This window comes from Pinus tabuliformis, chromosome Q (genome assembly GCF_031772625.1).
Source record: "Pinus tabuliformis cultivar Carrire ecotype Pingquan chromosome Q, CPIR1, whole genome shotgun sequence".
Lineage (NCBI taxonomy): Eukaryota > Viridiplantae > Streptophyta > Pinopsida > Pinales > Pinaceae > Pinus > Pinus tabuliformis.
The window spans coordinates 372777706-372849794 of NC_142296.1; the positions used below are offsets into that span (position 1 = coordinate 372777706).

A 72089-nucleotide genomic window follows, 5' to 3' on the forward strand; every position below is an offset into this window, starting at 1 on the left:
TTCTATCCGTTGGGCTCCCTGCCCAATCTACATCCGTGAAGCCACATAGCTTCACCTCATCCTCCTGTCTGTACCACAAACCATATCCCGATGTGCCTCTCAAATAACACAATACATGCTTGCCTACCTTCCAGAAGAGCTTGGTTGGCTTAACCATAGCTTGTGAAAGCTGGTTAACAGCATAGCATATATCGGGTCGTGTATTGACCAGATACATAAGCGACCCCACCAACTGTCGATAGACAGTGGCATCCATTACCTCCGCCGAAGTAGCATCCTCCTTCTTCCAACCTCCAGGAAGAGGAGTATCAACAGGCTTGCAGCCATGCATGTTGAACTTCTCCAGTATCTCCCGAGCATACTTACCTTGAGAAACAAATAGTCCATCACTACGCTGCCAAATTTCCAATCCCAGGAAATAGTGAAGGAGGCCCAAGTCCTTCATCTCAAACTCCTTAGCAAGATCATCCTTGCATGAAAGTATCAACAGCTCATCACCCGTTAGAATCAAATAATCTACATAAAGTACAATGATAAGCAACTTACCCTCCACCACAATCTGGTATAGGTTAGGATCCGCCTCACTCTTGGAGAATCCAAGTCCGGTGAAATAACTGTCTATCCGTGTGTACCAAGCACGTGGTGCTTGTTTCAACCCATACAACGCTCTCTTGAGCCTGCACACATGCGACTCGCTGCTGAAGATCTCGAAACCTTCGGGCTGCTCAATGTACACCTCCTCCTCAATGACTCCGTTGAGGAATGCAGTCTTCACATCCATCTGATGAATGTGCCACCCCATCTGCGCTGAGAGAGAAAGAATCGTTTGTATGGAAGAATACCTTGCGACAGGTGCAAAGATCTCGTCATAATCGACCCCTCTATCTGTGAAAAGCCTCGGGCAACAAATCTTGCCTTGTACTTCTCCACACTCCTGTCAGCTGCCTGCTTAACTTTGTAGATCCATCTCGAACCCACCACTGATTTCCCTTCCGGTCTTGGGACAATCTCCCATGCACTTTTTCTGACAATCGAATCATACTCTTCCACCATGGCATCTACCCATGCGGGATCCTCCACAGCTTCCTCGAAAGAGGATGGCTCAGTCACAACACATTTGCTCACAAGAGCCATGTATCTAGTGTACCGATCAGGTGACTGTCTCTGTCTACGTTGAGCTGTAGGTGGTCCTACAACCTTCTCTGCATCTTGAGCCAGTCGCTCAGCTTCTGTCAAGCGCTTTCGCCCTCTGATGGTTGGCACTACATGAGTGGTCTCTTCCACTCCATGAACTTCATCCTGTGGCTGATCCACGTCCTGAAGCTCATCCTTAGGAACTAATAGCTCCTCATCTGCATGCAAGTGTGGCTCCCTCTCAAGCGAACACTTCATGGCTTTCTCCTCCTGAAATTTTATATCCCGTCGCACAACAGTCTTGCCACTGTCTGGCAAATACACACAATAGTTGTGGGGCGTATCAGTGTACCCCACAAATATCCCAACCTCTGTGGTCGGCTCCAGCTTCTTCCTGGCATCCTTCGTCACATGCATGTAAACGTTAGCACCAAAAATCCTCAAATGAGAAAGATCAGGCTTCTTACCAGAATAAGCCTCCTCGGGTGTACTCATGCCAAGTATCCTGTGAGGACAACGGTTCTGCACATATACTGTAGTATTTCATGCTTCCGCCCACAAGTGAAGGGGTAGGCCCTGATCATGCAACATCGCTCGTGCAACACCCACGATCGTTCTGTTCTTCCGCTCAGCAACCCCGTTCTGCTGTGGGTTATGGGGAGCTATGAGCTCTCTTCAAATCCCTTCTGCACTGCAAAAGTCCTTGAACTCGCCAGAGATGTATTCACCACCATTATCACTCCTAAGAGCCTTCACCTTCTTCCCCGACTCCTTCTCGACCAGTGCTTTGAACTCACAGAACTTTGAGTATGTCTCGCTCTTCTTCTGCATGAAGAAGATCCAGCACTTTCGAGAGAAATCATCAACAAAGATCACATAATACCTGTGTTTTGCTGTCGAAGCTACTGAGAAAGGTCCACACACGTCTGTGTGAATTCTCTCAAGGATCGTCGTGGCGCAACTATCCTTCTCGTGAAAGGTGGCTTTCACAAACTTTCCCAAAGTACACCCCTTGCACTGATCTGACTGCGCAAGAGTGCCTTTAGGAAGCCCAGTAGTGATCTGCTGCAGTATCTTCAAGGCTCCATGGTGAAGGTGACCCAATCTCCTGTGCCACAGCTCGCCATCAAGCCGTCTCACCAATCCTTCTGCCTTGCATGCCATTATTGCACAGCCATCTACATGCAACTGATAAAGGTTCCTCACTCGAACCCCTATCTTCCGGGTTTCTCCAGTTGTCTTGCTGCGCAGGAAAGCCTTTCCCTCGCTGAAAACAACATCATATCCCTTGTCTTCTAACATCGCCACAGAGATAAGATTCTTCTTCAATCCTGGAACATGCATAACTTTCTTCAATAAGAAGGGTTTACCTGACTCCCTCTCAAAGGAAATGGTACCAATACCGGTCGCACTGTATCTACCATCATCGCCCATCTCGATGTGCACTCCAAGATCTTTCTCCTCCAGATCAGAAAACAAATCTCGATCTCCTGTCATGTGAAAAGACGCACCACTGTCCAAGAACCATACCGATCCCATCACACTTGATACCAAGCATGCGATCAACGAAAAATCAAGCTCAAACTGCGAGGCTAAGGCCTCTCCTGCTGCAGATCCAGCAGCTTGCTTGTTCTTCTTCTTCTGCAGACAATTAGTGGCATAGTGTCCGTGCTGGTGACAGTGAAAGCACTTCACCTTGGACATGTCCTGCTTCTTGCCTTTCGCACCGGAATGAGAAGCTTTCTTGTTCTTCCCCTTCTTTGCTTTGGCAGCCAAAGCGCAATTTTCTTCATCAAGTCCCTTTGATGAAGATCCGTCCCTGGTATTCCGCCTGATCTCCTCCTGCACAAGATCTGACCAAAGTCTCTCCCATCCTGGCAATTTCTCCCGACCATTGACAGAGTCCTGATAGGAATTCCAACTCTTCGAAAGACCAAGGAGAGCCAAGCTCACCAAGTCCTCATCATCGACAGTCACCCCCACACTTCCCAGCTCATCCCTGCACTGAGTGAACTTCGTGAGATACTTGGGCATACTGTTTCCCTTCTCACATTTAATGTTTCTAAGTTTATCCTTGAGCGCCAACTTCCTCTGATCGCTCTTGCTTTGGAATAGGTCTGTCAACGCTTTCCACATCAAGTATGGAGAAGCCTTCCCATGCAGGCTGGACACAATGTGATCCTTCACGCCCTCCAACAGAATCCTTAGACACTTTGTTGTCTTCTTTTGCCAAGCATCAACTTGCGCAGTATCAGTAGGCTTTGGGACCTCAGCCTCTATGAAATCCTTCAGCCCATTATCATCTAACACCGTCTCCATCCTGTCCTCCCATGCAATATAGTTCGAGCTGCCCTCAAGAGCATACTCCAATCGCAATCCGTTGAAAGACATTGCCACGTTGATACTAAGAAAACACTGCTGCAAATTCGAATTCCGCTAGCTCAAAACTCAACCGCCTCTAATCTAAAATTTGTGAGAACAAAGTATTTCTCGTATAGAGATTGACTGTATGGGCTTTTACCGGATATCTCACCTTCCAAAGGAAGGATGAATCCAGAGGCTACCTGGCTCGATTACAGACTCTGCCTGAAGAAATAAAATGTAAACACTTTCTCAATAGTAGATCTGATGATCAACAGCTTTGATACCATGTAGAAATTTTGAATAATAAACACTTATTCACAGAGATTATCCCGATTATACACTATTGCGGAATACATGTACAATACATAACCTCCTCTACGTTGATCATCAATTTAGCTGCATTAAAAACAATGAAACATCAATCGCATGCACACATTAACACAGTATGTAACCCGGGGAAAGCATACAGCTGAAAACCCTACACTATTTGTATATTATAATGATAGAGAACATGTAACAATACATAGTACAATACTCCTCACAAGTACTCAGTACTATCTCCACCTGTTACACACAAACTAGCTCAGATCTGAAGCCTCAAATCTCCTCCACTGTTTGCCTGCCTCCACTGCGCAATCCTGCAAGAGAATAATGATGAATGGCTGAAGCAAACTCATTTTTCTTTGGCTGAACCACACAATCCTCATTGGCAATACTCAATCCATGCATGTGCAAAATCTCATGCACAACTATAGTCACAACTAATAGCAATCTCAACCTCTAACACCTGTCTCCACTAAACTGTCCATGCACTGAGTTAACTGATGTATTCTTTAGTTGCTTTATGAGTTAATAATTAGTGAATTAATTAATAATTAATTCACATCACTCATCACTAGTGTATTCTGTAGTTAGACTAAATACAACTAGTTTAACCAAGTCAAACTGAACACAACTCCATCAACTCCTCAATCAACTCCACCAAACTCAACCACATGAGTTCTAACTGAAGTCCACCATGCAATAGCTCAACTGACCCACAAGAAAAGTGTATTTCCTTCTGACAACTGCATGTGCCACATCTATAGCTCAAACTGAAGTTCTCCAAGAGGATAAGATAATGTTTATAGTCCAAATATTATTATGAGCTAATAATATTCAACTGTTCTATTTTTAGCCTGGCAGTCTAAAAATAGAATCCGCCCATATGTCTAAAAATAGAAGTCCATCTATTTTTACCAACATGACCAATCATCCACAAATAGCATCATGCAACTCATAGACCATGATCCATATGTCTAAAAATAGACTTTGTGCCAAAAATAGCCTGCGGGCCCACTTAGTGAAGGCAACTCCTTTCCACTAAGCTCCATCATCTTGTTGCATTTTCAACAAAAATAACATGTGTACAATTTGTACAACTCTCATTATATGAATCTATACTCTAATGACATGACATGTGTACTATAATATGAGCATTATAAAAAAAAATTGTCATCATTCAATATTAAATAAATAATTATTAACTTGTTATCATTCTCTTCAATGTCAATTATATATATATATATATATATATAACCTTTATCTACCAAAAAAAAATAATTTAATTATATTAAAAAATTAAACAAATATTCATATAACTCATTTTACAATTTTATTATTGTTTGGAATATATACGATACATTATGACATTAAAATATTTTATTAAACTAAACCGCAACGCTAGCTAAACGACCTTGTTTACATAATACTTCATGTCATAGCAATCACCAAAAATTAAATCAATATATTATTTTTATTACTTTTTAATTGAGCATTATAAAATCTCTTCCACTAAATTATAAAGTATTTTTCCATACATTAAAAAAATATTTTTATAAAAATAAATAACTTACTGTAAAATGATAAAACATCCACTTAAATCAATTTAACTTGACAAATAAAAGTGAAATCTCTAAAACAATATTGAGTTGTTTGCCAAGGAAAGAAGATGGGAGGAGGGCACTTGTAGAAAACATGCAGAGCTAGGGTTTGCTGCGGAAGATCAGTGTTAGGCACCATGGAGAGGCAAGAGGGGGAGAGTTCCACTCCCTCCTACAGTCAGGTAGTCTCTAATCGATTCAAGAAACCACTGGGGGCTAAAACCGGGGTTTTAGGAAGAGGGAAACAGGAAATCAGAAGCTCACAGGGGCAGGAAGATACGCAGGAAGAAGTCAGACGAGAGAAGCAAATAGGAGGAGATAATCAAAATGCTGACACCAGAAATCGGACTGGACCATGTAAGCCTAGGGCAACCATCACACCCCGAGTGGTGTTAAGTGATCCAATGCTACAGGCGCATAGGGAACACATGGCGACTTATGCAGTTATTTGTAAATTCATGGGGTTATGGCCAACGGAGAAGGCTTTACATGCATGGATAAAGTATCATTGGAAACCTAAGGGGGATATAGATCTGCACCTTGGATCCAAGGGTTTCTTCACTGTAGTTTTTACAAACATAGAGGATAAAGATAGGGTGTTTGAAGGAGGGCCTTACTTCTATGCTGCTGCAGGCCTCTATATGCGGCCTTGGGTGATAAATTTTGTCCTAGAGAGTGAGACAATCACTTCGGTCTCGGTATGGGTAAGGCTCTATTCCCTACCTCTAGATTATTGGCAGCCAGAATCATTAAAAGCCATAGGAAATAAACTAGGGCATTTTTTAAAAATATCAGAGGCCACAATGCGAGGAAAGTATACCTCCTTTGCCTGTATATGCGTAGAGATGGACCTTTCTGGAGCTCTACCGGATGAAATAATTCTAGAAGTTTTTGATGAAGAATGGGTGCAAGCGGTGGACTATGAGCATGTTCCTTTCAAATGCCGCAAATGCCATGAACATGGGCATCTATTCAGAGACTGCCCTTTAAACAAAATGGAAAGCAGAACTAAAGCAACCTCAGGGAAAGAAACTGAAAGCTTTAACAAAGTGGGGAGCAGAGGTAAAGGAGGGAGAAAGAACCAAAAGAAAATCAACGAGGAAAAGCAGTTTAGTCAGAATAGGTTCAAGGTATTAGAAGAAGAAGAGGAGCACGATAAAGCGAACCAGATACTAGAGGACAACCCTACAGAGAAGGAAAAGGAAGATAGCATAGAGGATATACCTGAAAACAACCAACAAAAGGAGGATCTGTCGAACACTATGGAGCTTGACAGGGACCAAGAGATGACCCCAAGTGAAGAAGGAACAGAGGATCATGAACTACAGGATATTCTTGATAGGGAGCATCTAGATCTGGAAAAGTTCCTGGAGCAGGGAACTACCAAAGGAATGGATTCGCTACCTCAAGAGGAGTTTAATAGAGTGCAACAACTATTCCTATGGAGAACTCAGGCAAAAGGTTCGGGGGCCAAAAGAAACCATGATAGTCAGGACAATGAAGGGGTTAAAACAATGAAGGCAACATCGGGACTAGCTCCTAGGAACCCAGGCAAGAAAAGAGGTAGGAAAAAACAAAATGAGCTGCTGATAGAGTGTGGAAAACTCATGATCAATTCGGGTAAGATGAAAGACCTAACTAGTTACTCATTTACAAATCTTTCTTAATGAAGCTCATAACATGGAATATTAGGGGTCTAGGAAGTAAAAGGAAACAAAGAAATCTTAGAAATAGAATGAAAGAAGAAAAACCAGATATGATTTTCATCTGGGAAACAAAATGTTCAGTAGACAAAATAATAGAGATACATAGCAAATGGCTTATCAAATATGAATATCTAGAAGTTAAATCAAACAAAGCAGCATGAGGAATTCTCACACTTTGGAACCGTCAGAAACTTGGTATCCTAGATGCTGAAGCATCCAGGAACTATTTATCAGTGGTCATCCAACCTTTGGGAGACAAGGAAGTTTATTTGCTCACAAATGTTTATGGTCCACAAAAGTCGGAAGATAAACTTAGACTTCTAACCTCATTGGAGGAGTTAAGAGGAAGACATCCGAGTATCCCCTGGATTCTGGGAGGGGACTTCAATATGATCAAGTCTCTATCGGAAAAAAAAAAAGGGGGGACCAGATCACTAGGCAGAGATTCTATAGCATTTCAAAATTTCATAAACAACATGAAGCTTGTAGATACAGAGACAAGTAATGGCATCTTTACCTGGAATAATAAGAGGGGAAGAGCATCTCAAGTGGCCTCTAAACTTGACAGATTCATTATCTCAGAGGACCTCATCCTCACAGGCCATAACTTGGTAGCAATGATACTGCCTTTTGGAGGCTCGGACCACTGGCCTATTCAACTTGAAGCGTCCTTTATAGGAACTCCAAGAAATAGACCTTTCAGGTTTGAAAACATTTGGCTTACCCATCTTGACTTCATCAACAATATTGAAAGATGGTGGACAAAAAATACTCAAGTTCAGGGAACTAAAATGTTCCTTATGCATCAGAGATTGAAACACGTCAAACAAAGGCTTAAAGATTGGAATAAGAATGAATTTGGCAATATATTCGAAGCCAAAAAAGCAACAGAACGGAAACTACAGGAAATTAACCAAACCCTCATTACAGAGGGCTTCACTGAGGAGAGTAAGGAACAAGTTGATTATGTTCAACAAGAATGGGAAGGCTTATGCAAGCAAGAGGAGATTTTTTGGAAACAAAAATCAAGGGTACAATGGTTAAAAGAGGGAGAAAGGAACACAAAGTTTTTTCACAAATCTACCATGGATCATAGGTCACATAACAGGATTTCAAAAATCAAAGATACTCAAGGAAAACAGCTCACTACACACCAAGAAATAGAAACTATTCTGGTTCAGCATTTCCAAGGCATAGTTGAGGAGCCTCTCATAGACAGATCTCAATTTATCAAGGACTTCACAAAGCATAATCCTAAGCTAGTGACAAGAGAAGACAATTATAATCTTAATAGGCCAGTGAATGAAGAGGAAATCAACGAAGTCATCAAAGAAATGAAAAATGGGAAAGCTCTAGGTCTGGATGGTTTCAATGTTGACTTCTTCAAAGCATGCTGGGAAATAGTCAAGCAAGATATCCTCGATGTGGTGGAGGACTCAAGGAAAAACAAAACTGTTCTGAAGGCGCTCAACACCTCTTTCATAGCCCTGATTCCAAAGAAAGAGAATGCTATCACACCAGACAGATTTAGACCCATAGCATTATGCAACATGGTGTATAAAATAATTTCAAAAGTAATTGCGAACAGACTTAAGCCCCTGCTCCCAACTCTCGTGTCTGAGGAGCAAACTGGATATGTGGAAGGCAGGCAAATTCTTAATAACATCATTCAAGCTCACGAGGTGGTTCACTCACTTAAGAGCAATAAGCAGGCAGGTATGATTATTCAGCTTGACCTAGAAAAGGCTTATGATAAGCTGAGCTGGGCTTACATCAAGGAAGTTCTGATAGCATATGGCTTTGACCATAACTGGATAAGATGGGTAATGGCCCTTGTAACCACCCCAAGTTTTTCAATCCTGCTAAATGGCTCACCATCCAAGACCTTTAAGCCCTCGAGAGGACTCAGACAAGGAGATCCGCTCTCACCCTTCCTCTTTATTCTCATGATGGAAGGGCTAGGCAATGTGATTAAATATGCCAAAGGAGAAGGCAAAATCCACAGTCTCAAACTCACTTTAAATGGGGATGCCTTGACCCATCAACAATCTGTGGACGACACCATGCTGCAGGGCACACCCACAGTCAAGGAAGCTTATGCCTTCAAACAAATCCTAAACGACTTTGCTTTGGCTGCGGGGATAGAGGTAAGCCTAAGCAAATCAAAGATTTTCTTTTTTAATATTGATATTGCTATTTAGAGAAACCTCACCAGAATTATAGGCTTCCAAAGAGAAATGCTACCCTCTAGATATTTGGGAGTACCTCTAATAGACAAACCTCTAAGCAAGGCAGTTTGGGAGCCAATTACTAATAAACTACAGGACAAAGTCCGGAAATGGACTAATAGGTCTTTGAATATAGCAGGACGGCTAGTGCTTACAAAAGCTATCCTACAAACTGTCCCCATCTTCATGCTCTCAGTCCTTCCAGCTCCTAAAGGAGTAATGCAACACATCATAAATATCCAAAGGGATTTTCTTTGGGGAAAAGGGGAAGAGAAAAAGAAATGGGCTTTGGTAGCCTGGGATAAAATATGCAAGCTAAAGATACATGGAGGTTTGGGACTTGATGACCCTGAAACCCTAAACAAAGTCTTGGGGGCAAAACTATGGTGGCGATGGCCAAAATAATCGGTTTCCCCTCGGGCCAAAGTATGGAAATAGAAATATGCAAACAATTGGCAAGAAAGGGATTACATTAGGATGTCTGGACTCATCAAAGGCTCCCACATTTGGAACAAAGCTTGGGAGAATAGGGCCATAGTTCAGAAACACAGTTTCTAGGAGATCAGAGATGGAAACCTAGCTTGGTTTTGGGAGGATAATTGGCAACAGGAACCTAAACTGTTAAAAGAAGAATTTGTCAATCTCAAAAATGAAACTGATGAAAAAGGGTTACTCAAAGTAAATGACTTTTGGGATCAGGAAAGAAGTGATGGAAAATGGAGAAAATGGAAGAACCTAGTTTACAGTGATGACTCCCCATTGAAAGCCCAGGCAGAAGCTCTTACAGTCATCTTGGATCAGAGAAAGATTCTGATATCAACATCTTCAGATCAACTAAGATGGGGTAAAAACAATGAAGGCAAATTTAACCTCAAAGAGGCCAAGCGAATAGCCCTGGGGCTCGACCTCCCAAACCCTGATAAGGTATGGAAGGACCTATGGCAGAACCAAAACTGGATGAAAATTAAACTGTTCATGTGGTTAGTGCAACATAAAAAAATTCTGACTTGGGATAACCTCAAGAAAAGAGGGGTAGTTGGTCCTTCCAGATGCCAGCTATGTGAATCACAGGAAGAAACTATGGAACACCTTCTCAACCTATGCCCATTCACCTCCACCTTATGGAATTGGGTGGCTTCAATCTTTAGACAATCAGATAGGGACATTGGCAACATCACCAGTACTTTGAAGAATTGGAGGAAAAATTTCTCTGCAAATGAAATAATCAACAAAGCATGGGCTTTGGTTCCAGGCTTTATAATCTGGGATGTCTGGAAAAAACGCAACAATAGAATCTTCAAGAACAGGAATGGGTCACCATAGAGCATCATGACTCAGATCATTAGACAACTCAAAGAGACTGTAGGAACCCTTTTAAAAAACCTCCCTGATAACCAACCTCAAGATTAGGAGGAGCAGATACTTCTAAATTTGGGACTGCAGGGGCTTTCCCCCCAGGGTACAAATAAGACAGTAAGTCATATAACAGCTGATAAGGAATTCTGGCAACCTCCACCTCAGGGTTTTATGAAATGCAATATAGATGGAGCCTCAAAAGGAAACCCTGGTATGGCTGGGTATGGAGGAGTAATAAGAGATGAAAGGGGTTTCATAAAAACCATCTTTCACTGTCATTTGGGGAAGGCCACCAACAATATGGCAGAGCTCATGGCCATGGAACATTGCCTAGAAATCTTGAGGGACTCAAATTTACATAACATCATAATTGAAGCTGATTCCAAATTGATAATTAATTCGGTCAAGAAAATTGGCAATGGATCAGCACCAGACAAAGTGTCGAGACACTGGAGGTTACTGCAAGTCTATCAACATATTCAATCCCACCTACAAAACATGAGAACCCTTAGTTTTATCCATGTGCACAGAACAACCAACAAATTAGCGGATATTTTAGCAAATGAAGGCATGATCTGTTCCAAAAGCAATATAAGATATGACTGGATAGGGACTCCCCAAGGACATTTGAGGGAAGAATGTTCCAGACAGGCAACCTTAGACAGAGAGCTCTATCAGAGCAAGGATAATAAGTAGGATGAAGACTGAGGGAGACATAGGAATTTTGGTCCATAGGGGGAAGCAGTATATGGCAAAGCACGAGCAGGAGGTCAGGTATCCCTCTAAAGTCTGTATTTGGCCTTCGGGCTGGAAATTGCTCATGGAACTTTATAAAATAATGGTTCTCGGGCCGGAAAATACAAATAGGATTAGGTGGGCCAAGGATACACTTATGGTCCCTAATTACATTAAAATTAGATTATGGACCCTGATTCATTGGGACACGGTTTCAGTTAAAAGGGAAGCAGGTTGGCGAAATCGTAACAATCCCATGCATTTCGTGTGGATAACAACAAGAAAGCTAACAAGGAAACCAGACCCGAAATTATTTAGATGGGATATTAATCCAGCTTTGGGTCCGAATCAAGGGTTAAGTTCTGTGCTAGTCGCACAGCCTCATCGTGATCGCGCACGTATGGTGGATTTCGGGCAGGTAAAGTGCTCGGAGGTTATCTCCCTAGCTGGACCCAAAATGCTTGTTAAACACGGTTAATTGGGCTCATCGGGTCCGAGTTAGTGGATAAGGGGTGTGCATGTTAGCCACCCGAAATGATTCTAGACCGTTAGATCTTTGGAGGAAAATCGCTTGGTCTTTGGAGGTCTGTTTGTAATGTTATGTGGACCCTCGGCCCGTGGTTTGAGATGCTGTCTCGGTAACAAAGGCTTTGGTTGGCCTGTCTTATAGGTGGGCCACACCTGTACATTATGTAACCTTTCTAGTTAATTGAATAGAAGGACCTACTCTTGCTTAAGCAAAAAAAGAAATCTCTAAAACAATATTATAATATCAAATACAAAAACATAATGAAATCCATATATATATAATATATATATATATATATTATAATATCAAATACAAATATATAATAAGAATATATTGATTTAAATGAATATTGATTTCATTTTCACAATGTTAATCAAACAATTTGGATGGATAGTCTTAGTCACCACCGTGCTTTGTTTCCTTTTTCATCATTTATATTTACATTTATACTTTTTTTTTCATCATTTTGTATATATTTATATTTTTTTATCATTTACATTCATGTGTACTTTTATGTATGATTATTAAAGTAATGGAAAATTATATTTTCTTTTTTAAAACAATTTGACAAATTTAATAATGAAATTTACTTTAATTGTATTAAGAGATGCTCTCCAATCCAATATGATAGAGATATTGTAATGTCATGTAAATATTTTGATTTAGTCAAAATAAAATATAAAAATAAAAATAAAAGTAATCTTATGTACTTCAAATCAAAATAATAAAAATAAAAATTCTACGTTACTATTATTATTTTTATTAATTTTGTTAGATAGTTAAGGTAAACTTGACTTGGTCAAGTTACGAGTGATTTTTGAGCTCTAGGTTTATGAGAACCCATGGTATTCATGTGGAATATAGGCTATTTAAAAGTGAAAAATAAATAAACCTAGATCAAATCTCTTGAGATGCAAACCTCTTTTAGAATGAGAAGAGATTTGATGGGCTTAGTAAATCCAAAATTGAGAGAAATTTAAGTTAATCATAACTTTACCACAAAAATAACATCAATTCCTTAATACAAACCTATTTTCTTATTGAATCGAGAGGCTCATTCCACATCCTAGTATGAAGGGATGTGTAAGTCTTCCGTCCATTTCCCCTTTTAAAATAAAAATAAAAGTTAAAAATTATGTGGGATATAATAAAAAAATGAATATGTTGTAAAATAATTAGAAATAAAAAGATTAAGTTTTTATAGTTAAGATCTTTATTTGGCGCTATATATATTCTATTTAACATTCCAAAAATACAATTTAAACAATGAAAAATAACACTTTATATTTTACATTGTAAAGAAGTTTGCAAATGAAGAAATTTAATCCCTCTTACTCATATTAAATTTGTACTTAAAATAAATCTATACTGATCATTTTATATATTCATCCCTAAAATAATCTATTCTGATTATTTTACATATTCATCCCTAAACCACTTCAACATTCTCATTTATCCATTTAAAAAAACCTACAAACATTTTTTATCACTGGCCTAAAATTACACCACATTTACCAATATTTAAAATAAAATTACTTCACTCTCTCCCACCCACCAAAAGGTTCAATGGTCCCCACCCTTAAAAGAAAAAAACTGAATATTCTGTCCAAACATTTAATAGGGTTTAAAACACATAAAAAAATATTCGCTGAGCCAACATGAAAGAGACATTAGCGTCTAGATTTATTCACTTGGTTGCTCCGGAGTGCGTAGAACCCACCCATGCATACGTGCATGTATGATGTGTTGAGTCTTTGTTGTAAATGCCACGTAAGTATCGTACTGGGAAACATCATGGGCACGCTGCAAAAGGATCCTTTAGTGTTCAGCACAAAGATATTTCAATCTTTATCCGATAATAGTTGAGCAGGAAGGCAATGATTGGCTGTGGTTGGTGATAGGTTGTTGAGAATCTATTGGTCAATTTTCTATGTGTTTTTTTATAATTTTATTTGACAACTTTTAAAGTGTGATAAGTTATATGTTAGGGGAGATTGGGTGAAATATGCAAAAATCTGATTTTATTAGAGGATCTATAATCGGAAATGGTGATATGATAGGCTTAACCTCTTTAATACCAGTGGTTGCCCTCACCATCACCAATGAGTTAAGTATTATGAGTTAAAGCTTTATTTTAATGTCATTGACATTCTAACAAGCTAGCTTATAGAGATATCACACCATTTATCCTCTTTTTGGTCTTTGCAAAGAGTTAATATCATATTTATATATATATATATATATATATATATATATTTTATCCATCTTTTATATAAGTGTAAATGTGTATGTGTTTTTAATCTATTTTTAATATAAGTACAAATGATTTATAAGTTATTTTGAAAATTAAAATATTTAGAAATTTAAAAATTGATTTAGAAAGATTTTAAATTGATATGATAATATTTGTTTTGTTTTGTTTTTGTTTGTGTTGTGTTTTCTATTGAAAATTAAAATATTAATAATTTTAATTATTAAAATTGTTTTAGTGGTTGGGAGCAGAGTTTGTTATTTCATTTACTTGAGATCAATGTCAATGGATATATTTGGTACATTGTGATAAGCTTTAAAGAGTAAAATCCTCTACTTATATGATGTCTTGACTCTTGCTAAGTGATAAGTTATTGTTATATTTGAATTGTGGGTTATTGAATACTTTCTTAATGTTATAGGGGTAGCCTAAAAATTTGATTTTGGGCCTTACCTAAATTACTCCAATGTATTGCTGATTTACCATTAAAATAAATAAATAATAAATAAATAAAATTTTAATGTCATCTTGTCACTTGTCTTTAATTGGTTGTTAGTGCGTGCATTTTAAGATATAGTGTTACCGATATCTATAGCATTAACATCAACATATGTCATCACAATAATCATAACCTTTTACAAATCTCTATATACATGTATATACCATATTTCAAGTTAAATCCATCTTATCTTGGATTTTTTTAGGCAATGGGAGATTTGCATCTCATTTATTTTTTGTGTCTCTCTAGATGTTTAATAAATCTAGAGTTAATATGGATTTAATTTGGTATATACATCAATTGAAACAATCTTATTATAATAACATATTTTGCTCGACATTAATAATATTCTTTAATTAAGAATTTAATGGTCCTAAATATATATATTTTTTTCAGAAGAGAAAATCATCATAGATTATATTAAGAGAATATAACAATCATATTACATAGCAGAGAGCTCATCAAAATCTTGTGACTGATAACCAGATTGATCCGACAACAGATATCAAAAGCATCCCGAAAAGATCCTGATAGTCCGAGAGAACATACATATTTTGAATTAGCCCTATTTAGGTTAACCAAAAAAATGAAAAGGAGAATTCACATTTTAAGCTTAAAAAAAAAAAAAAAAAAAACCATTTTATGAATTATTATTATTATCCAATTTTAACACCAAATTGGTGTATAAGACCCCCTTGTTTGTGGGACAAGGGATCCACCTCTACGTAGTGCTAAGTCTACCAAGGCTACATACTCTACCCCTTCTGGTTTTGAATCTGTGACCTCTTAGGAGGAAACACATGCCCTTAACCATTAGGCGCGCTCAAAACATCACACAATTTAATCTAAATAGGAATAATCAAAGTTGCTTCATGCTTGGTCCATTTATACAGTGAAATAATAATTTTATCAAATTTAAAATTGTAATTTAATTCATTAAATTCTAATAATGGCAAACTAAAAAACATAAAAAGTATGATATATATATAACCACCTTCTTTCTTGTTGCGCCAAAAAAGTATGATATATATAACGACCTTATTTCTTGTTGCACCAAGAGTACAACCTCGTATAGGGGTGATGTGTAGGTGTAATGTAGGAAAGTTTGTAAAGGATTGGTAAATATTTACATGTTGGTTAAAAGTAATATAGATCCCAATATGCGAGAGATGTTGTAGTGTTCGTAAAAAGTGAAAACTAATAAAATTCAATTTGTTATATTATAATTTTGTTTCAATTTGTTATATTATAATTTTGTTTTTTTGTCAAGTTGTCTGTGATCCTCCAAGCTTGACACGTGGCTTGAGAAACCTCATGGGCATCTAAGCCGTCAACCACCTGCCCACCTTCAGATTGCACCCTGGGCCACTAGATTTTAGCATGTCTCCTCCCCCTAGCACTAGGGCAGCAACCTCCTTGAGGTTTCATCCTGGTTGCCTTGTTAACGAGGTCGCCTTGCTAAAGAGGCCGTCCTTAACCAACCAACCCTAAGCTGACTAGAGTTTAGCATGTCTTCTCCCCCTATAGCATGTCTCCTCCCCCTAGCACTAGGGCAAGAACATCCGTGAGGTTTCATCCTGGTTGCCTTGCTAACGAGGCCGTCCTCAAGCGGTTCTGGTAGTGGGACTTGACTTGTAATTTTGTTTTTATTAATTAAATTATGAATAACTTTTTAGATAAAAGAAAATCATAATATACATATTACATTAAAATATATAACATATAAGTAGAACAATAAGTTAAGATCCATTTTACATTATAAAATAGAATAATGATTATGTAATCATATTTAAATTTAATTAATAAGCGTAAAAAATTTAATACTTACAATATAACAATATGTTTAACCATGGATATTCACGTCCACTTTCCTATAGATATTATTAACTTGTAAATAAGCTATAATACCATGGGCCAATACCATGACTCGTCAATACAACATGCTCAAAAACCATTTCTCATTTCACAATCAAAATATTTTATTTGAATTTAATTTTGTAACATTTTTTTGATTAAATCTAAAAAAAGATTATAATCACTTTCGAGATATATTCACACCTCTATCACATTAAAATATATAAGATATAAATAGTAGTTATAAATTAACATCCATATCAAGGGATAACACAAGATTTGAAGACTTCTGATTCAGTGAGACTTCATTTCCACGACCATTGCCAATTGAACTACCCAAGCAGACAATTTTGTAACCATATTTAAATTTCATTAATAAGCACATAAAAACTTAATACTTACAATATAACATGGTTTTTAATCAAGGATATTCACCCCCTCTTTACCATTGATATTATTAACCATGCCATAGCATGGGCCAATACATGGCTCATTAATACCACATTCCCAAAAACAATCTCTCATTTCACAATCAAAATAATACTTACAATATAACAAGATTTTTAACTATGGATACTCACCCCACTTTACCATGGATATTACTAACCATACCATACCATAGATATTATAATTTTTTTGTTTTTTTTGTTTTGGGCCGAGAGACACTCTCTATCCCAGTAAAGAGATCTTGTAATGTCATGTTATATTGTGTTATCTAAACATTTTGACCTTTAACGTGGTCAAATTACATTAAAAAACGAAAATACAAAATAAAATTATTAATTAAAACATTTGGGCTCATTGAAATTACATAAAAATAAAAATTAAACTAAAAAAATAAAATTAATACTTAAACCAATCTAGATTCATTTTAACTTTGGATCTATAAAGCTCCCTAAGGGATCAAAACTCTCTGTGTGCAAACCTTTCTTCAAGTTTTGCACTAAAAAAGGAGGTTTGCACCTCGAGAGATTTGATCCCTCTCGGTGCTTGATAGATTCAGAGTTAAGATGGATCTAGGCTGATAATAGTTAAATTAATGCTATTACTTCTATTTTTTGAGCTTAATTTAGTAGGTTGGAATTACTTGTAAAAATAATTACTTATATTTAAAACGTTTTTGTAAGATAATTGTTTTATTTGAACGATTTTTAATTCATAAGTGGAAGTTATGAATTTTAAATTTAAATTAATATGATACATTTTTAATTTATAAGTAGAAGTTACGAATTTTAATTTTAATTAATATGATACAATGTGAGTGAGTTTAATGATTAAGAGCATGTGTTTCTTTCTAAGAGGTTACAATTTCAAATATAGCGAGGGTAGAGTATGTCCAAGAGTATATCCAACATCTCATATATCGAGAATTTATGATTTAGCAAGAGTCGAAACTTCAAAAGGGTGGAGGAGCCTACTCCTTAAGCCTTATCACAATGGGCCAAAGATATCTCCCTGTGGGTTTTGAAACCGAGTGAGGGTGCATGAGTTTACTCCTGGAGCCTTATCACAATGGGCCAAAGATATCTCCCCGTGGGATTTGAAACCGAGTGAGGGTGGAGGACTCTACTCCTTGAGCCTTATCACAATGGGCCAAAGATATCTCCCTGTGGGATTTAAAACTGAGTGAGGGTGGAGGAGTCTACTCCTCGAGTCTTATCACAATGGGCCAAAGATATCAGCCCATGGGATTTAAAACTGAGTGAGGGTGGAGGAATCTACTCCTTAAGCGTTATCACAATGGGCCAAAGATATCTCCCAGTGGAATTTGAAACTGAGTGAAGGGGATGAGGGTGGAGAAGTCTACTCTTCGAGTCTTATCACAATGGGCCAAAGATATCCCCCCATGGGGTTTAAAACTGAGTGAGGGTGGAGGAATCTACTCCTTAAGCGTTATCACAATGGGCCAAAGATATCTCCCTGTGGAATTTGAAACTGAGTGAAGGGGATCACATCCCATTATGCCAACCACTTGGTTGTCCCATAACTAGACTTTGTATGAGATGTGACAACTTTAACGATTTCTCATCCCACAAACAAAAATTGAGAAATAAACCCCTTATCCCATAAACAAAAAAATATTATACACTAATTTAATATCTAATCTAACTCTAACTTTATTAAATTATTATTTATTTTGACTTAAAAGTTTAAATATTACACAATTTGGAAGCTTTTACGGTGGGTTTTTACAGTCAAGTTTCTCTAAAATCGGGCACGAATTTATTGAAATCACAAGCTTGATGGGTAATCTGTGCAATCGAAGTACCCTAGGAGTTTTCCAGGATGCTCAATCCATATATACAGTAAAAAAAAACTAGTTTAAATAACACAAATCAAGATTTTACCTCAAATGTTTCCAGCGAATTTCGACATTAGAAAATCTAAAAAAACACACTAATAGCAACTTCATTTTAAAAATAAAAATAATTTAAAAACGAACCTTTCTAATCTCACCCTAATCAATATTCCATGCTTTAATGCTTTACATAGTTAGAGTATCACATGTGAGCAGATTAATGAGGTTGAAATTACATTAGCAAAGACCACCTATACACAAGCGAAGCCTCAACGCATTTCAAGGTGTACCTAAAGTACAAATGGAGTAATATAAATGTAGTGGTTTAATAAGGAAATATCTTGTTTTTTCTGTTTAAATAGATTTTATGATTGATTTGGTTGAAATTGAATAATATATGAGAAAATGTGTAGTTTTAGATAGTATTTTACATGTTTTTTTAATAGTTTTAAATTTATTTTTATATTTAAAAATATAATTTAATTGATTAAATATTTTAATATTAGTAAAAGTTGCTTATGAAATTTGAAATTTAAACAAAAATCAGGCAAGGATTTTTATAAATTCAAGTTATAGTTATTTAATTTCAAAATTTTAGGTGTCCTAACGTTTTTGATGGTGCTGAATCCATTTCCACCATCAAAAACATGATTCAAACACTACCTCTACAAGATTTTTGAATTTTTTTGCCCAGATTCCCGCCACTTTTAGCCATCGTCAGCCTCGGTAGACGACGACTACAATACAATAAAATAACACTATTTTATTTTACCAATGTGTTTTATAAGTATCTTATAAAATAAGCGTTTAGTAAGATTAAACATTATTGAAGGTATACTTGCACAAACTGATCACATTAATATATATATTTTTTAGAAAATATAAATATTTTGAAGAATTAATTGTATTTTTAAGAACATTGTTTTTTATAAATCATGATTTTTTTGTTAAATGTTTTTAAGTTTTGGGGTTGTTAAGTTATTTCCTTATGTCATAGGGAAATGAGTTCTTAATAAGATAGTTTTAGATCTAGGGTTGTTAACTTATTTTCTTATGTTCACTCATGATGTTTAGACCAGTTGTTTTGTGAGGGGTTTAAACCTCGGAGGCGGAGCTGAGAAGGACATTTACTTTGGGGATATTAAACTATCCCAAGGGGCATCCAAGTTCCACCAAGCTTCACACAATCCCAATGATAACATTTATCATTCCATTGTGGGTTGATCATTCTTCTTCCATCCAATAAATGAGTTAACTGTGACCTCGGCTCTGAGTCATGAAAAAAAAGAAAGAAAAAACCACAAAACCAACAAACATTTTTTTATGTCCACAAAAAATGAGCTCTTAACTAAGTGGAAAATTTTCCGCCGATATTCCAAGATCAATAAAAACGAATAGTATAAAAGTCAACTTTCTTTTTGTCATTAATTTCTACTAACTAACTTATATTATTTATTTCCATAAAATTATCCCATATAAAGAATATGCATGTTTTGGTCCTTGTGGGATTATTAAAATAAGGAGGCTTGAACCCATTACAAAAAATATACTCAACCTAGTCATGAAAAAAAAGAAAAGAAAAGAAAAGAACCAAAAAAACCAACCAACATTTTCTTGCCATAGTCCAATATCAATAAAAATGAATAGTATATAAAAGTCAACTTTCTTTTTGTCATTAATTTTTATTAACCAATTTATTTTCATAAAAAAAATATCCCATAGGAAGAATATGCATGTTTTGGTCCATGTGGGATTATTAAAATAACAAGGTTTGAACCCATTACAAAAAATATGCATTGTGCAGGGAGGCCCTCTACAACTCAATAGGAGAGAGAGGTAGTAGTGTTAGTAAATGAGTGTAAACATTTAAATGTGACTCAATACAAGAGAGATGTTGTAATGTGTGCAAAATGAAGCACTAGATTAAATAATATTAATAACAAAATAATATAATATCAACTCAACTCGAAAATAAAAAATAAAAAATCGATTCAATTCAATTTGTTGTATTATAATATTGTTTTATCTTGTTTTTAATAATAAAATTATAAAAATAAAAATTATAGGAAAAAATCACAATATACATATCGCATTAAGATAGATTTAAATAATAATATGCATATCACATTACAATAAAATAATAATAGTTTATATTTGTAATTATGTTGTTTTTTTTTTTGTAAGCTGGGCAAGTGAGACCACCCACGACATACGACATTAAAATAAGTTTAAATAATAATATGCATATCACATTAAACTAAATTTAAATAATAATAGTTCAGATTCATAATCATGCAATTTTTTGTTTTTTTTGTAAGCTAGGCAAGTGAGACCACCCATGAGATTTGAACCAGTGACTCATCACAAGGAGTGCCTTAATGGTGCACCAAATCATATAATTAATAAACATATAAAAAATTAGTCAATTTAATTAATAAACGTAAAATTTAAAAATAAGAAATGTTTCTCAATATATAAACATGATAGATATATTAAGATCTATTTGACCATATAAATTAAAATAATGATTCATATTCATAATTATTATAATTAATTATAATAAATCTTAATATATATCATATTTTTATATTGAAAATATTTTATTTTTATTTTTAACTATAAGCCTATTAATTAAATGAATTAAATTTTTATATATTTATTAATTGAATGAAAGAAATATGCATATTACATTTAAAAATTAAATTAAAAAAATTATAAAACATGGTGATGTTGAAATTTTTTGGTAAAGTGTATTTATTAAACTTTTGACTATAACAATTTTCGTGCAAAAATAACAAATAATTTTTATTTTATTTTTTATATAAAAATGTGAAATTTATATAAATATAAATAATATTATTAAGAATCAACATAAATTTATCTTAACTCTAGATTTACTAAGGGTAGAGAGGAATCAAATATTTAGAAATTCAAACAATTTTTTAAGTTTGTCACCCAAAAAATAGTTTACATTTCTCTAAATAATTGATTAATCCAAAATTAAGATAAATTTATACTCACTATTAACTCAATACACCACATGTAAAAATTAAACCTACTTAAAAAAAATAACATTTTTCCCAACTATCTAAACTAAACCCAATTAACATTAACCAACTTATATTATATTAATATTTCAACCATTTATTGTATTAATAAAATATAATACCCCTTTAGCCCAGAAACAATTACAAAATAATCATAAACAATAATAATAATTTAAAACCATTCTTCAACTTAACTAATTATAAATAATAATAGTAATTTAAAACCATTCTTCAACTTAATTATTCTTCTAGGAAATTTCACCATACATACCAACTGTCAAAAAATCTACTTCCAACAACTTAGGAGCTTCAATGTATACACCTGCATATGCAATTTTGACTAATTTAAAATTCATATAAAGCACCCACATGAGTCATTAGAGTATTGACACGTGGTTGCAGCTAACCAATGAAATACAACCACATGGATAAATATGAGCCAATGGCACATGCACACAAAGAATCCTACGGCCCATAAAAAACACATGCTTCCCGTCTCCAAGGGAGTCTGGTTAGTAGGTATGTATCATGCGCCTTAAATATCCGAATTCCAAATGGCCGTTAGCAGCCAAATATTTATTTTCCATTTTTTTCTACTATAATAAGTAGATGGACGTTCAAAAAAAATCCTGGTCCAAGCCTCACGGTTATGACGGTGCCGGGCCTAAACCCAAGGCATGCCTAACCACGGTTAAAACGCCAAGCAGGACAAAGGCTTGGCTTTTTTTGGCTTTTTTTAGATCACTAAATGCCTTTCCCCGCTCTCTCATCTGCCCATTTTTCCTTCAATTTTCTTCAAACACTCTTTCATTCCTATGGCTTCTCTGTACAAATTCGGCCTTTTTAATGATCCTCTCGCGTTGTTCTGAGCAAAGAGGAGCCCACGGATTTTATCTTTGTGGGCCTTTGTTTTGCAGGTTCGTTTGAATCCAAATTCACATTGGAGGCTGCAAATTCGAAGGCTCTCCGGCATTGTTTAGAGATTTTTCTCAGCAAATTCAGGTAATTTAACCGCATTTTATTGTTTTTTGAAGTCTGTCTGTAGGGTTTGGGCATGTTCGAGGGAAATTATCAGTTTTCTATGCTTTAAGGGCACTGGGCTTTACCTGATGGATTTCTGTGAATCATACAGCTTGGCTTGATTTTGCATAACTTCGTTAGGGTTTCCAGGGTTTGGCTTTGTGCGGATCGTAGTGTGATCCGATCTCGTGGTGGTTGGAGAATATAGACGATTAAAGGTTAAGTACAGCGTGCATACATGTCCCTTCAGCAATCTAAGGCGGAGAAGAACGAGTCCCAGACCAGGAAGCTTGGAAGATCAAGCGGAGCTGGACATCATCAGCAGACACTTAAAGGTGCCGAGGTGGGGGGGCCCAGCCCTCACTCTTCCTCTAATAGAAGGTATGCATGATTTATTTCATTTCATTTTCTGACATGTTTAGTTATTTTCAGACGCGGCTTTTCAAACCCCTGGTAGCAAATTTGGTTAAACCCTAGGCAAAAACAAGGGTTTCTTTTGCAAAAGTGCTTTTACGCAACAAATTCACCGGCTAGCATCTGTTTTCTTTATCATTTTAATGCTGTTAATGCTCCTAGATTGGTTTTAGGTAAACCATAATCTCGGAAAAAAATCACGGGATTTATTGTATGTAATATATATCTAAATCATGGCATTGGGATCTTTGCAGTGTCGTTTTTGTTTGTAAAGCAATTTGATGTTCAGTGTCGGGGAAACCTCCGGAATTGTTAGGTTAAATCTCTATCTCGACAAGTCGTTGTTTGGAAAGTACATCTACCAGTGCCCTGTAAACGTCTTCCCAGGACTGTTTTACGAATCCCCTGTATTGTGTTTTATCTCTATGTTTGCTGTATGCGCCTTACTGCAAATGCATTTAGTTTGTTGTTTGTAACTTTTAAGTTTTATCACAGATACAGAAGAAGGAATCCATTACATCGGCTTTCTAGCTTTTTTTCATGAGGACTTCACTAAATCTGCAAGCTTCTAATAAGTAGACAGTAACTCTGGTTTAAAAATTGAAGCCTGGTAAAGGCAAATCTCTAACTGCTAAATTCCTTTGAATGTTTTAAAGTAAATATCTAGTATATGAATTATATGTTAAAATCGAAGGAATAACTATTGTATATCCTTTTCTTTTTTTCTGCTTTTTGATTTGATGTATTTTGTGTAATCTCACGAGTTTAGTGGATAGGCAGCTTCACTATCTGGGGGTTGGGTGAAGTTCAGACACGTGTGATGGTTCTCACAATATTTACTGACTGTACTAGCTTGAACATTTAACTGAAAATTAGTGTATTTCAAAAGTTTTTTTTTTTTTTTTTTTGGTTTTTCTTACTGCAATTAAGGTTTAGTTAACACAAGAGGCCAAGTCCTCGCTTGTTGCAGAACTTTAAAGCCTGGTGATTTTGATCAGGTTGTTGATATCTATTTGTTTCTTTCCAGTGGGAAGCGGGCAAATGGGCCAGTAGGTCAGTCTAGAGGAAATTCCACTGCAGGCCATCCTCAACCTAATGCTAATCCGAAGATTCAAAATGGTGGGCACACTCAAAGGCAGCAAACAGGGGTAAATCCCACTGCAGGATCCTCTCAACCTAATGTTATTGTGAAGAGTCAGAATGGTGGGAATACTCAAAGGCAGCCCACAGGAGGAAACCCCACCGTGGGCCCCACTCAACCCAGTGCTAATCAGAAGATTCAGAATGATGGGCATACTCAAAAGCAGCATTCAGGAGGAAACCCCCCTGTAGGGCCCTCTCAACCCAATACCAATCAGAAGATTCAAAATGGTGGGCATTCTCAAAGGCAACAACCAGGACTAGAATTGTCAGGTAGCACTTTGAGAATGCACTTCGAGGTTTGTCACTTATAGCACTTGTGATCAGATGAGCTCAATTTTTTCTTGATCTGTAATTAATGCCTGCAGATACATTGGGATGGCTTCCTTCAACTGCAGCAAAGAAGTCTAACTCTCTTCCTCCAAAAGTCAATGGGCTTCTTTCAAAACCTCCAATTTCACTAGCTTCAAATGTTAATAGTTCCGAAGAGTCATCTTCGGTGACTACAGTAGGTACTGAGTAGTCATTTGATGTTATTTGTATTAATCTCGAGGATTTATTTTGTATGTGTAAAAGTTTTCTTCTGCCCAAACATAGCTAGTGTTATAAGCTGTGAAGAATCATTACCGCGTACTTGTTTATAAAACTTTGTTTTCTTCTAAATAGCTGTATCTGGAGAGAGTTCCAGTGCAATGGTTCAACAATCCTTTCCATTACAGTTTGGAAGCTTCAGTCCACTCTCAGTGAGTGAGTTGCAGGTAGGGATGTTGCAAAGTGGATAGAAAGTGAATTGAAAGTTTTGATTCATGCATCTTAAATTGAACCCCCATGCAGTCATAATGTAATTGACTGTCTCTTATTTGTCTTGGATTTCAGGTTCCCGCACGGACATGCTCAGCACCTCCTAATTTCAATGAACAGAAACATGATCAGGTTTGTAGACATTGTTTTGGCCTCCACTATTCATTACATCATTTCTGTGTTATTATTTTCTATTTTATTTGATGGAGATCTATTTTTCTGGAGGATTGGATTCTGTTTTCCCAGCTTTTTTCCCAGCTTACGAGCATTTATACCATCTTCTCCTTATGCAGGCACGCTTTAGTGCTGCAAATGATGTATCTGTTGCTAAAGTGCCCACTGCTCTGTCTGGGACACAGCATCAGCTGGAGGTTGGATGAGATGACATTTTCCTGTTTCCTTCCAATTTTCTATATCCCCAATATTAAAGCAAACATTAATATATATATATATATATATATATTTTTTTTTTTTTTTTTTTTTTTTTTTATTTCTTTTTCTTAATTTATGGTTTTCCTTTTGTCTCAATTGGACCAGCCTGTTTCAAAGCAAGCAGCAAGCACATTGGAGCCACCAGTTGAAGGGAAGAGAAACTTGCAAGAAGTTAAATCTGAGGTTTCTGTTGTTTCAACAAAACAGCGGCCTGGATCTGGAATTTCATCAGCTTTGCCGGTTCAATCAATACATGCTCCAAGTTCCCAAATGCAACCTCAATGTTTGACCGCAGGACCAGCACCATTGCAGCTCCAGTTACAGGTGCCATCAGCAGTACAGCCTCAAGTCCAACAACAAATCTTTGGTTCTCAGAATCTGACGGCAAATACTTTGCAACCACAACAAGGAATAATGCATCAAGTTCATGGTTTAAGCTTTCCACAGACTATGGGCCCACCTTTAACACATATTATGTCTCAACAAGTTAATTCTATGACCAGTCATATACCATCGCAGCAGTTTCCTTCATTAAACCCCCAGATTCCTTATCAAATAAATCCCCAATTAGGTGGTTCAGTTGGAACTCGTCTATCAACCTATATGCCTGCTCCACCAACAAGTCAGTATATTCCTCAACGGACCAATATGGCTGTCAAAATCACTCACCCTGAGACTCATGAAGAGCTGAAGTTTGGTCCAAAGGGTATGAAGTCAGATTCACAAACAGACAATAATGTTGTGTCATCAATTAAAGATTCCATTCCTCCATCAGCAGTACTGCCTACATATAGACCTCCACCTTCAGGTTCTGTTTCTTTAAGTGGTTCACGCCCAATGAATTTCTACTCGTCGATGCCAGCTGGGTCATATAGTAACATTTCATCTACTTTTCATCAACCTTTAAAGACAAAAACCAGCATATCAAATGATTCACGGCCCTTAACAGGACAAAATAAACTGGCTACGATCCATTCTGGTGAGGTGTTGGATATATTGAAACCATTCCCACAGGCTTCAGAAACCACTCTGGCTCCAGTTCAAGTTCTTGATGGAAAGACAAACTCCTTGCCAGAAACTCTTGGTAATGAATCAAGCTCTCTTGCAGTTGCAGTTGTCACCAGTGAAGATAATTGTAGTTTAAAGTTTTCGATCCATCCTCCATCTGAAGTATCTGCTATAGATAAAGCAGCAGATGGAATTAAACTGTCGCCAGTGAACATGACTGCTGTGACAGCATGTGATCTCTCTGATGGTACGGTTTCAAATAGTTCTGTTGTTTCTGCACTTGATTCTGGATTAAATCATCATACTAGTGAAAAGCAGAAAAGTATATCAAAAAAACAAGCAGGTCTTTCAACAAATGAATGTTCAAATAAGATGACAAAACCTGAGCACAAACCTAAAAGGCAGCAGATGCAAAAGCAGGTGTCATTGGTAGGAGAGGTGGTTGCAGAGGAATCTAAACTTAGTGGTTCTCACAGGCAGGCGGAGGAGTTACTTTTGAGTCAGACTTCATTATCTACCTCAACAGCTCCTTTAGTGGCAGCCCTACAGAAGACAGTTAAAGCTGTTGATGGAGGGGCTAATTCTGAGCTAGCTATAGAAACAGTTCTGCATTCTTCGTTGCCAGAGCCTGATTCTGCTGCCCATCCTTGTGGTTCATTTAGCAATCCCACAAAATGTGAAAAGATACTATTGCCAAAGAAGTCATCAGGAAGCATGGTTAATGTTGTGGACACTCCCTCTTTAAGGATATCAGGAGTTTCAGCATCTGTAGATGAGATCACCGAAAGGGATATTTCTAGGGGAAACTCAGAACCTTTACAAGACTCAGAATCTGTGAGTGAATTGATCATTGCTGATATGTCTTCATCTATGGGGAGCTCTGGTGAGGGATCTGAAGGAAAAGCAGAATTTTCTGGGCTAGTTACAGAGTTTTCTACAAAGGATGGTGGAGTAGTAAAGAAAACAGCAGAAGATATGAAGTTTGATAACAATACTGTTCTTGTAGGAACATTGAAGAGCTCAACATGTAGTGAGGATGCCATTAAATCAGATTCAAAACTTAGAAATGTGAAGAATAAACAATCTGAATCAACAAGTGATAATGCTACACAAAGCTGCAGCAATATTTTTGTTAATTCTGTAATTGGAGAGAAGCAAAGTCTTGGAAATGGTCTCCATCCTGAGAATGGGACTGTTGTGGTTTCTGATTCCCCATCTGTGTTGTCAAGTTCACCTGATGCTGACATAAACAAAGAGCTGACTTATTTTGCCAATTCTGTCATTGGAAAAGAAAAAGCTAGTTTGCATGCTGGGGAGAGCAAAATCAATGAAATGCATGAGAATAGGTTGGCATCTCAACTGGCTACACCTGACAATGGCACAGTGGCTGTTGATCAAAATCTGCTTAAAGAGAAAAAGGGTGGAGTGTTAGTTGTGTCTGAGCAATCAACAGCAGATTCAGGCAAGGTGGCTGAACGGGAATTACAATCAGAAGCTACAGCAGTGCTCCCCAAAGCTGTTATGGCTATTTTGGAGGAAAAAACAGGTTTTCCATCTGGAAACAAAGTTGTTGACTGCAAACAATCTTCTGGATATAGAAACAAAGGTAGGGATAACCATGATAGTGCTAAAGTACTTGGGGAAGGTTCAGCTGCCAATGTGAAGGCAACTGACACACAAGATAAGCGTCAAGTATCCACCACTAATAGTGATATTTGTGAAATGTCTGCTCAACTTCAGGTGTCATCTTTGCCTGTTGAAAGTGAAGGCAAGCAGGATTTAGTAGGTAGATTGACAGAAAAGGAGAATAAAAGTTCTTCCAATGTTTCTGTGAAGAATAATGTTACAAATATTGGTGATGCCAAGGTAATTGTCAACAAGAAGAAGAAAAAGAAGGATCTTTTCAGTAAGGAAAATGCTGCAGCTCCCACAGGTGATTTATATAATGCTTATAAGGTTCAAGAGGAGAAGCAGGAAGATGTGAACCCTCCAGAACCATCCAAAGTAGTAACTGATGTTGTCAAGAGTAAGACTTCTTCAAAAGAGCCTGAGAAGCAAGTCCTGAAAGAAGTGGATGACTGGGAAGATGCAGCTGAGCTTTCAACTCCTATGAATCAAGTAGCTATTTTAGTTACTAAATGTTCAGGAGACAGAAAGTACTCCAGAGATTTTTTGTTGACAATCAAGGATCAGTGCAAAGATCTACCAAATCATTTTGAAATTTGTCCAGACACTATTGAATTACTTGGAAATTCCCAAGCACTTGCAAGTCATGTAGGAGAGGCTGATTCATTAGCAAGCACTGCAAGAGGACTTGACAGGCAGCTGAGTGGGAATAATCGACTTGAACGTCGTGGGAGCAATATGGGGAGTTTGGATGATGATAGATGGGCCAAGCCGGTGGAAGCGGGTCTTAGTGGCTCCTCTGCTGTGCTTCGCCCTGGCCAAGGTTATAATAATGGCTTTGCAAGAAATACCCGTGCAGCACAAATGAATATGAATGGCATCCTTCCTGGAGGGCCTTATGTGCAAGCACCATTTCCACAAGTTGGACTAGTGAGAAATAATTCTGATGCTGATAGGTGGCAGCGTGCTCCTGGTTTTCAGAAGGGTTTGATTCCTCCTCCACAGCCTTCTCTGCCCACAATTCATAAATCAGAAAACCGATATGAAGTGGGACAGGTTTCTGATGAGGATCAGTTGAAACAAAGACAAATTAAATCCATCCTTAATAAATTAACACCCCAAAACTTTGAGAAACTTTTTGTACAGGTCAAAGAAGTGAACATTGACTCTGCATCATGTCTTCACGGTATAATATCTCAAATATTTGACAAAGCCTTGATGGAGCCGACTTTTTGTGAAATGTATGCGAAATTCTGTTTTCAGCTTGCTGCAGGATTACCAGAATTTTATGAAGATAATGAGAAGGTTGTTTTCAAGCGAGTTCTTTTGAATAAATGTCAGGAAGAATTTGAAAAAGATGAAAGAGAAGAAGCAGAGGCTGAAAAAGAAGAAGAGCATGGTGAAAAAAACCTTTCAGCAGAAGAAAGGCGGGAGAAGAAGGCTGCAGCACGACGGCGAATGCTAGGAAATATAAGGTTTATTGGTGAACTTTATAAAGAAAGTATGCTGACCGAAAGAATTATGCATGCATGCATCCAGAAATTAATTGGTGAATTTCAGCATCCAGAGGAGGAAAATGTCGAAGCTTTGTGCAAACTGATGAGCACTATTGGTCATATGATTGATCATTCAAAGGCCAAGGAACATATTGATGCTTACTTCGATAGGATGACAAAAATGTCCAATAACCAAGCGCTTCCCTCTAGGCTGAGGTTCATGTTGAAGGATCTGATTGATCTGAGGAAGAATGGATGGCAACAAAGGAGGAAAGTTGAGGGCCCCAAGAAAATAGAAGAAGTGCATCGGGATGCTGTGCAAGAACTACATGGACAGGGAGGCCGCTCTCGAGGTACCAATATGGGACATTCGGGTCGGAGACTTGATCATGGTGTGCGAGGCCCTGCGATTGCACCTTACATGGCAGGGGCACAGATGGGTTCACTTCCACATATGGGTGGGATTAAAGCGCCACAACCACATATGGGACCACGTGACCGTGGATTTACTAGTCAAGATGCTCGGATTGTGGATAGGGCTCAATTTGAAAATCGGTCTATGCCAAGCCCTTCAACACACAGAGCTTCTGATGATGGCCACTTGAGTCTTGGTCCTCAGGGAGGTCTTGGCAAGGGAATAGGAGGGAGGGCTCAGCCTCTGCCATATGCGAAGAGTGCTCTAGCAGATATTCCACCATTCACACCTTTGAGTAATAGACGAACAGGTGCAGGTCCGATTTCAGGTTGCAATTCTGACCGGATGCCAGTTGGTATGAGAGATGAAATTTTGACAAGGACTTGTGCTGCAGAAAAGCCTTTATTTGCAAAATATTGTGTCCAGGAAAGAAATGTTTTGGATAATGACAGACGAGAGTTTAAGAATTCATACTCATCAGGTGACAGGGGTGGCAAGACTGCAAATGCTGAATTTCAACTGCAAGAACATTCTTCTCAAAGAACTCTGAGTTCACAACTCACTGAGGTTCAACTTAGGAAAAAGGCTGAAATGACAATCGAAGAGTATTACAGGTGCATTCCTTTACAAAGCTTCTATGCATTTTTATTATCTCTTTTAAAGAAGTTGACAAGTTTCCCTGATTTTTTTCTTAATTTTACATGGCATACCATCCAGTGTGAGAGATTTGAAGGAGGCAGCTTTTTGTGTAGATGACCTTAAAGCACCATTGTTCCATTCAACTATGGTTTCGCTTTGGATGTTAGATTCTTTTGTCAGGAAAGATGTTCAAGTTGATCTTCTGGGGAATCTACTTACACATTTATGCAAGTCTGAGCCTTTCTTGCTAAATCAGGGACAACTTACTGAAGGGTAGTGTGAAATTTTGTGTTTGTTCTTATTCAAGTTTGAATTTATTTCAGTAATGCTACAGTCTATGATCATGTGTGATTTTGAATTATAACTATATATAATTTTGATGTTTCTAGGTTGGAGATTGTACTATTTTCATTGGAGGATGCTGTTGTTGATTCGCCCAAGGCTCCTGAGTTCCTTGGTAGGATTCTTGCAAAACTGGTTGTTGAGGGGATATTCTTTATTCAAGATATAGCCAGGGCAATCAAGGATGGAGGTACAGAGCCAGGAAGCTTATTAGAAAATGGTCATGCAATCGAAGTTCTTGGAACTGTTTTGGAAGATATTAAGAGACTGAAGGGGGAGCCTGTATTATCTGCTTTGTACAGCAAATCAGGAGTTCATTTAGAAAGCTTCATGCCCAAGAAACGAGGGGATTTTGAGGGATTTCTCAAGAAGAAAAACATTCAATGTTTGTATCCAGTCGGCATTAGTAGACATATGTAATTAAGAAAATTTCAAGGTAGCCTGCTCACAATTTTGCCTGATCAATTTTGTGGTTTATCTGTCCTCTCTCATGTTAAGTTAATGGTTGGTTAGTTTTTAGCTCGTGCTCTGATTAAATATGCATAAAAATCTTACTGTCACCGTTTGTCTCTCCATCCTTTACATGAGTTTTGATGGAATAAAACAGTCTCTACCATTAGATAGTTAGTAATACATTATTGGCCTTAAAGGAGTTTCTTGTAGAGATGTACATGAAGTAAACAGAAGGCTCTGAAATATTACTGTTACACAGCCTATTAGCTTTTGTAATCTATCCAATTTTATATGCTCGAACAGCCCTGCCCTGTGTCGGGCATTGTTAAGCTTTGCGCGGACGGATAGGAACCTACTTTTGTATGATCCATTACCAAGGATTAAGATTAGCTGTTATTAATGAGTTGGACATGCTTGCAAACTACACATCAAAGTATATCTATTTGGTAATTATTTTCTCTTCATGTTCTGGTGATTTTACACATTGTTATGTTTACTAGTGAAGAATTGGGGTTATGTGTCTTCCATAATGGCAGAAATTGAGTGAACTTGTAAATTTAACCTCCCTGGTGAAAAACCTGGGAATTTTGATGCTTCTCTAAAAAATAGAAATTCACGTACTTAAATAAGCATTAGAGAATCTGATGGCATGTTTTCCATCCCACCTTGAGGTTCTTAAAAGTGGCTGGATAGTGTAGTTACAGCTTTCTCTCTTCATGGCAATGAGCTAGTTTTCGATTATTTATGCCTGAATTTATATTTACCTGAATTTCTGATGGGATACAACAACTTTTATTTATTTATTTTCCGCAAAGTCAGCCTGAAATCAACGGGGCCTACAGTATGAAATCAAAAGAGCTTAGAGATCCGTGATTTTAAACCAGGCAGGTGAATTCTGTTTAGCTATATGTTTGTTCTCTGGGTGGCTTTTCTTATTCACACAGGTTATATCTATCTATATATATATGATACTTTCTAGCCATATTCAGCACACTTGTACATGTGCAGATTGCCGGACACATTGTCTGGCATTATATATATACACATTTCTAACCATATTTATCAGTCTTGTACATGTGCAACTTGCTGGACACATTGACTGGCATCTGATCATTCATCACTGTGCCTTAAAGGAACGAACATTGGGACAAATCTCTCTCTTCTTGTCTAGCTCAACTGATAGAGAGTTGTTATCCTCTCCTGGATTTTTCATCCCACTTGTGGCATGTTTTACCTTCTCGAGTTGATTGTTTATTGGGGCTCTTTGTGAGCAGCTAATTGTTGATTGAGGTTGGCAAGGTAAATACCATTCTTGCCTATGGCTGGAGGTTGGGAGCATGGCAATATGGAAGAAGAAAATTTATGCTTGTCAATATTTTGCTTATAAGAGGTTATAAATAAACATGTGTTTGCCTTTGTTCTTTTATAACATATATATATAACCTGCCGTATTTATTTATTTTTTATTTTTTATTTGTTCAACATAGTGGCATTGAAATTACCCTGCAGTATAATTAACCAGCGTAGATTCATCTTAACTCTGGATCTACCAAGCGCTGAATACCATGAATACCATGGGCCATTTTGATTTTGATTATTATTTTTAATTTATTTTGACCAGGTTAAAATGTTTACATTACATTAATCTTTTTAGCTAATTTTATATTTAAAATTTTATTTTATTCTTATTTTTATATAATTTGATTTTGCCAAAATGTTAAACATTACATTACAACATCTCTACCATACTGAGCTGGAGAGTCCCTCTAGGCACAATGACTACATTTTAATATGTGGTAGTGGTTTTACAATCACACAATGACTACATTTTAATATGTGGTAGTGGTTTTACAATCACATTTATGACAATATTATTAAAGTAAGTGAACAAATAGGGAAGTGAAGCAGCAGTGAAGTTTATAAAAATCAAAGATGCAATTTCCATAGTAATGCTTTGGAGGATATTCTTGTTTGTATTATCATGCATTATATAGCTGTGCTTGTACTTTCTTTACTGTGTATGCCTGTATCTTTTATCATATCTTCCAATACACAAATGTTCCCAAAGGCTGTAAGAGGGGAGCCTACGCTTTTGTTTAGGCAGATTGTGTGGGAAAGTTGGCCTTCCCTATTTGTCACACATTTGAGGCTATATACATTAGGTGATTGTAGTCATGGCAGAAGACATAATGGTGTTGTGTGCTGTACTGTGACGAAAGGATGGACTTGAGAACATTTTGAGACCGAACCTTTTGTCCATTCCTTACAGACGAAAATTCAATATTTTCAGTACAGTTGTTAAATGTATCAACTGCATTGTGGTGTGAAATGATGATGTCTTTGCATCACTGTGTTACATCTTTTATGGTATTGATTGTCACACACTGAACTCTGTCGTCTCTTTACAGTTCTAAATTCCAACATTCGTTATACGGCTTTTAGCCAAACATATCTTTGCCAACTCCATTTATAGGGTAAAATGATGATGTTTTTGTAGCGTTGTTTTTTGTTGTTGTATGGCGTTGATATTCGAGTGTATTTGGTCCCTTGGTTTCTGTTCTGTTTTGTAAGTAATTTGCCTCCAGTTCAGGGGATTGTTGCACGGTGCATACTCTAGTTGCGAAAAGGCAAGTGCGGCTTTCAAGACTTCAGTTGTACGGTGCATACTACAGCAGATTACAGCAGATTGTGGCACTGGCTCCCCACGGCATGCAACCAAATCGGATTAATGATCCATATCAAGTCGCAGAAGCACAGCTATCGAATAAGACAGTTGCGCTCTGAGAGGAAAAGCCAAAAATTTGGAAACTTGATCGGATTATTTAGTGGACATTGTCCCAATTGTATAATTAATAAGTAGGGAGCTAGGATATGGAATGTGACATGGGAAAAAAGATGGACTTGTTTTTAATGTGATTTTTTGGCTTTTTTGTATCGAATCCGGCGGAAAAAATTGAGGTGAAATCTTGATTTGCGTTATTTAAACTGATATTTTGACTGTATATGGATTCAGCACCCTGAATAACCTATATAGGGCACATTGATTCTGCATGGGTTACTCATCAAGCTTGTGATTTCAATAAACTCCTGCCAGATTTTAGAGAAATTAGACAGGAAAAATCCACCAGAAAAGCTTCCAAAAAACTGCACTAAAGAAAACTGGAAAATAGATACAAACAAATCAAAAAAAGATAGCATGAGTTAAAGATATGTAACAAAGTCGACTATTTGAGTCAGTTTTGGTGGACGCTTGTAACAATTCTGATCTTTGTACTTTTTCAATGAATAGCATTTATGTTTGAATAGCATAAATTATGCTTCTCTATTTTCTTTGCCTGTTTCTGTTATTGGTTGCTTCTTTAGAACCGTTGCTGTGGCTAATTGTGGAGAGATTATAGGTTGCGAGTCTTGTGGATTGTAGTTGTAAAGCGGCACATTTGCGTAAGGTATAGATAATAGTGCATGGCTGGTGCAATGATAATTCGGTTCAAACATTTTTCAGCACCGGTTTTGGTATGAAAACAATAATTCTGGTCGAAATAGGAAACGCTTTTGATTGTGTGAAGGAATGGAATACAATAGATTTTTTGAACGTTAATAGGCTAAGTCGTCTGTGGGATAGGGAGGTTACATCTTTTACGGAGGCAGCGCCTTTGTAGAAGATAAACGACACTAATTGCAGAAGTTAAAAGAGGTGCGCTAAAGTGGGAGAAATGGGGGTGCCATGGAGGGCACATCCGCAAGTCGCTGCTCTGGGCGACTCCTCTTGGGCAGAGTAATCTTCAGCCTTGGGGATCCAGCACTAGTTTACTTCATGTCCGTAACATTCTTGAGCATCTTCGAACAGTGTCTACTAGGCGGTTACTTTGGAAAAGCATTGACCAGGTTACGCCTTTCATGATAAAAGTAAGGGATTTGGACGTCAAGTTATCATTCCTGTTTGGTTAAGGAGTGAACCTTTCTTTTCACCTATCCACTTGATGAGGCACTATATGGGATTATCCTTTTCAATTTGGTCATGCTTACTAATTTACCTTATAGGGATATGGAGATGATTGTACCATTATCAATAATGAGGGTGGCAAAAGGAAATCCAATGGAAATGGTGGATCAACAAGAACTTCATATATGGTTTAGACATTTTAGATGGTGAGTGTTTAGTGAGCTCTCTTGAATTCTATATTTTGTGTTAATTTCGATAGGAAAATAATCTTTATTAAGAAAACAACCTAGCGGTTATTGTAGGGGTTTGGGAAGAAGTTTAAACAAATGTAAAGTAGGCCTGATACTTCTTCGATAGTTGAAATTTTGTGCATTGGGGTTTCCTAAAAAATATATTTTGTGGTATCTTGCTAGCTTCACATTTATATCGACAAACAATAGCTTGGTCTATGTACATATTTCACCCTCCTTCAAAATAGAATGTGCGACCTTTGATGAGAAAACTCATTTAGGCCTACTCAAGCCATACTTTGTACATTTGATAACTAAGCTCCAATGGTGTGCCAATTTTGTCGCATAACAAGGCAACATCATTTATAGCTAGGGTTATAGCTTCTTGACTTTAAAGAGAAGTTGGAGATGGATACTATACATCATCCATACAAAAGGTTTGATTTTGAGAAAAAAAATCATCCTTCTTTTGGAGACTTTTTGATATTACATGGGGGTGGATAAAGCAGGAAGTCAAAGACAATGCCATGAAGAAGAGAATGTTGTAATGAATGTAGATCATCTTGAACAAAGCAACATTAAATATACAATTCTTAGTGTCAATACCATCAAGAAGAGAATGTTGTAATGAATGTAGATCATCATGAACAAAGCAACATTAAATCTACAATTCCCAGTGTTTATTGAAAAAGAGACTCTACCCCATGTAGGATTTGGGGATGTCTAGAAGCCTTGAAACCCCAATTCAATTAGCATAAAGGAGCCATCTATTTAAAAATATATTCTATAAGCTGATATCTCTTTTTTTGTGGACTTATACAAACTTTGATACAAGTTCTCTTAGTATATCTTGGGTTTTTTTAAACCATACAAGGATAGTGGAAATCTTAATTTTGAAATTAGCTAATATTGATGGTTGTATTGTGCTTTTAAATACATGAAAGCATTTTTTTTATTTGTTTTTGAAGGACTTGGATATATATATATATATATATATATATATATTTTAAAAGAAATAGGTACGAAAGGTTATATTAATAAAGATGGTATTTGACCCAAAACCATTACAATTCTTATAGGAACAAGAAATAACAAAATTCCTTAAAGTATTGGGTTAGAACATGCAAGATCAACCTAAATCCCTACAAGGGAATGCCTCAAGGCAAGAAAATTGTTCCCTTTCCAATTGCAAACTTTACAAAAGACCCTTGAAATCTAGATATATCTGCAACCCATTCTCTATTTAGACTCATTTTAGCTGAGAGTGACTTCTCATTATCCTTGGAGAACTGCTTTTCATCTTTTTCCTACTTGGGTCTAGCCCAAGTTTTCTGCAAAATCTAACATGCCAACATTCTCTGAATGACCTCTACTAGCAATTTCATTCATTTGCCCTAAAGAAGGATCTTGAACTTTTGCTTGATTAGCCCAAGAGGAAGCCTTTTCGATTTTGATCTTTGGAGAAACACACCCAAAGGTTTTGAATTTTGAAGCAATGTTCTTGCCCTTATCCAAAATTGGTTGATCATCCCCATAAGTCTTTTTTTTTCAGGGGTTTTCTTTGCAGAAACATTTGAATTACAAGATAATGCAATGGTGTCATAGACCTCCACATTGTCGCCTATCTCTACTTGTTTTGCGATTGAAACTCCTTGATCTTTAGAAGAATCAATCTTGAGCTATGTGTTAGCCTCCTGTTGCAACAGGTGTTCATCTTTCATGATTGACTTTTTTTACATGTCAAATATGTCATACTTTGCATGTTGCAATGCTCCATATTTCCTAAAATAGGCCAAAGAAGAGGCCATGAAAGTGTGCCAATCTAAATGCCACTACTGTATTCCAATTTTGATGAGTTAACCATTTTTGAAGAAGTTTCTGTTAAGGGATGTCAAAACAACTTAATATTGGCCTCTCTAGGTTTCAATTTCTTGTTTTAGAATATAGAGAATGAATATCTGTCCAAACAGTTAAATTTTGGCAGATTTGTAGATAGGTAGAGAAATAAAGGAGCCCAACTGCTTAATCTGGGCCCTTGGAAGAAATAAGCGTAGATTTAGATAGGATGACAAAAAAAAGAAAAAAAAAGAAAAAAAAAAAAAAAAGAAAAAAAAGAAAAAGGATAATCAGGGTTTGCAAGTCCAAGTGCACCCATGCAAAAAGAAGAAAAAATGCTAGGTAAGTAGTTTTGTGGTTGCAGAATCATGCTGTGTGATACATTTCATCTTTTCAAGTGTTATATCTATTCAGATCACAGGGCAAGGCAATTTCCATTTGGAGGAGCTCAAGCGAGGCCTGTCTAACTCGCCCTTCTTCTCATTCCCCAAATCACTCACTAACATCCCCTTGAGGACCTTGGGATCTGCCCAACCAGTCCTGTTATCACTTTATTTTTTGTAAAGCACCAAGTCAAGCTTTGACTTTCTTCTCTGAAAAGAAGCCACATTTCTTGTGTAAAAACATGTCTCCACAATCCATGCACTTCATATGTCTAAGTTTCAGCTTACAAACTTAGCCTTCCCCCTAAACTTCACCTCACAAATTCATATTAACTCCTAACTCTATTATCTAGCTCCCTAGATCATCTTCCCTATCCCTATTATACTAAAACCATATAAAATCCCGAAAATAATAATATCCCCACCCCTTGGCATTGTAGCCATATATCCTAAAAATCTGGGGAAATATTAAGTCCATCTGGGACCTATATTTAACCCATCTGCGTTCATATTTTGTGATAAAGTTGGTTCGAATCACACCCATGTCGCATTAACCCATAAAAACCCACATCATTAAAGTCCCCCCCGCCATATAAAAACACACAATAAAATGCGCGCAGGCCCCGTCCCTAACCATCCACCGCCTTATTCCTGTCGCCGACCGTCAGATCTGGCGCGTCCGAGATCTACGTTGGGTGGGCTATTTTGTGCCCCGATGTGCCGAGGGTTAACACTCGGGAGATGGGCGGTTTTCCCGTCGTACTCCCGCCACGCGTCACCCTCTCGGCTGTGGTGGAGCCCTCTCCTCCGAAACCCCCTGCGCACAAAAGCGGTGCGCCCGAAACCGGATACCGCCTTCCCCCCTCTTGCGTCAGCGCCGTGTCATGCTGACGTCATCATCCTGCGTCGGCCTCCTGCCGCCGTGTCCTTGCCATGTCACCTCCTCCACCGTACCACCACATCATCTCCTCCACCATACTGCCACGTCACTCGGTCGTACTGCTGATGTCACCATGCCACGTCATTGCTGTACTGGGACCCACCGCATGATGTCATGCTAACATCACCGTCAAAAAGTGCGAAAGGCGCAAATCGCAGCCTAGGAAGCCCGGAATCAAAATCTGAGGCAGTTTTTGATGCGCGACTAGCGACTACGCGCTAATCGCGCATCGCTACTACGCGCTAATCGCGCATCGCTACGGGAAATAGGCCAAAATGGAAAGCCCTTTCGTGGCTCGGCCTCCAGCAGGCCCGAAAGTCGCTAAATGACATATATTTCTTCGCTGAGATTCAGGAAAAGGGCAAAGACAGTTTTTAATGCAACAAAGGGCCGAACAACAGCGATGAAAGGTCGATACAACAATTTAAAGAGTATCAGTCGAATGTCTTAATGAAAAACTTTTATTCCCAATGCAGGTGAACATTGAATGCCCTCCAACAAAGTCAAAGAAAACGGTGGAGCTTTAATCAAGGCTCTCCCATCACAGTTAATGCACTTCAGAAACACTCAAGAGCATGGATCAAAACCCAAAGCACAGTTATGGCTAAGTGGTCAGCACAGAGCCATAAAGACAACACATTAAATTCTTTTTTGAGACAACTGCACCCAGCGCAACTCGAGGATATTTTCCTGCATTTATTTCAGACATATGTTAGGTTTAAGACACTACAGCAGATCTGTCTGAGATCTGTTTTTTGTAGATATTTTATCTATAAAACCACCCTAATTCACTGATTAAGGGGTTGGTTGGTTGTATGGCTCCAAGAGAGACTCGCTCTGTATACTTGATGTTTTACTTAATCAAACACTGTTGAAAAGCTTGGAGGAATGCCTGTGTGCTGTGTATTAATGTTTTGAAGAATTGAATGTGGAATTCTTGTGCTGCAACATGACTCAATAAGTGTTTCTTACCTTAGTTTTCCATTGATGTATCATCTAAAATAACATAAATAATGAATAGTTTAGAATTGGTTTAAATGCTCTCTATGTTCAATTTCTGCGGTTTCTCTATGTTTTCATCTGAATTAGTAATGAATATGAATTCCCTATGGCTCATATTTCCTCTAATTCGCTCATCTTTGACAGTTATCTAGGGATTCTTCATTGCTCCTAGATAGAGCTCATTCACCTTCCTTCTGCTAAGCTGAACGAGAGATTCTTAACTGCCTCTCATTCCTTAGCCTTCATTCCATCCTTTAAGCTTGAATCATTGTTTCATGTGCATCTAGCTTGCTCCATATTCCCTCTTGTGACTAAGAAAACGCACCAGCAGTCCTACTCCTTGACTCCACGCCCAATGGTTCTAAAACTTTCATGCTATACCTGCCTCTTTATTTGAAAGCATCATCCTTCCCACCAAAACTCAAACAAAACCCCTTGAACTCAATAACTAGCCTAAAATCATCATCAACAAAGCTAAATCCTAAAGAGAGAACCCTCTCTGACTGCTGGTGGGCTAGCGCCTGCAGTCCAAAGATTGGTTTGTGGTTACCTCGGCCGTATCCCTTGAGGAACCAAGGGACAACCTGAGCGATAACATAATGGCGACTCCACTGGGGAACATCCTCAGTTAAATCTCACAAATCAAGTTGGAAAGCTCCATTGGGGAAAATAATGAATTTTCCAATTGCTGCATATTTCTTAAAACTACAGATGAAGCCTGAATGTCAGCGAGGAAGCCTTTGAAACTATTCTTGCTTTGCATTTACAGGAGTAAACAAATGCTGCTTCAGTCAATCCTCATGCTAGTTTTAAGTTATAGATAGCTTTTCCAAAATTTGATCAGTTCCTTGCTAATTCTAAAAAGCATTCACAGAAAATACCAAAACAAGTGCAGAATCTGGCTCCCAAAAGGAATTCACATACAAGGTCAAATCCAGACCCAAACCCCCCAGCTATTTGTGAAAATCCAAATTTAATCCCAAGGAACCTCAGGAAGCTAGAGCAAAGAAGAGATTTTGTTGACTTTAGCCCTGAAACAGTTCAGCCAAGCTGTGTTCCAACCCCTGTCAAGGTTTTATTTCGTTCAACCCCCACTTCCCCTTGTTCATCATCCACCTCTCAAAGCACTCCTTCCACACCTCCATTTACTGCACATACTCCCATAACCGTTGTTGTTACAGCTGTTCCAGCTATTCCTATTGTTCCACTTATCCCCGTAAACATGGCTAATAGATATGCACCCATGCAATTACCTGCTAATCCAGGGGCTATGCCATAGGATTATCAAACTAAAATCACATATTTTGATGGAACTGGTTCTTGCACAACCCTTCAGCATACAAAGAAGATGCAAGACTATTTTGAGAACTACGAGATAGATGACGATAACGTGAGAATGAATATTTTTGTCCAAAGTTTGACAGGTGATGTTAGAACTTGGTTTAGAGCACTCACAGCTAATTCCATAGCAGACCCAGAAGCCTTATACCAGTCATTTATCAACAGATGGGAGAAAAAGAAAGACCCCTTGCACATATTATCTGAATATGACACCATCAAAAGAGGCCCTCAAGAATCTGTCTTGGACTATTGTGCAAGATTTAATAATGTTTATAATGCAATACCACAGAACCTAAGACCTCCACTTGATCTTGCTTTGTATAAATTCCCTGATGGTTTTGACACTGACATGGCTTTTCAGTTAAGGGAAAGAGCCCCTCAAACCCTTGCAGACATGCAAAATGTTGCTGTTAGCGTAGAGGAAAATCTAATTGCCAAAAGAAACAGAGCTAGAACTGAGAGAAGAACCATCTTTAAAGAGGAACCCTCAGCCTTAGATCAAAAGCTGGATGCTATTATCACTGGCATGCACAGGCTGGGAGACAGAGTAGAGAGTGTTGAGAGAAAATCACCATGGGAAGGACAACAACCTAATACCATAAGGAACCCAAATTTCCACAAAACTCAGAATACAAATGCTGGTAGGTCTAGCCCAGACCATGATGTAAGGCCTCATTTTCATGAAAATTACGCTGAAGCATCTACATCTAGTGAACAGATGGAAGACACTCACATGAACTTGGTGGATTTGAAGTTCGAGCAACAAATTTTCCTAACTCAACAAGACCAAGATGAGCATGACTTTAATCGATTTCAAACTAAATCTGGTGAGTCTTTTGATTTTAAACAAGGCTATGATACGGCTGTGTATGAGGTCCACAAACAATATAAGTTGAGGACAAGAACCATAGATGTGTCTGAAAAGGTTAAACCAAATGATACCAAGCAGCCGAAGAAGATTAAAGAAAAGGTTGCCCTCATAGAAACTGCTGATACAACAGTCCCTAATCCAAAGGATGTCACCATTGAGGATGTCACGGACATGCAGTCCTCTAATGATCAGCCTCTGCCACCTTCTTCCTCGAAAGAGAATTTGAACAATGTTCCAAAAAGCCCTTCTAAAACTGAAAAACCGCAAGCAATTACTTCCCTTAACCCTGATAAGCTAGACCAAACTGCTGATACTCCAACAGAAAAAGAGAAGCCTGCCTCTCAAAATACTAAAACCCAATTTGAAAAATCATTTGACTTAGAAGCAGAAATAGGTAAACTGAAGATATCCATCCCCTTATCTGAACTTGCCAAACATGATGTGTATAGGCAACAAATTCAAAGATCACTTCAAATGCCAGAGGTTAAGGATGATGTGAATGTTCTTGATGACCAGCCTGAACTGCTGTTCGGTCCAGAAGTTAATGGAAAATCAACATATGGATTTGTTCTACCTTTTTATGTCAGTTTGCACATACATGACAAAGTCTTGCACAATGCTATGTTTGACTCAGGTGCTTCACACAACCTAATGCCCAAAGCTGTAATGGGAAAACTGAACCTTGATATTACAAGACCTTACAAATATCTATTCTCCTTTGACTCAAGTCAAGTCAAGTGTTTAGGCCTTATCAAAGACTTGTGTGTCTCCTTAGTCCAATATCCCAACAAGACAATCCTCATGGATGTGGTGGTTGCTGACATTCCACCAAAGTATGGCATGCTATTATCAAGATCTTGGGGGGCAAAACTCCAAGGATCTCTCCAATTAGACCTCTCTTATGCCACTATATCTGTCTTTGGGCAACCAAAGAGACTATATAGAGAAACACTGATGAAGTATGTGGTAACTAGTGAAGACAAGCCCCAAAATTTTCCTATTCACTCAATCCATTTTGATATGGATTCTTTTATTCTATTTAATGATGAAACAAATAATCTCACTAATGGCAAGCCCTTGGCTTTAGAACTGAACACACACATCGATGAAGAATTGGTTGCCCATACTGATGAAACTGTCAAAACAATCAAGGCAACCAGCATACAAGAAAAACCTCCCCAAACAGAAATTTCAAAACTGCCCAATCCTAAAGTGACTGAAACTCTTGATACTAACCACAAGCAAGAAATCACATAGTATTTAGAGTTTGATGGCTCCGTTAACAAGTTAGGAGCAGGGGCAGGTGTCTGGATTCACAATACACATAACAATCATGCAGAAGGTCATTCCTACAGACTAAATTTCAAATGCACCAATAACATGGCAGAGTATGAGGCTCTCCTTTTAGGCCTTAAACTGCTCAAAGCTCTAGGAGCTGCAAAAGTGTCTATTCTAGGTGACTCTAATTTAATCATACAACAAATGAAACGCAATTTTGTTACCAATGACAATAGAATGAGGGCATATAGGACTGCTGCTACTGATATACTCAATGCATTCACTGAATTCAAGCTTGCCAAGGTTTCAAGAGATCATAACATTCATGCAGACAGCCTAGCCACTTTTGCTAGTACATGCAAGCTTCCCTTTGAGCCAAATCACCATTTTACTGCTGAGATAAAACATAGGCCTGCTATCCCAAATAATGTTAAAGATTGGCAAGTGTTTGAAAGTGATGCCCAGATTAACAACTTCCTCACTCTTGAGTATGAGTTTTCAAATATTAACATTGACATGGATGCTATGACGGATGAACAACAACAAACAAATGAAAATTAGCAGGCTGTAACTGCTGTAACAGCCAAACAAATGCTGAACCCAACTGTTTTTGACAATGCAAACATAGAAGAGCTGAAACAAATGCATTTGGAGGAAATAACAGAAACAGAGGCCGTGATCGTTGATCTAAAAGATAACTTTATCCCTGATGGCCTCACTCCATTAGAAGATATGTTTGATGCCAATGATGTTCCCAAAAAGCCAAAAATACAGCCCCTAAACACTGCTATAGAAGAACACAACATTGGGATAGCAGACAAGCCTAAAATGATTAAACTATCTCAATCTTTACCACCCGATCAAAAACCCAAATATGTTGATTTGTTCAAAGAATTCCAAGATGTATTTGCTTGGAGTTATGAGGACTTGAAGTCCTATGACACCTAAGTGATCCAACACACCATTCCTTTAAAACCAAACCAAAAGCCCTCCAAACAGAAACTTAGAAGAATCAATCCCGTACTCCTTCCTTTGATTGAAAAGGAAGTGAAAAGGATGTTTGAAGCAGGTATCATAGCACTCATCAGATTCTCCGAATGGGTATCCAATCTTGTTCCCACAAGGAAAAAGACAGGTGAGATTAGGTTATGTGTAGACCTAAGAAATTTAAACCAAGTCTCCCTAAAAGACCACTACCCCTTGCCAAAAATGGACCACATTCTACAAAGAGTAGTGGGGTCATCTAGAATATCTTTGCTAGATGGCTTTTCAGGTTTCAATCAAATACTGGTTCACCTAGATGACCAAAACAAGACAGCCTTTACCACACCGTGGGGAACATTTAAGTATGTGAAGATGCCTTTCAGACTTAAAAACGCTGGTGCTACCTTTCAAAGGGCAATGGATATTGCATTCGCCAAGGAAATACATGATTTCCTAGTTGTCTACCTTGATGACTTAACCCCTTTCTCCAAATCTGATCAAGAGCACCTCAAACACCTAAGGAAAATATTCATGACATGTAGGAAATATGGCATTTCTTTGAACCCCAAGAAGTCATTCTTTGGCCTTGAAGAAGGCAAACTCCTTGGCCATATCATCTCAAAAGACGATATTAGAATAGATCCGGAAAGGATCCAAGCCATCCTCCAAATCCCATATCCAAGGAACATAAAAGAGTTGCAAACATTCCTTGGGAAAATCAACTTCTTAAGAAGATTTATTCCAAATCTAGCCGAGCTAATAAGATTGTTAAGCAACATGTTAAAAAAGGATGCTAAGGTAAAATGGTCTCTTGAGACCAAGCAAGCCTTTGAGAGTATCAAAACTTCCTTAACCCAAGCCCCTGTCCTCACCAGTCCACAATTTGACAAAGATTTCATCATATTTTCATTTGCATCTGAGCACACCATAGCTGCTGTCTTTTTGCAAAAGGATGATCAGGGAGCTGAAAATCCAATTGCATTTTTCAGTCGAGCCTTAAGAGATGCCTCTTTGAAATACCAAATCATGGAGAAATAGGCCTATGCCCTTGTTAAAGCAATAAAAAATTTCCGAGTTTACATTTTATATTCACATGTGATTGCCTATGTCCCAAATGCTGTTGTAAAAGACATATTAACCCAAGAGGAGTTAGAGGGAAAAATATGCAAGTGGATTGCTAACATCCTTGAGTATGACATAGAAATTAAACCAACCAAGCTCATAAAGGGACAAGGTTTATCCAAATTGATGTCCGAAACAAACTTTCAAGCCTTAGACATCAACCAACTGGACAATGAACAAGCGCTGGCGACTCCACAGATCAGTGAAACCTTTTTGCAATCCCCATGGTATGCTGATATATGCTTTGTATTGTTAAACCTGTTTGCTCCCCCAGGATTGTCCAGAACCAAGAAAAGATTTTTAAAAATGAAGGCTTCAAAGTTTTGTGTCATAGATGGTGCAGTATTTTGGAAAAATCATGAAGGTATATTGCTTAATTGTTTAACCATGAATGAAACTAACAATGTCATGAAAGAATTCCATGCAGAGGACTGTGGAGGACATCTATATTGGAAATCCACTGCTGATAAAATTTTAAGGGCTGGTTTCTATTGGCCCTCTTTATTTACAGAAATAAAGAAGTTTGCTATCTCATGTCATAAATGCCAAATCTTTGAGGGCAAAAGAAAGCTGTTACCCTTGCCCCTTAAGCCCATCTCAACCGAGAAACCTTTTCAACAATGGGGTCTTGACTTCATTGGAGAAATCCACCCCTCTTCCTCAAGTCAACACAAGTGGATTTTAACAGCCACCGACTATTTCACTAAATGGATTGAAGCCATCCCATGCAGACAGGCCAATGACTCCATTATTATCCAATTCCTTGAGTGCAATATCATTTCTAGATTTGGCTCCCCTGAGAAGATCATCACTGACAATGCCGCTGCTTTCAAATCCAAAAAAATGATCAATTTTTGCCATAAATTTCACATTACCTTGGGCCACTTCACAGCCTATTACCCCCAAGGTAATGGCTTGGCCGAGTAATATAACAAGAGCATAATTAATATTATCAAGAAGATCTTAGAAGAGAACAAGAAGAACTGGCATAAAAAGCTCACAAATGCCCTATGGGCAGACAGACTTTCAACAAAGAAATCCATTGGGATGAGCCCTTATGCGCTGGTGTATGGCATGGAGGCCAGATTTTCATCTTCCTTGGGCACTCCTATCATGAAAATGTTACAAGAGATCCAAGCAGAACCAAATGATATTCAAAGAAGAATAAATCAGACCATTCATCTTCAGCAAACCAGAGAGGAAGTTTACAACAGAGCTCAAATTTTGCAAGAGAAACTCAAAAAGATGTTTGATAAGAGAACTAAGGCTGAGGATTTCTACATTGACGACAAAGTTCTAAGGTGGGACTCACGAAGAGAAGACAAGGGCAAACATGCAAAATTTGATTTTTTATGGAAATGGCCATTTGTTGTTTTTGCTGTTCAGGGAAATAACACATATTTCCTCAAAAATGTAGAGGGCAGCACTGCTGAAGAAGGCCCTGTTAATGGCCGAATGCTAAAACATTACCATGATCCCTTTTAAGGGGTACAATGCAGCCCTCTACATATCTCTTTGTACATTGATATTTGTATATATCATCACTTTGTTTTATTTTTTTTAGATAAGCAGTCTGAGTATTAGGGGAGCAACAGAAAAGTTTGCTAAGACACAGCCAATGCAAGTATTCCAGTTCTAAAAAGCTCTGTCTCTGCATTAATCTCTGGAAAACAACAAGAGTAACGCTGTCATATCACAACAATTTATGGTAAAAAGAAATTGTTTGCAACTGTTTCTAAACCAAAAGCTAAGGGAGATACATCAATTTTGATCCATGTTTTGGTTCTATTTCAAAGGCAATACTCAAGCAACAAGGTATATAATATCAAGCACATAGAAGAAAGCAGGCAGTGCTATGAATTTCACAATATTTCAATGAAGGAGATGGCTGCTCCTATTTCAGGAGTTTCACACTTTTGATAGCTAGCACAAGGAAATTTTTCAGTCCACAGCAACAATAGAAGATCAAGGCAGTCTGACCTACTGTTCTTGGCTTTTCACAAGGAAAAGCCATCCCCAAGTGGAGCCACTATTAGCCTCCTGTTGCAACAGGTGTTCATATTTCATGATTGACATTTTTTACATGTCAAATATGTCATACTTTGCATGCTGCAATGCTCCATATTTCCTAAAATAGGCCAAAGAAGAGGCCATGAAAGTGTGCCAGTCTAAATGCCACTACTGTATCCCAATTTTGATGAGTTAACCATTTTTGAAGAAGTTTCTATTAAGGGATGTCCAAACAGCTTAATCTTGGCCTCCCTAGGTTTCAATTTCTTATTTTAGAATATAGAGAATGAATATCTGTCCAAACAGTTTAATCTTGGCAGGTTTGTAGATAGGTAGAGAAACAAAGGAGCCCAATTGCTTAATCTAGGTCCTTGGAAGAAATAAGTGCAGATTTAGATAGGATGACAAAAAAAAAAGAAAAAAGAAGAAAAAGGATAATCAGGGTTTGCAAGTCCAAGTGCACCCATGCAAAAAGAAGAAAAAATGCTAGGTAAGTAGTTTTGTGGTTGCAGAATCATGCTGTGTGATACATTTCATCTTTTCAAATGTTATATCTATTCAGATCACAGGGCAAGGCAATTTCCATTTGGAGGAGTTCAAGCGAGGCCTGTCTAACTCCCCCTTCTTCTCATTCCCCAAATCACTCACTAACATCCCCTTGAGGACCTTGGGATCTGCCTAACCAATCCTGTTATCACTTCATTTTTTGTAAAGCACCAAGTCAAGCTTTGATTTTCTTCTGTGAAAAGAAGCCACATTTCTTGTGTAAAAACATGTCTCCACAATCCATGCACTTCTTATGTTTAAGTTTCAGCTTACAAACTTAGCCTTCCCCCTAAACTTCACCTCACAAATTCATATTAACTCCTAACTCTATTATCTAGCTCCCTAGATCATCTTCCCTATCCCTATTATACTAAAACCATATAAAATTCCGAAAATAATAATATCCCCACCCCTTGGCATTGTAGCGATATATCCTAAAAATCTGGGGAAATATTAAGTCCATCTGGGACCTATATTTAACCCATCTGCGTTCATATTTTGTGATAAAGTTGGTTTGAATCACACCCATGCCGCATTAACCCATAAAAACCCACATCATTAAAGTCCCCTCCCGCCATATAAAAACACACAATAAAATGTGCGCGGGCCCCGTCCCTAACCATCTGCTGCCTTATTCCCGCCGCTGACCGTCAGATCTGGCACGCCCGAGATCTACGGTGGGCGGGCCTTTTTGTGCCCCGACGTGCCGAGGGTTAACGCCCGGGAGATGGGCGGTTTTCCCGTCGTACTCCCGCCACGCGTCACCCTCTCGGCTGTGGCAGAGCCCCCTCCTCCGAAACCACCTGCGCACAAAAGCGGTGCGCCCGAAACCGGATACCGCCTTCCCCCCTCCTGTGTCAGCGCCGCGTCATGCTGATGTCATCATCCTGCGTCGGCCTCCTGCCGCCGTGTCCTTGCCATGTCACCTCCTCCACCGTACCACCACGTCATCTCCTCTACCATACCACCATGTCACTCCGCCGTACTGCTGACGTCACCCTGCCACGTCACCGCCGTACTGGGACCCACCGCATGACGTCATGCTGACGTCACCGTCAAAAAGCGCGAAAGGCGCAAATCGCAGCCTAGAAAGCCCGGAATCAAAATCTGAGGCATCGCTACGAGAAATAGGCCAAAATGGAAAGCCCTTTCATGGCTCGGCCTCCAGTAGGCCCGAAATTTGCTAAATGACATATATTTCTTCGTAGAGATTCAGGAAAAGGGCAAAGACAATTTTTAATGCAATAGAGGGCCGAACAACAACCATGAAAGGTCGATACAACAATTTAAAGAGTATCAGTCGAACATCTTTAATGAAAAACTTTTATTCCCAATGCAGATGAACATTGAATGCCCTCCAACAAAGTCAAAGAAAACAGTGGAGCTTTAATCAAGGCTCTCCCATCACAGTTAATGCACTTCAGAACCACTCAAGAGCATGGATCAAAACCCAAAGCACAGTTATGGCTAAGTGGTCAGCACAGAGCCATAAAGACAACACATTAAATTCTTTTTTGAGACAGCTGCACCCAGCGCAGCTCGAGGATATTTTCCCGCATTTATTTCAGACATATGTTAGGTTAAAGACACTTATTACAGCAGATCTGTCTGAGATCTGCTTTTTGTAGATATTTTATCTATAAAACCACCCTAATTCACTGATTAAGGGGTTGGTTGGTTGTATGGCTCCAAGAGAGACTCGCTCTGTATACCTGATGTTTTACTTAATCAAAGACTGCTGAAAAGCTTGGAGGAATGACTGTGTGCTGTGTATTAACGTTTTGAAGAATTGAATGTGGAATTCTTGCGCTGCAACATGACTCAATAAGTGTTTCTTACCTTTGTTTTCCATTGATGTATCATCTAAAATAGCAGAAAGAATGAATAGTTTAGAATTGATTTAAATGCCCTCTATGCTCAATTTCTGCTGTTTCTCTATGTTTTCATCTGAATTAGTAATGAATATGAATTCCCTGTGGCTCATATTTCCCCTAATTCACTCATCTTTGACAGTTATCTAGGGATTCTTCACTACTCCTAGATAGAGCTCATTCACCTTCCTTCTGCTAAGCTGAATGAGAGATTCTTAACTGCCTCTCATTCCTTAGCCCTCATTCCATCCTTTAAGCTTGAATCATTGTTTCATGTGCATCTCGCTTGCTCCATATTCCCTTTTGTGACCAAGAAAACGCACCAGCAGTCCTACTCCTTGACTCCACGCCCAATGGTTCTAAAACTTTCATGCTATCCCTGCCTCTTTACTTGAAAGCATCATCCTTCCCACCAAAACTCAAACAAAACCCCTTGAACTCAATAACTAGCCTAAAATCATCATCAACAAAGCTAAATCCTAAAGAGAGAGCCCTCTCTGACTGCTGGTGGGCTAGCACCTGCAGTCCAAAGATTGGTTTGTGGTTACCTTGGCCGTATCCCTTGAGGAGCCAAGGGACAACCTGAGCAATAACACTATGAAACGGTTATCTTTTTGAAACTTGACCTCATTGCAAATAACTAGAGGAGGATCCTCCTTAGAGATTGTATAATGATCAAAATTGGTGCCCTCCCACCATCTTGGTTTACGACTGGACTCCTTTGTTTTATTCTTCCCGACATTGGGCAGTTTTTGATGGAATGCCCGGTCTCATAGCAAGCTTTACAACTAAAACAAATGTTTTTTTAATGTAGTTTTTGTACCCATAAATAACTAGGACTTGTTAACTTAATTTCAGCAGGGAAATCTTTGCTGAAATCCATTTTCACACAAATGCAAACATATGTGGGCTTTAGGTAATATTTGTTTCTTTGCTTCGACATTAAAATCTGCCTATAAAACATTACCAATTGTAGTCAAGGAAGTAATATTCCACATATGCAAAGGAAGGTTGAGGAGCCTTAACCAAACCGGAGCAGACGAGATTGATGCCATAAGAGGGGGTCGAAAGAGGGAAACCAACGCTGCAAAGAGAGCCTTGCACTGCCCTGCCCTAGAACCACAAACCAGAATAAAAAATCAACACTTGGTCTTCAACCTTGTCAAAGACAATGATAAGGAAACCTCTTATTAGAGGGTAGATATTCAAATCAGCAAAGATTAAGGGCTTCCACTATTCAGATATCCAAGAATGGAGGTTAACAAGCCTTGACCATAGACCATTGAACATGTAGATCAATCCATCTTTTAAGAAAAAATGCCTCACTTAAGGCCTCAACCACTAGATATTCAATTCAGAAAAGATTAAGGGTTTCCACTATTCAGATATCCAAGAATGGAGGTTAACAAGCCTTGACCATAGACCATTGAACATGTAGATCAATCCATCTTTTAAGAAAAAATGCCTCACTTAGGGCCTCAACCACTAAAGGGTTCTCAATTTAAGGAGCTTTAAGAACATGCATCTCAGAGGAATGGGAACTAGAGACAAAGTTCATAGAATTGTGATACGAGGAAGGAAACGACCCCAAGGGGACACTGCCAAAAGCAGATTTCATAATGTCATAAAAGGATAAAGGTGACGCTGCCTAATGAGAGCCCTCTTGGTTTGAGGGAGGAACGACCCTTTTATCACCATAATCTAATAAAAAGGACGTGACTAAATCAATCGCAAGGACACATAGGGCATTGCAACACCCTTGTCAATGTTGGAATCTAAGGCCGAGGATGAAATGGAGTCAACCGTTGAGGAGAAAGGTAGACACTATCCCAAAACTGGAAACACAAACTTGAATCTAGTAGTCGATGAGGGAAAGACTGAGTGTTGAATCAAAGCAGAAGACGGGGATGCGGGAGAGCTTGAGGCTCCAGAGGCCATGAAATCTCAAAAAACTCTATATGAAAAACACTAAGATATAGGGTAGAAGCAATCAGCGAGGGCCAAACCCTAGTCGCAGCTATAAAGGAGAGTCGCAACGCCATTTTTTTATGGTGTAAAACTTATTGACTTGAAAAAATATTTTGGTTAGGACAAGTCAATTGGGTTTAGCTTGGGTGGTTTTGCAAAGTGGTTGTTACCCTCTCCATCCTAGTTCAAATCTTGTAAATGGCATGTTAAACTCTTGAAAAGAGTAATCTATGTGGTGCTCTTATGTGGGTATATAATGTGGTGTTGACATGGTACTAACAATTTTACTCTTGCCTTTGGGTGGAAAGAGGGATTGATTTCTTTCCCTAAGTGGTTCCTAATGTCCAATTATATTTTTTTGGATTTATTTTTTATTATTGGCTAGGGCAATATATCAAGTATGATGAGGCGATGCTTTTGTTTATGGATACATAGAAATGGGGATAAATGTGTTGATTTGTTGAACTTAGCAATATGAAAAGGAAATTTTCTTAACATTATTTGTTATATTCATGCCATTGCAAACATCAAATAGGCTACGAATAGTTGTCTCTATTGTCGTCATTGCAAAACTCATTTACATTTTGGTAGTTGACATGTTTTCAACCATTGCGAACCTTGATCCTTATAATAAGACTTGATACATGTATAAGGAAGTGTTTGCATGAAGTGCCCAAAACCATTGGTGATAGGGATGCATCAATTTCTTATTGATTTTGTGAAAATTAGAGATCAAGTTGTATGTTTTTTCCTAAATAAATTAGTGAATTTAAGCTTTATACACATGTTGTTAATTATGATTTTATGATTGTAAATTATGTTTGAATCTATAAAAGTATTGGTTTATATGTTGTATTCACATATAAAGCAATTTTAATTTGCATATCATTCAAATGATCGTAGATATTCCTCCTAATTGTACTCCTTGAAAAAGGAGGTGATCCATTTGCTTCTCGTGTCACTACCTTGTTATGATTTCACTCTTTGTTGCAACTTGAGTTAGACCATGTTAGTGGAATCATGTTATTTTGGGACATAACATTAAACCCCAACTAAGACGTGTATAATTCAGTGTCCACATGAATATTTCATGTCTCAGTTCTTTGTTACATAAATAAATGGGTATATTTTGAAATTGGAGGAAAGGTTCTAGATTGAACAATGGGTATACGTTCAATCATTGCCTTTGTCATCAAACATTAAAATTGTGCGGATATTAATATCACTCCAAAAGCGCGACTATCACTTTGTCATCGAAGGGCCAAATCGAATCAACATGCCTTTGCTAAAAGAGGGGTTGATCTTCGTGAGTTGCTTGCTTTTTACGGATGAACTTGGGTTTGTTTTGTTTTGTTTTTTTTTTTTATTATTATTATATAATTTTAAGGTTATGGTCAAGCTAAACACAAATTAGTGTATGAAATCTTTTGTTTGTGAGACAAGGGATCCATCTCGGCGCAACGATTTGACTACTAAATCTATGAAGACATACATACTCTACCCTCTCTGGTTTTGAACCCGTGATCTCTTAGAAAGAAACACATGCTCTTAACCATTAGACCTACTAATCTAGTTTGAAGAATTGTATAATGCAATTTCATGAAAGCATATTGCACAAGACTTTAGGTGTTTTCGCAATTAGGGTGCTTTGAATGCACATTTTTTTTTTTTTTTTTTGGGCCAAAGATAGAGGTGGAGGAAAATGATTCTTCCTCCAATGTCTTAGCATAGACATAACCTTTTTGAACATCTATATCACAAGCGTGAGACTCTTATAGGTCGAGCATTGAATAATTTGATGGATGAATAAATGAATTAGTGGCCTTGAATCTTTCGTTCCCTTTTATGCTTGGATTTTAGTGCTTGTTAGGTCAATTAGTTGGTATATATTGAAATTGGATGCGATGTTCAAAATTTATCAAAGAAAATATGTTTAATTATAATTAGTCCTCCCTTTTAATCCCCATTATCCAACATTAAACTACAGTAGAGATTAACAATGTCACTCCAAATGTGTGGTTTCCACTTTATAACCAAAAAACAAACTAAATATTTGAAATTGACACAACTCCACTAACGATGGACCTTCATTATAACATAAAAAGAGTCCATTGTTATCATTGTGGTAGTGGAATATACAACGAACTAAAATATATAATTAATTTTTTGACCAACTAAAATATACATAGATACATGTGTATATGACCATATATGTTTTTGTGACATATCGTTGCTTTGTAAAAAAATGTTAGTGAGTGCTTGATACTAGGTATATCTATCATTAGCCATTTAACTTGAATAATTACATTAGTTTTAATAAAGCACATGAACCCTATATTTATGCACACCTTACCTTCTACACTTGCTAGAAGCATTCACTAATATATAATATATAAAAAATATGTGAATTGACATAATTAACTTCTTAAATACACCCACGAGGTTATATTAGAAGGCAACTATGGGCTGCATAAGAGGACCACCGTGGGGGCTATTATAACTTAAAAATTACCCAAATGTGTTATTATTGCTTACGTCAAAAGTAATGTCACATGAGTTGCCACTATATAATTTTACGCATCTAACATACCCTTTTAATATTGATAATAGGCATAATCCAAAATACATCAAGATAATGATGAGGAAGGTGGTATTACATCACATGAGGAAGGTTGTATTACATCACATGAGGAAGGTGGTATTACATCACATGTCCCCCTTAATGTAGTTTTCTTCATCATGAGAATTGATTTTAACTTCAAAATTTTCTGCTCTTAAATGTTTGCACAAGATGTATGGTGCGCATTCTTCACTCTGACAAAACTTTAATTCAATAATGTCATGCCACACAAGATCTCCGAGGCTTTGAAAATCTAACTATGCAGGCTTATTCTTCACATGAAAAATTGGATTCTTTGCCAACTAAATTGCTCCTATAATTGCTACATTTGATTTTTGTCAAGCTTCAAGCCTTTCATTAAGGCCAAGCTCATATAAGATATTTTGATCCATTATCTTTCATTTTGTAGTATCTTTTTCGCTTTGTATTTAGTGACACAAGAAGATATTCTGAATATCACTCTCATGGTGTAAGATCTCTCATTGGTCCAACAAATTTATCATGCAACCACTTCACTTTGAAATTTACAATTCAAGATCTTGAATGACACTCTTGGCATTTCTAACACATGTATTCATTCTTTCAATTACCCCATTCCATTAGAGAGTATATACAACACTCATTTGAATCCTTATTCCATATTCAACATAACACATTTAAATTCATTCTTATATTATAAGATTCATTAGCTTTTCAACATTCTTTTAGATTTCGATTTTCAATCAAAGCCTTGAACTTTAAATACAAGACTTTAATCTTATCTTCAAGGAAATAAATCCATACATTTCTTTTGTAATACACAATAAAGATTAACAAGTGTTTGGATCTTTTTATTGTAAGATTATTCATTATTCTACAAATGTTATTATGAATTAGATGTAATTGTTTGTGTGCTCTCCATGTTCTCCTTTCATCTATTTTGTCCTAATAATTTTCCAATACATATTTTTCACACAACCTTTAATATATAAAATGGTAGACAAACATTTTATTAGTTTTTGTAGCATCAGACAAGTGTTCTAGTCTCTATTTTTGTCAGGGAGGCTAAGAACACGAGATCTTCAAAACCCAGGAAATATTTCATGAGATAAGTTTGCGAAACGCCTTAATTAAATTAATTAGCTATCATTTAAAATTTTCTTAAGTCTAACTTATGGACACTGGGTAATTAATATGAACTAATTAAGGAAAGTTGAGAAAACTCTAGAAACTCACACAGATCGAGTTTGAGATGATCTTAGCTGTTGCTAATGATTTAATCATGACCGTTGGTGGTCCAATGAGAGTTTATAAGAGCAAGTCGATGGGGATGGAGAAGACATATCGAATGAGAGGGAGAGCGAGTTCCTTGGGCAAGGAGTCATTTAGTGTAGTGATTCAATAAGAAGAAGAGATCGAGCTAGAGCAACAATGATTAAGGGAGCAACAACAATGATTTTCAATGAAGTTCTAGTGTTGAAGATTCAACAATAGGAGGGCCACATTATTTCTCAGTGAGGCTGACTCAGAGGAAACATAGAGACTTCAAATAACAATGCGATTCAACAGAAGAGGAGGTCAATTCAATTGCTAGTGGCTGGGAAAATTTCCAGGAGGCCAAGCAAGTCATTTCCAGAGGCAGAGTAAGGTAGAACGACATGTTTCAGGCAACTCCTCAGGCAATGCGAGTAGGACTTGCGATAGGCTTGCGCAGAGGTTGACACAGGGGTTGTCTCGTGGCCTAGACAAAGCCATATTTTGGAGCAGGATCAGTTGTCAGGTGAAACAAATTGTCTCATAAATATTTTGGCCAAATTATTCTGCTGGAGGATTGCCAGTTTGGGCATACAAATATTGTATTAAGATTTTGCTGCTGTATATAATAAAATAAACCCTCGTTTTCCCTTCAAGGTCTTTTTCAGGGACTATTGTCTAAAAGTATTGGTGGCATCTTTATTTGTGTGTATAATTTCTCAGCTCTAGATATTTCTCTGCAGCATAATTTTATTGTGAAGAATTGCAGTGTGATTTATTCGTTATTTGCTGTAACAAATAACCTGCATAATTAATTAGTTAGAAGAATAAATTTCTAGTTGATGCATTTCAAGGAAATTTTCACATGGAATCAAAGCATTGAAGATCATATGAGGGTCTTAGTAGTGAGAAGGAGAAATTGTGCAGGTTCAGAGGGAGTTCTAAGCATAAATTTCTTAGATTTGTGCAGGCCACCAAGAAGTGCGAATTTCAAAGACAAAGGGTTTGATTTTCAGAGCTGTGTTGGAGGAAAATTTGATCAACCCATGAAGAAGAGTTTGCAGGCAATGGATTTTCTAGATAGAGGGTTTCGATGAGAAAATCAGTGATTTCATTGAGCAGATCTGGGCATAGTTGGTTTGCAGCAACAAATCAACATTGTGTGGAAGAGAAAAACACACATAAGAGAATTTTCTAGAATTTCTCAGAGGGTTTCCAAATCCAGTTTTTAGGAGAAGATTCAAGATTTCCGGTTGTGGTTGGCTGTAGTAGTTTTTCCAGTTAGCCAGTGCAAGCTTCAGAAGCAGCAGATCATGTGCCAAATTCCAGAGAAGGACTTTCAAAAGGTTGAGCGAGTTGAACAGTTAAAGTGTTGCAGACAATGTGAGAATGAGAGAAGGACTTCCAAAGTCAAATAGGAGCATATCTGCACATTTCAGAAGGGAGTGAGTAACAGAAGGAAGGGCGAGTAGGAAAGAGAAGGATCTTTCCAGATCTAGTCTCAAGATTATTTGAGTTTCATAGATTTTGCAACTTTCTAGAGATGGTCATATGAGATTGCTAGAGTAGTGCATGCGAGTTAGCCAAAATGCAGATATCGATAGCAAATCGACTTCCAGTTGCCAGAGACAGGTGTCGGAGGATGTGCGAGATGTCTAGTACAATTTTCAAAATGAAGAAGGGTCTGAGCTAGGGACACGGCTCGAAAAGAGATAGTGGGATGCAAGAACTAGGAGGAGGTGGAGTTTGATTCTCCTGCATATAAGGAGGGGCGGGGTTTAGTGCAGGTGCAATAAGGAGATCAGTCAAATCGGTTCCAGTTATTGCAACATCACTATCACCTTTGCTAGGGGGCCCACACTATAATAGTAGCAAGTTTAGTGTCAGCATGATGCAATTAGATGACAGTTGTAGAGCTAGTTGTAGTCAATACACGTGAGATAGTTGCAGTCAATATACGTGAAACAATTGCAGTGACATGGATAATGCGAATTGCCCAGTGACAGTGTGCAGAAGTAGTTCCAACTAGAGAAGTTTCCCATTTTCTAGATAAGGAAAGGATTCTGAGTTAATTCCAACAAATTAATTCGAGGGAGGCGGTGCGAATTGGTCAGTTGTAGAGAGAAAGACAATTCCAGCCAGAAACAGTCAACCAGTCTATGTTGCAAAGGCTACAGATTGTGCACCAATGTCGAGAGGTGATCTGGAGGAATGCAAGTAGTGTCATTGACAAACATGAGGTAGAGTTACTACTAGAAAGGGTTTCCAGAGACAAGATTGATTTCCCCACAACAAAACTATGCAATCTCGTTCACCCTGCAGATAAGAGTGCGAGTTGCAGAAGATAGGATTTGCTGGAAGGAAACGATATTTCCCAGTTTCAGAGGGAGATCCGTGAAGGATTAGTTCTTAGGAGTAGTAGTTTCACTAGTAGCAATAACATGAAATCAAATCCAGCGCAAACATTGTCGACAATAGTGCAGGGAGGCACAATCCAAAGATAGCAGTAGCGCAAATGCAGAGTGGTTCAACTACATGGTTAGCAAATGAATCAAAGTATGCACAATAGTTTGGTGGACAATGACAGGTTGTTACAAATGTCAAACATTAGCAACGTGAGGGAAGATGTTATGGGAGAGAACACCTTCCTCGCTAAGAGGGAGTGTTAGTTTTTGTAGCATCGGACAAGTGTTCTAGTCTCGATTTGTGTTAGAGAGGCTAAGAACACGAGAACTTCAGAACCCAGAAAATGTTTCACGAGATAAGCTTGCAAAACACCTTAATGAAATTAATTAGCCATCCTTTAAATTTTTCCTAAGTCTAACTTAGGAAAACTGGTTAATTAATAGGAATTAATTAAGGAAAGTTGAGAAGGCTCTAGAAACTCACACAGATCGAGTTTGAGATGATCTTAGCTATTGATAACGATTTGATCATGGATGTTGGTGATCTAATGAGAGATTATAAAAGCAAGTCAATGGGGATGGATAAGACACATCGAATGAGAGGGAGAGCGAGTTCCTTGGGTAGATCAAGCCATCCAGTGTAGTGATTCAGTAGGAAGAAGAGCTCAATCCATAGCATCAACGATTGAGGGAGTGAAGTTTTAGTGCCGGAGAGTGAACAATAAGAAGGCCACATTATTTCTCAGTGAGGCTGACGTGGAGGTAGTGCAAAGGCCTCAAAGAGCAGTTCGATTCAGTTGAAGAGGAGGTCGATTCAGTTGCAAGTGGTTGGGAAATTTTTTAGGAGGCCAAGCGAGTCATGTACAGAGACAGAGTATCCAGAACGACAAATTCCGGGAAGCTCCTCAGGCAGTGCGAGTAGGGCCCGTGCTAGGATTGTGCAGACGCTGATGCAAGGGTTTTCGAGTGGCCCAGGCAGAGCCAAATTTTGGAGTGGGATCAATTGTTAGGTGAGACAAATTGCCTCACTAATATTTTGGCCAAATTATTCTGTTGTAGGATTGCCAGTTTGGGCATATAGATATTGTACTCAAATTTTGCAGCTGCATATAATAAAATAAAACCTCATTTGCTACACTAGTTTTCCCTTTGGGGGATTTTTTCGAGGACTATTGTCCAAAAATATTGGTGTCATTTTTATTGTGTGTCTATTTTCTTAGTTCCACTTTGTTTTTCCACAGTGTAATTTTATTGTGAAGAGTTGCAGTGTGATTTATTCATTATTTGTTGTAATAAGTAAACTACATAATTAATCAGTTAGAAGAATAAATTTCTAGTAACTGCATTTCAAGAAAAATTTCACACTTCTTACCATATGCGACTAAGATACACGATGCATTTTTTCACAACTTGTGTGTCCCAATCTTGCATCCTATCACTTACTATTATAATCAGATTGAGTATGCAAAACCTAATATGAAGTGGCTTTGGATTGAGCTCAATCCAAGAAAACATCACAATCATAGTTTCTCAGAGGAACTTTTTTAAATATTTCTTATATTTTTAGTTATAGAATAAATATGTCATAACTCTAGTGTATATTTACTTTTATCACATTTATAAAAATAAAGGAAATTTTCTCCTAGTATCCACATTACAATTATAAAAAATACCATTATTAATTTTAACTATCCCTATACCATGAACTAGAAAATTCACACCATTCCCAATGATAAATTTAAAATCTGATTTTTTTCACTCCGATTTAAAATCTAAATAGTGATTTATCCCATCATTCCTAATAATAATTGTAAATTCTAAAATTTCACTTTGATTTAAAATCTCAGATTAGTAATTTATCGCCTTTAGATAAAAACATGCTATCTAAATTTCTTTTCTATACTCTCAAAATATCGAAGATTTAATTTATTCAATTTCCTATTAAAGTGATAAACTTTATTAGTCTTCATTTTATTAGTGCCTCACAAACAAAAATATATGAATTTGGCATTTGACTAAATTGTAACCTTAAAATTAACTTATGATCATTATATTTCTATTACAAGAGTTTCATATAATAAAGGGAGAATATTAATGAAAGGCTTTCTCACTCTTTTTTATTTTTAAACCTTTCTCACTCTTTTTTATTTTTATTTTAGATTAAGGGTTGTTAAGATATTTCGACAATAGAAGTTTGGTAATTTTAACTTTGATTTAATGTACTTTAAGTTAAAGATATTCATATCCATATGAGTGATCCAACGTTTTAAACATCTCATTGATATTAATGATTCGACTTTGAGACTTAACATTTGATTGGTGTATAATCTTTGTTATAGAATATGAAGGGTTGTTTATTTGTTGATGAAATTTGATTTATATACGGAAAATTTCTATAGAGTGTTTGGTCTAAATAGATTATAATGAACATGGTATATAGAGTGTTTGGTCTAAATGGATTATAATGAACATGGTATCAAGGTTTTTAAGAAGATTTTTATTTTCTATAATTTTTAAGGTGATTTTTGCACTAAGAGGATAATACTCTAATTTTTTTTGAATTAAAATTTCTATTAATTGATCATAGTATAACAAAAATATTGTTCTAGTTTGGCTTGAATTGTCACTCAGGAAATCAAATCAATGTCAAAATCGTAAGTTCTTCAATAACCACTCACGTAACTTCAAAAGTAAAGAAATAACTATTAGAGTGTTTGGTTGATAGACTTTTCCTATCTAGCCTGGTGACTAGTATATATGGATAAACAAAAGACCCATAGGTGAAACCAAAGGGAGTACACTAGATCATGTTGATGGAGATGAATTGGAGCGAATCACTCCAATGGGTGCTTTTCCCCTGGGAAGAGAGTTGCTTGGATGAGAAGGGGGGTGGAGAGGGTCTTTGATCAATTCTATTGGTGGTCTAAGACTCCATAGACAATTGTAGCTCATTAAGCATAAGGCAAATTGCCTCCTTTGCTTCGTTTCTATCTGGTAAAAATATGCCTAATGGAGTCTTCATGTGTCAGTACAAGTTGATTGTTTGCATGCATTGATTGTGTCTACTACTGATATGACCAGTGTTAGGGACCCAAGCTACAACTTCCCTTGCAGTGTTATGTCAGATAAACAACCCTGTTATCCCACAATGTTTCTTTTTGCCTCCACAAGCTTTGCTTGAATGTTAGATGACATTTGGGAATGATAAATGTTGGCCAAGGATTCTACTCTATTGAGCACGAGAGCCCCCACCTGCCTCATAAACAACAACTCCTTTGTGGTGTTGAGCTCGTTGGCATGTCATGGTAGATGCACAAGACCTTAATAGAAGACGGTAGGAGGAGAAGCAACAAGGATGGAAAGATCATAAAGGGAAAAACTGACTTAACTAGTGCGTAAGAACTAGAGAAAGCATACCAAGCGGGAGGTGCTCCATAGACCAAAGGCCAAAACCTTGGGAGTTCTTGAAGGTCTGAGGGGAGCAAAAGGATAGGCACCAACGAGGAGGGGAAGCCCAAAGACTACCAACAACCTCTATCCATTAATTGGGGAATTGCAAAGGGAAATAGCAAAGCCAAATGGAAACTCAGAGAACGGAGCCTTGAGGTCATGCTATTGAGGTAGATCATTCAAGAAGTGTGAGTAACATAGAGTTGGACATTCAAAAATCATAAAGTTCAAGAGAAATCATGAAAACTTATGTGAATAGAGTTAGAGTAATGTTCATGACACAAAGATCACATACCCGAAAAAGATGCTGCAAACTACAATAATAATTCTTTTAGACATCCCTTCACCAACCTATGACATTGAATTGTTATAAGGAGTTGCTTGGCACATTCTCTTTAAAATTTAATTTAAAAATACAAAACACTATATATAAATATTTTTACCATTTATACTGTTAATGTACTTAACATGTAAATTTTAGGCTACTGCCCTTTATGATATATGTATTCTTTTTGCTTTGCTCCTCAATTGACCTTGACTTTGGAAAATAAGAGTCTTGCTTTGCTAAAATTATTGGATCTTAGTATATAGACTTGCAAGTAATTGGACGTATTCTTGGTGTTATAATGGCAACTATGAGAATTGATCTGGTTCTCCCATAGATTAAGACGAGCAGTTAAAAAAACATGGAACAACGATGCATTCGCCAGATACACTAAACGAAGCTCGCATGCTTGATTTTTACACGGTTCTTCCGGCGTTGTTCTTGGATTTCGTGGCACCTATTCTTGTGTTTCACAGTGGCTCGTGCAGTTCCAGGTCCAGAGTTGTGAACAAATGAGTTTTATCTACGTGTCTTCATGTTTCTGGTGAAAAACTATTCTGTTCCTCCTCGGCTCTCTGGCCTTCTTGCATAGTTATGCTCAATGCCTTTCCAAGTGTCGTGGGTTGTTTGTAGCAGGTTTCGTTGACTTGATCATGTTGGCACCCTTCTGTAACGCATCCCCATATAATGTGAAGCCAAGGACCTTGGGATTCGCTCTGGGCTAAGGTCGCTACCATACTCCAGGTGGTCCACTTACAGAAAGTGAGTGCCTTCCTTGAAGACCATGCCAAAGATGTTAAACCCTTTTCTTTGTATTTTAAATTAAAATCAAAGTTTCAACTAAGCATGTAATTCTGTTTTCAGATCCCCTCTGAAACTAACTCCAACAACATTGCACACCGATATGCCACATGGCACTGCCATGTTCTTTACCACTGGTCACATTTAATAGTGTGAGATCATAATTTTCCACTTCATTTGCCATGTCAGTAATCGGGTGGAACGGACTTTCCACCTGGCATTTTCTCAAGTCATCATGTGTCATCATTAGATGGATTGAAAAGATTCACGTGGGACAAAATAAACAACTTAACACATATGGATGTCCATTTTAGTGATTTAGAGATTCACATCTAAGGGTTGATACATCTAACATAGCTCGGATGAATTTGGACACTATGTTTGGTATTTGGACACTATGTTTAGTAAATATAATTATATTTGACTTATTAGATTGAAAATAAACTCAGCTTTAATTCCTAATAATTTCAGTAGAATTGAAGAAATTTTTTCAAAGTTCAAGACACTAATCCTCTTGCTTTTAGAGTGCAGAATCAATGAAGATGATGTTAACATATTTTTTTCTATCTTTTGTAAATTTGTCTACTCTATTTTGTAATTTACCTAATAATTTACTAGAGAGGCTTTTTTTAATCAGGTAATGTCGATAAACTATCCTCTTTTAATAGATTATGTGATTCTCTAAATCTTTGAGAGCAAGATAAACATTTGCATCTTGGAGTTATTGATTTTGTAGGTACCTCTAAAAAATATTTAACAACATACTAGAAGCAAGGCCCCAAACATTATTGGGCATGGAATTCCCCCAAGGCATGTTTTGAGGCTTAAAGCCCAAGTTTTGACCGAATTTTGTTGTAAAGCTTCGCGAATTGCGGGCGCAGGGCACGAAAGTATGATAGAGTCACAAGGTTGTCCGCCCTAGTTTTGTAATGTAATGTCGGCTGGATAGACCTATCCATGGTTTGCGGACCATGGGATTGTATAAATAGAGCGAGGCTCTAAGTGTAAAAGAAGACTAACAAATAATGAAGGAAGAATGAGAAGTTTAAGTGGTGGAGTAAAAGTGTAGAGTGTGTCTGTGGGTCGTAGAGTAGGAGAAGGCTCTGCGGCTGAGTGCGCAGAGGCCTAGGAGCCCGCAGCTGAGTGCGCGGACAACTGCAGCTGAGTGTGCAGGGTGAGTCGAGTCTCTAACCGGGGAAAGAATCAATAAAGAGAAGTTTTGCTATAATTTGTTTATTTGTTCTTTGGTTAATGCATGATTGAAATAATTTTCAAATATACTGTTTATTTATTGCGCACACCTGTATGAAGGTCCTATGTTGTTAAGTATAACTTAAAGCACTCAAGTAGGCAGAGATAATTAACTTATATTAGAATATAAGCAAGGTTTTGGGTAATAACGCAGAACACGACGCACAGCCCCTAGGTAGGGCTGCGAAGGCAGTATGTCAGGCCCAGAGGAACTTTAAAGTGCGCGAAGCAACCTGCGCACATGGACAAACTGCGGACCAGTCGAACTCATCAGACATCTCCAAGGTACGGAAACTTGGTTCTAGCACCCTCCCATACTACTTCGGGTGAGACTTCAATCCACTCTCCGCAGACAGTTGTCGAATGGGCCAATGGTACCGGGATTTGCTTGGCTAATTAACTCCGAACTTGGGTCATGCCCCAACAAGCGAACAAATGGTTCCATTGTCGGGACCGGGATCTGCACAGAGATCTCTGATGTCGTATCACTGGAATCTGACAAAGAAAGGAATTGAAGAGTGGTTGGACAGAAAGATTCACGAGTTCGTGGTGCAGGAAAACAAGAATCCGTGATTATCGAAGGAAAAGTGGTTAGGTTGCTACTTATATACGGAAATCCACGAAATTTTCTTTGCATCCTTCTCTACTGAGTTGTACGAGTGGATCGCAAAGTTAGCAAATAGCCAAGGAAGGTGTAAACTCGACAAACCTATTGTGTGGACTCCAAAATTTGTGCGCATACTGGAAGCATTGGAAGATAAGATCCCGTGCGCTGTCGATCACTGGCTGGATTGAATCATAGGATGATTCATCACTGAATTCACAGTAGATACTTCAGTTAGCTATAACAAGGTAGAACGACGCTTCCTCAAAGAACCGCGAGGCAAGTACGTTAAATCTTTGAACATTTGGATTAAAATGCTATTGTGTGAAAAGTGGGTTATGCAAATAAATTGATGTTTGGGGCTACGTGGAGTGGGAAAATCTACAGAAATGAAGGTAGCACAAAACTAGAAACTAGCTCCTTGATATCACCTCTGTGAGGGGGTGAAGAAGAGCTCACGAAGGTTTCACCAAGAAGTGCAATCAACCTGATAAGGCAGAGAATTCCGCGCATACCACCCCCACCCACACCACCACCAGTTCCACCATCTTCACCCCTCGACTTCGTTCATACCACTTCCACCACCACTGCGAAGTAGTATGGCCAACACGATAAAGCTACCAATGTTCAAGGGAGTAGGGAATGAAGATCTAGATCAGTTTTGGTTCGTGATAAAAGATGTATGGGAAGCACAGGGTGTGTAAGATCATGTTGACAAGTTTGAGCACTATCGACATGAATTGATCAGTTTGATGCCTTGGTTTGGACCGCATATTACTAAGAGAATTAACCAGGGTGATGCATTGCAGATGATAAGGTGCGTGACGCCGCTAGTAATGGTAAAAGGTAGGTATTTCCCAGGAAGAATGCTGGATGACTAGAGGAAACTGCACACAGGTGGCACAACCACTTGACTAGCCGAGGGAGGAATAACCTTAGCACTCTAGGCAGTTGAAAGGGAGCGCGGGACTATAAACTATTTTGCCTGAGAGTTGCGCAATGTTGGAGCTGTGCGCAGAAGCAGAGAGTCACAAGGTCTGCAACCGCGCACGGGGGGCTGCGCTGCCACGCGGGTTGACCAGAAAGTGACCGTTGAAGTCACTATTCACAATGGGATGCTCGACTTGAGGCCAAATAGAGCAGGTGGCAGGCATTTAAGACACGATTTATGGGCAAGATTTGGGAAAATCTGCCGCCAAGGGAGCATTAATGAACCAGATTTGGGGGAACAATCGAATTCAAATTCAAAAAGCACTATAAATTACAAAGGGCTACCCAACAAACAACACTTGGTCATTTTCAAATTGAGATATTGAGCAGAACCTTGATTGTTGAGTGCCGAGCGTTGATTAAGCCCCTGAGATCGCGAGTGATATATTTCTGCACAGATACAATGGCAATAGCTAAGGATGTTATGGAGATAACATAAATAACTGCCGAGGAGGCCGTGCAGGCCCTGACTGTGGGGGATGTTCCGGAAGGTGCCGAGATAGTGTCAGAAATCTCGAAATCACCGCGTCACTAAGACCCAAGAAGGACAAACAAGCAATGGTCCCCATACGTGTGTCCCTGCGGAACCCGTTGCGCACCAAGTTGTCAATGGAGGAGAAGGAGAAAGCTGCACCATAGAGACTAATGAATAAGAAGATCCGGAGGATCTTATCATTGCAGAGGAGGAGGATGAAGGCATGGAAGAGGACACTCAGTTTGCGCACCCCACGACAAAATTTCCCGCCTATGTCCCCCCGCGAAAAGGGAAGGCTAAAGTGCCCAAGGACCTGGATGAGACCAAGAGCTCGCTCCAGACCTCGCTCCTCCCAGACAACATTATGTTTGAAGGCACGCACCTGGGACGTGTGCCGAGCCTGAAATTCGAAGATTGGGACCTCGCTGACCACGAGAAGTTCCCTCACCTTGAGACCAGGAACCTCATGAAGCCCAAGTAGAACACCGCGGCGGGGGTCACAGAGCTAGAGCCGTGGAAGTGGTTGCGGAGTGGAAAAGGCTGGGTTACTGAATCTACTCTGGGTGCCGCACTTCCACCGCGCACCAATAACCATTTTCGTCATCAGACAGCTGCTCTGCCTGGTGCATGATGGGTGTTTGTGGCTGGAGGAGCCCATCCCCATCACAGAAGACCTGATTCACCGCATCTCCTGGATTCCATGTAAAGGAGAGGACCCCGCGGACATATCGGAAGGGAAGGGCAGTGACTTAGCCATCGCGGAGGCCGTGAAGAAAAAGTACAAGCTAGAAAAGAAGAAGAGGGGCTACGTCATCTCCAACATCAAGGAGAAAGAAGTGCACGTGGTGACCCAAATCCTGGTAGGAAAGGTCATGCACAAGTGCCGTGCGGACGAAGTACCCGCGTCAGCGGTAGCACTGGCTGAGCAATGCACTGAGGGGGTCCAGTTTAACTGGTCTGTGTTCCTCTGCAAGGATTTTTTAGAAAATTTCCGCAAAGCTCAGGAACAAGGCAAAACGTTCCACTATGCATGGTTTCTGCTATCCATAGTGCTCGTGGCAGGGGAATTACTAGAGGATAGCCAATTCCCCATAATTGATAGGGACCTGCTAGAGGCCGCGAAGTACGCTTCACTCTAGGCCACAAAGGAAGCTAAGATTATTCACAACGGTAAAATATTTTGCGTGTTCATGGAAATGAACCTCAGAATGGGGATCAACCACAAGCCACGGTTGTCGCCCACTGTTTACAACTGTCTGCAGAGTTTTGCAGAATTCAAAGTGGACACGCATAACATTTATATCAGGGCGCGCAAGGACCCGATCAAGCAGTGGGTAAAGCTACCCTTCGTAGCCACTGACGATGTCATTTTTAATGTACTAGAGGCATGGCTACCGGAGTGGCGCGCCCTAGAAATTGTAGAGATCGAGAAGTTGGCGACGCAAAGAAAGAAAGATGAGGCCAAGCTATGCATCACACAATTGGCCGAAAAACAAAGGAGGGAAGCATCGACAGCAGAAGTGTGGGCAGCGCAGGACGTGACACAGAAAGCAGCTGAGCAGGAAAAGGCCGCAGTAGCAGTAGCAGCACAGGAAGCAGCCGCGAAGGTGGGTGAGGGCCAAACAATGCCTTCGCAGGGGCATGAAGCAGATACAAAAGAGGGAGGTGCGGACCCATGAACCATGTCGATACAGCTAAAGCACCAATGCCCAACAAAGCAGGAAGGATCGCGTAAGAAGGTCAAGGCATCCAAGTTGTCTATTGACCTGATCACCCTAACCGAGGGTGATCTGCTTGACATCGGTGAGACGGTGCACAATGTCACCAATGAGGCTCTCCAAGAGTTCATGCAGGAGAACTAGATTGTGTTGGGGGCCCTGAGAGTGTAGTTGTAGGAATTATAGGCGTGCCCTCCTCAGGTTGGTACCATTTCGACCAACCTCGCAGTCGGCACCACGGACACAGAACAAATGTTGGCGTGCGGATGACGAACACCATAGTGCTACCGGAAGGGGCACTACTCACAACAAATGAGGCCGATAGGCTTTCGGTCAATGCGCTGAAAGGTCTCGGTATCAATATAGTTGCACTCCTGCGTGAGACCTTATATGTGTTGCAGGATGGGATAACTCAGAGCTATGAGCTAGGCAGAGCCACACGCTCCAAGTCCTCAATGAGCAAAAAATAAATATGGAACAACTAAGCTTGCAACACGACGAAGTGGTGTCACAGAATCAACAGTTGGTACAGGTGATAGATGACGCTTGCCAAAGCATCTCGGTGCTGGCCATCCCAGCAGACATGCCAACAGAGGCACGGATCGATAGGTTAGTAGCAGGGGTCGACGAGGCAAGGGAAGAAACGACAAAGGTTCAGCTGGAGCTGAACCTTCAGATTGCCAAGATATAGTTGAAGGTGCAGCCATCCACCCCCCTGGAAGTCAGAGAACAGCGTGCTAGCGCTATCACAACAGGACTAGAGGAGATTGGCGGTGCAGTGCGAGACTACACTAGTATGTTGGAAGTATCACTTGAGGTCCTCACAAATCTGCAGGAGGACCTCAACATCCAGCGCTTAGAGACAGAGGCGTGAGAACTCCAACAAAAGTATGACAGTGTTTGAGGAATTACGTAGACAGTGGTCCTCACTTAGAGGCTTGCACGGATGCAGCAGGCTAAAGCGCTGAAGGAGCAAGTGGACGTGGCGCGACATAAGGAAGTAGTCCTGAAGGTGCGTGTTCAGCCTTGGATCGACGGGGCCTTCACGATCGTGGCAGAAATCGAAGGCAAGCTCACACACATGTAGGGGATGAACGTCCTGATGCAGAGAAGCACTCCCGACACATAGGTCTCAGAATAGCGTATGCAGCAGATCCAGAAAGCAAAAGCTCAATGTGCTGCTGACCTTGTTGCAGTTCGAGAACAGTTGGAGGGACTCTGTGCAAAGATCGTTGCGCCAACAGAGTGACTCAAGGGCGAGTCATGATGTTTGTGTTGGGGGCCTGTTGGGCATGGAATCCCCCCAAGGCATGTTTTGAGGCTTAAAGCCCAAGTTTTGACCGAATCTTATTGTAAAGCTCCGCAAATTGCGGGCGCGGGGCACGAAAGTATGATAGAGTCACAAGGTTGTCCGCCCTAGTTTTGTAATGTAATGTCAGCTGGATAGACCTACCCATGGTCTGCGGACCATGGGATTGTATAAATAGAATGAGACTCTAAGTGTAAAAGAAGACTACTGAATAATGAAGGAAGAATGAGAAGTCTAAGTGGTGGAGTCAAAGTGTAGAGTGTGTTTGTGGGTCGTAGAGTAGGAGAAGGCTCTACAACTGAGTGAGTAGAGGCCTAGTAGTCCGAAACTAAGTGCGCAGACCCCTGCAGTTGAGTGTGCAGAGCAAGTCGAGTTTGTAACCGGGGAAAGAATCAATAAAGAGAAGTTTTGCTATAATTCTGTGTATCTGTTCTTGGGTTAATGCATGATTGATATAATTTTCAAATATACTATTTATTTACTGCGCGCACCTGTATGAAGGTCCTATGTTGTTAAGAATAACTTAAAGCACTCAAGTAGGCAAAGATAATTAATTAATATTGGAATATAAGCAAGGTTTTGGGTAATAATGAGAGGACGACGCACATCCCCTGAATAGGACTGCACGAAGGCAATATATCAGGCCGCAAGGAATGGGAAATTGCGCGAAGCAACTTGCGCACAGGGACAAACCACGAACCAGGAAAACTCATCAGACATCTCCAAGGTGCGGAAACCTAGTTCTAGCACCCTCCCATACTACTTCGGGTGAGACCTCAGTCCGCGCTCCGCGGACTATTGCTAAAAGGGCCAGTAGTACTAGGATTTGTTTGGCTAATTAACTTTGAACCTGGGTCAAGCCCCAACAAGCCAACAAGCATCCCAATAAGCAACATCGTCATAACCACAAATTGAGCAAGGGTCCCAAACCCTCTCAACCTTCTCTTTCTATTCATGCTGATAAATGAGCTAAGACAAAAGGAAAGAAACCTAATAATCATTGCAATTTTATGCCGAGGTGGTTATCAAGGGTCATGCTACTTCAAAAAGATGGAAGCTTCTAAGCAGCCATGAGAACAACATTCACTTGGATAACTATTCTTCTCCTTCCTTGAAATGGGGTTTTCCTTTTGATTCTAGTTTTCCTATCAATGCATTAAATTCTAATTCTTCAAATGATTCCATTCATACTCAATAGCTTCTTATCATATGGTTAAGGATAACCTCATTTTTCCCTCTAAAAGACAATGCAATAACAAAAAAGTATCTTTTGGTGATTATAAATATTTAAGTATTGAAGGATTAGAATGGGCCAATGTGCCGATGTTCACTTTAATGATGTACTATGTGTTCCTAGTCTCATGCATCTTTCTATTTGTCTATAAAATCACTCATTTCAATGAAGATAAAACTGTGGACATTTCGCCTTACCAAGTTGTAATTAAGAACTTAAAGAATCATTAGCTTCTATAGTGTTAGGTTTAGTTAATTGTATTACTATGTTGCATAAGTTTGATACCTTGGGTAATCTTCTGTTCCTTCATTCTCTATTATTCAAAGTGATGCTATAAGTAGAATTTGGTATGAATAGTTTTGGTAATTGAACTATTAATCATTACAATCAATATTTAATCATAATATGGCCATTAGTCTTCCTCTCATGTCTTCTTGGAAAACATGAATATGGTTTAACAGTAACTATATTGCACAAGGTGCCCAAATGCAACAAACTATTGCATACACACCACAAGTGTTGGAAATATTGAGAGGGGAGGTGAATTAATATTTCATTATTTTTAACTACTTTTATTTTTTAAAGCATTTGATGCACATAGTTTTAATAAATAAAGGAAATAATTTTTATTTCCTTTATTTATTAAAACATTTGATGCACATAAATCATGAAACACAGATATTTACATAAGAAATACTTATACAAATTTTCTTTGTAAATATTATATAAACTTCCTTATACAAAGTAAGCACCAACTTACAACTTTCGTAGGCACCAATCTGTAGGAGATTTCGTTCTACTAGCTAAGCACTAACTCAACAAATGTAGGCACCAACCTACAAAATACACGAACCCCCCCAGCTGAGAACCTGTTAGAAAATCAAAAGCCAGAAACTATTTTCTTATTTTGATAATAGCTTGTGATAATATTAATTATATTATCTTCTTTTGCCTTCTTTTCATCAAGCAACTATTAAACCATAAAGAACATGAAGATAACAAGAACAATAGAACATAGTATGTAGGCTCTCAGCCGGGGCAAAACCTCTCTCCTAGGGGAAAACCCAATCAAAATTCTTATTCTTCGTATAGAACCAAGGCGAAATGAGACAAATAAGACCCCAAAAACAAGATCAAGACTTCCACCAAGTACTAAGTCAACCGTCCAAATTTTGTCCTTCAAAAGAGTTAAGGTCTTCCCAAGTCAACGAAAGTAAAAGTGTCTTTCTTTTGCAACTTTCAAGGTCTCGTCCTACAACTTTAGTCCTGCAATTTTAAACTTGCAAATTTGGTCTGTAGTAGTAGTAGAAACCCTAGAAAAACTCACATGTGTGAGTCAAATTAGGTCAAATTTTTTTATTTTTATCCTATGCTTGGATTCTCTTCCTTTCTTCTTGCCTTGTCTTGTCTTCTTCTTCTAATTTTAGAGTATATCGAACTTGCTTTACAATAGATGCCAAATAGGTCGAAGTCTCTTCCTATTTATACCTACTTCAAGGGTCGAATGGGCCTCTTCTAGGATGACTTCATGGGTAGGACTGACTTGGTCTTGGGAGTCCAAAATTGACACCTTAAACTTAAAAATAATATTTCTTTCTTGATACAATATGCCCATAAAGGTATTATACATATGAAAATG

General features: G+C 38.3%; 1 protein-coding gene across 3 annotated transcripts; it reads left to right on the forward strand.

Annotated features, from left to right (window-relative positions):
- The first annotated feature begins 22675 nt into the window (after window positions 1-22675).
- On the forward strand, window positions 22676-31890 carry LOC149219722 (uncharacterized). 3 transcript variants are annotated; one of them, XM_089384464.1, is made up of 10 exons: window positions 22676-22926; window positions 23057-23325; window positions 24386-24771; window positions 24867-25010; window positions 25165-25256; window positions 25375-25431; window positions 25593-25670; window positions 25837-30890; window positions 30994-31188; window positions 31305-31890. In XM_089384464.1, exons 2-10 carry the CDS (start codon window positions 23183-23185, stop codon window positions 31675-31677), a joined length of 6522 nt encoding a protein of 2173 aa, XP_089240590.1. In that variant the 5' UTR covers window positions 22676-22926; window positions 23057-23182; the 3' UTR covers window positions 31678-31890. The 3 variants fall into 3 exon arrangements, with proteins under 3 accessions (XP_089240590.1, XP_089240592.1, XP_089240591.1); XM_089384466.1 differs by having other exon boundaries at window positions 23086-23325; XM_089384465.1 differs by having other exon boundaries at window positions 23095-23325.
- The last annotated feature ends 40199 nt before the right edge of the window (window positions 31891-72089 follow it).

Coding starts and splice junctions, on each gene's coding strand:
- LOC149219722 (XM_089384464.1), top strand. CDS start 23,183: ATGTCCCTTCAGCAATCTAAGGCGGAGAAGAACGAGTCCCAGACCAGG. Junction 25,257..25,374: donor TCTCAGTGAGTGAGTTGCAG/GTAGGGATGTTG, acceptor CTTGGATTTCAG/GTTCCCGCACGGACATGCTC. Junction 31,189..31,304: donor CAGGGACAACTTACTGAAGG/GTAGTGTGAAAT, acceptor TGATGTTTCTAG/GTTGGAGATTGTACTATTTT.